The sequence below is a fragment of the Populus trichocarpa genome, chromosome 7 (genome assembly GCF_000002775.5).
Source record: "Populus trichocarpa isolate Nisqually-1 chromosome 7, P.trichocarpa_v4.1, whole genome shotgun sequence".
In the NCBI taxonomy this organism is placed as follows: domain Eukaryota; kingdom Viridiplantae; phylum Streptophyta; class Magnoliopsida; order Malpighiales; family Salicaceae; genus Populus; species Populus trichocarpa.
This window is the reverse complement of record NC_037291.2, coordinates 3,240,985-3,313,073: the sequence shown is the minus strand read 5'-3', so window position 1 is coordinate 3,313,073 and position 72,089 is coordinate 3,240,985. Positions and strand designations below refer to the sequence as shown.

General features: G+C 31.9%; 5 protein-coding genes and 1 long non-coding RNA gene across 6 annotated transcripts; all 6 read right to left on the bottom strand.

Annotated features, from left to right (window-relative positions):
• Positions 1 to 3,884: 3,884 nt before the first annotated feature.
• On the bottom strand, positions 3,885 to 11,043 carry LOC7483131 (trimethyltridecatetraene synthase-like). Its single transcript, XM_052454405.1, has 2 exons — positions 10,036 to 11,043; positions 3,885 to 4,666 (listed from the first exon to the last, which is right to left on the bottom strand). Exons 1-2 carry the CDS (start codon positions 10,942 to 10,944, stop codon positions 4,037 to 4,039), a joined length of 1,539 nt encoding a protein of 512 aa, XP_052310365.1. The 5' UTR covers positions 10,945 to 11,043; the 3' UTR covers positions 3,885 to 4,036.
• Positions 11,044 to 18,159: 7,116 nt separating this feature from the next.
• On the bottom strand, positions 18,160 to 25,731 carry LOC7477961 (peptidyl-prolyl cis-trans isomerase CYP40). Its single transcript, XM_002310703.4, has 8 exons — positions 25,454 to 25,731; positions 24,182 to 24,682; positions 23,862 to 23,949; positions 23,698 to 23,750; positions 23,346 to 23,450; positions 18,941 to 19,016; positions 18,513 to 18,550; positions 18,160 to 18,416 (listed from the first exon to the last, which is right to left on the bottom strand). Exons 1-8 carry the CDS (start codon positions 25,622 to 25,624, stop codon positions 18,363 to 18,365), a joined length of 1,086 nt encoding a protein of 361 aa, XP_002310739.4. The 5' UTR covers positions 25,625 to 25,731; the 3' UTR covers positions 18,160 to 18,362.
• A 6,029-nt stretch (positions 25,732 to 31,760) lies between these two features.
• On the bottom strand, positions 31,761 to 35,860 carry LOC7477962 (uncharacterized). The gene is made up of 6 exons (XM_002310704.4): positions 35,342 to 35,860; positions 34,188 to 34,802; positions 33,587 to 34,036; positions 32,854 to 33,026; positions 32,427 to 32,610; positions 31,761 to 32,053 (listed from the first exon to the last, which is right to left on the bottom strand). Exons 1-6 carry the CDS (start codon positions 35,753 to 35,755, stop codon positions 31,958 to 31,960), a joined length of 1,932 nt encoding a protein of 643 aa, XP_002310740.3. The 5' UTR covers positions 35,756 to 35,860; the 3' UTR covers positions 31,761 to 31,957.
• Positions 35,861 to 40,921: 5,061 nt separating this feature from the next.
• Positions 40,922 to 41,537, bottom strand: LOC127905587 (uncharacterized). Its single transcript, XR_008059734.1, has 2 exons — positions 41,280 to 41,537; positions 40,922 to 41,145 (listed from the first exon to the last, which is right to left on the bottom strand). It is a non-coding gene; the product is annotated as an uncharacterized LOC127905587 (long non-coding RNA).
• A 4,453-nt stretch (positions 41,538 to 45,990) lies between these two features.
• On the bottom strand, positions 45,991 to 51,010 carry LOC7477963 (mitogen-activated protein kinase kinase kinase 5). Its single transcript, XM_024604978.2, has 11 exons — positions 50,254 to 51,010; positions 49,239 to 49,862; positions 49,073 to 49,160; positions 48,730 to 48,792; positions 48,433 to 48,596; positions 48,224 to 48,299; positions 47,619 to 47,678; positions 47,418 to 47,543; positions 46,902 to 47,111; positions 46,700 to 46,797; positions 45,991 to 46,582 (listed from the first exon to the last, which is right to left on the bottom strand). Exons 1-11 carry the CDS (start codon positions 50,661 to 50,663, stop codon positions 46,516 to 46,518), a joined length of 1,986 nt encoding a protein of 661 aa, XP_024460746.2. The 5' UTR covers positions 50,664 to 51,010; the 3' UTR covers positions 45,991 to 46,515.
• Positions 51,011 to 57,799: 6,789 nt separating this feature from the next.
• On the bottom strand, positions 57,800 to 61,809 carry LOC7477964 (uncharacterized). The gene is made up of 3 exons (XM_002310706.4): positions 60,987 to 61,809; positions 60,764 to 60,893; positions 57,800 to 58,394 (listed from the first exon to the last, which is right to left on the bottom strand). The coding sequence occupies exons 1-3, from the start codon at positions 61,365 to 61,367 to the stop codon at positions 58,120 to 58,122; spliced, it is 786 nt and encodes a 261-aa protein (XP_002310742.3). The 5' UTR covers positions 61,368 to 61,809; the 3' UTR covers positions 57,800 to 58,119.
• Between the last annotated feature and the right edge of the window lie 10,280 nt (positions 61,810 to 72,089).

Sequence of the window (72,089 nt, the reverse complement as noted above, 5' to 3'; positions counted from 1 at the left end):
AGGTGCCTCTTCTTGAGAGGCACCTAAGGATACGTCATCCTCGCTGCTAGAAGAACTAGCTGCGACCATACGTGAGCGACTAGCTCTGGTTTTTGTTCTACGCATCTACACAATTGTATACGAATAATTATATAATTAACTTCGAATGTTAAAAAAAAATCGACAGAACCTCCCCTATACTGGATTCTACCCAAATCCACAAACCTGCAAATATTGACAAAAGCCACAACCAATTGACTCCATCTATACTAATATTGTATATAACATAACATCTATACATATAACATTCATACTAATTACAAGGTAAATTCAACATTAACAACATATTCAATTATTATATAAATACAAACAATAAAAAATATTCAAAAAATTCAAAAAAAACTCTAGACTAACAATTAAAATTAATGCAAATAATTAAACACAAATCATGAATAATGTAGTAAAATTACTAATTATTCCAACATATTCAATTACTTATTCTAAGGTAAATTCAACATTTACAATTACAATTCAACAAATTATTCAATCATTATATAAATACAAACAATAAAAAATATTCAATAAATTCAACAAAAACTCTAGACTAACAATTAAAATTAATGCAAATAATTAAACACAAATCATGCAATAATGTAGTAAAATTACTAATTATTCCAACATATTCAATTACTTATTCTAAGGTAAATTCAATATTAACAATTACAATTTAACAAAATATTCAATAATTATGCCAATACAACAATAAACTATATTCAAAAAATTCAAAAAAAAAAAACTATAGACTTTAGGAATGAAACATGCTTACCTTAATAATGTGTTTATTTCAAGACTTTATCTACATTATAAAAATACACCAAAACCAAAAACACAAAAAATAAAAGTAGCTAAAACAAAAAAAAAAAACCCTTAAAATAAATGAAATAGAGGAAACACATACCTTTTAATCTTATGAATATTCACAAGAACACTTGCTAGAGATTGTAGGTGAAAGCCTTGAAGAAATTAGAGGAAAAAAATTGAAATTGAAGGTGAAGAACGGAAGAGATGAAAAAATGAACTGAAGAGGTGGTCGCTGGGATTTATAGGGCAGTATTACCGACGGATTCACCGACGGACAATAAAAAAATATTATTTTAATTTATTCCGTCGGTGACATTTGAAATTCCGTCGGTAATTTTTGAATTTCGCACTAACATTTTTAATTCCCTCCATATTTTTCGCGTTCCGTTGGTAAGTCCGTCGGAAAACTCACGCAGTCATAGATGCATTTAATGCACCGCCCTTTGGAATTCTCACAGTTCGTCGGTGATTTTATCGGTAATATTATTCGCCGACAACTTACCGACGGTCTTTATTCCGTCAGTAAATTCATTGGTGATTGTGGCATTTCAAGTGATTATTTTTGAACTCTCTGTGAAATGCCGACAGACCTTATTCCGTCGGCATGGACGTTGGTAATTGTGGCATTTCAAGTAATTATTTTCGAACTCTCTGTGAAATTCCGACGGACCTTATTCCGTTGATATGGACGTCGGTAAGTGTACAAGAAAAATTATATTTGTATTGCCTATTTACCTTCCTGCAAACACTTAAATGATAAATTGTCCATCGCACAAAACAATAACAACAGTGCTTAAACAATACATATTTCGTGTTACAAAATATATCATCCATAATCTATATTACATAAAAAAAGGGTTTTACACAGGGTTTCATTTTGATAGTTAGTCCGAATTTTCTTCTTCTTCGTCATCAATTGAATAGTTATCACCTTCATCGCAATCTTCAATATGGTCGTCATCTTCATCGACATTTGCTTGTCCGCTAGAGCTCAAAACAACATTCAACTCCTTTGCGTCAACATCAACAAGACTATCATCGAAAACACGAAAATTTGAATTTTCTTCCAAGTCAATCGAAGGAGCAACTCGATATGGTTCAACCAACTCACCAACTTGAAAGACTTCATCTCGCACACTTGTGTCTTCGTTCTCATCCTGAACAAGCTCGACACGACCCCTGGGTTTCGTTTTTAAAACGGACACCCAATCCACTCTTGATCGATCCTTTCTAAAAAAAGGGTGTATGTGTAATAAACTTGTTGACATTGCTTTGCGAAAACAAAGACATCGTTTACGTTGCGGAGTCTAGCTTTTGAGTTGATTTCGACCAGACCATAGTGCGGATCAACTCTGATTCCTCTGTCAGTCATGTCATACCAATAACATTTGAATAAAAACACTTTATTCTGCTCGCTATGATATTGCAGTTCGACGACCTCTTCTAATCTACCATAGTAGTCAACTTCTAACTCACTACTAGTCGATCCCTTAACACAAACACCGCTGTTGTATGTCTTTCTACCATGCCCGTATTCTTCTGTATGGAAAATATATCCATTGACAAAATACTCGTTGTAGCACTTAACTTTTCTTTCTGGGCCCAGGCTTAGTGAAGACAATGACTTAGCAACACCCCTTTCCATTTGATAAACCTTGTATATAATGTACATCAAGGAACAGTAAACAAGAATCACGTAATGACATGCATACAATAATTTTGCAAGTGAGAATGAGTTTGTGATAGTGTTTACATGTGTTCTGAACCATGTGGCAAATTGTTCATCTTGTTATTGAAAGATCTGGGATTCGGTCAGCTGTGAGTTATTGGACAGCATTTTCATCGGTGAATCGGTCTCGTCACCGTACAGGGCTAACATTTTGAATCCCTCTGTAAAAAATACCCGCAATAACCTCCACGTCAGCGAACGACCCTTTTTTCTTAATTCTCAACATTCCGTTGGTAAGTCCGTTGGTAAATACTGATGGATGTTTTCCGTCGGTATATGCCGATGACCTTACCAACGGATTAAATTCTGTCGGTAATGGTGACCTCAAATTGCCGACGGAATTATTCCGTCGGCAATTCCATTGGTATTAAACGAATTTCTGGTAGTGTATTTAGAGATCGATTTTAAAGATTAGTTAAATATTTATGATTGATATACTTTTAAAAATCCAGACAAATAATCATGCACATGTAAAATTCCTATGCATATTTACATTTTCTAACAAGAATTACTCATGATTGATCAGTTTTAAAATATATATATATATATATATATATATATATATATATATATATATATAAAGTATATATAAATTGATTTATTAATTTAATGGTGGAGTGAAAAACTCAATCTTAGCCCTTGCATGGCCTGCACAAGATGATGATACTGATATGCACGATTTGTTTTTTTTAAAAATTATTCTCCAGTTTTACAATATTAATTATATTTTTCAATATGAATGTTAGAATATGTTAAAATTTTAGGAGGAGTCTTTTTATATATTACTATATTTTAGGTTAAAATTTTAGTATAATAAAAGTTGAGAAAAGTCTTGCAAGACTTCCAAAAGTAATTTAAAAATTTGTTCAAATTCATAATTTTGTTTAAAAAAGTCATTTTATTGTATTTTTTTTTAGATTGAATTTTTTATAATTTCATCATTCAACAATGGATTTATTGGTAATTGAGTTTTATAATTTGTTTTGATTTGTTTTATTTAGGGTTATCATGGTCTCATGATCCATGTTATAAATTTAGAAGGTTAATCCAGATTGACCTGGATCAATCCAATATATTGTCGTCTCAATATGTTTTTTTAAAATATTATCTTGAATTTTCTTTGAGTAAAACAATATTTTTACTAGTTGTCTATGTTATCTTTGAATCTGTCGAGTTGATCGGGTTATATCGGTTCAACTCCAACTTTTTTACTTGTATTTAAAATTTAAATTCAAGTTAATTTATTTTGAGATTTAAATTGAAATTATATGTTTGTTGAGTTAATATTTTAAATTTTAATTGAAAAAACACAACGTAAACCCAACCCAAATAGAATTCACAACCTTGGTGATTACACAGAAAACACGTAACATACACACCAATTAAAATGATAAGAGTGCAAACTAGTATTCAAATGAAAAGAAAAAAAATTAAAGAGTCTGGAGAAATCTCATCACAATCATAGCCTCATAGGGAATAAAGCTCTGATGGAAGCCGAGGCTCCAGAACAGCAACAAGCGGGACTTTTCTGGGTGCAGAAAGCCCAAGAATTTCCTCCATGTTCAAGTCCTTGGCTGTCATGTTATTAGGCAATTTCCATTTGAATTCATGCAAAAGATTTGCCACACTTGTTTGAATCACCTTTAACCCTAGAGGATACCCAGGACATATCCTCCTTCCAGCTCCAAATGGTAACAGCTCGAAATCATGACCTTTAACATCAACACTCTTACCGATGAATCTCTCGGGACAAAATTCTTTTGGTTTGTCCCAGAGGCTTGGATCCCTCCCTATAGCTGAAGCATTTACAAGAACACGAGTGCCTTTAGGAATATCATAACCAGCAATTTGAATATCTTCACGAGCAAGTCTGGGCACAAGTAATGGTGCCACTGGATGCAAACGCATAGTCTCCTTCACAATTGCATTAATAAATGGTAAATTATCAATGTCATTCTCTTGTACCCATCTCTCTCTCCCGATTACTCTATCTAACTCTTCTGTTGCCTTGTCAAAAATCTCTGGTTTTTTCATGATTTCAGCCAATGCCCATTCGGTTGTCACTGCTGAGCTCTCGGTTCCACCATTAATCAAGTCCTGAAGATTAACTGATTACTTTACGTAAGAAATAAATTAAATAAAGCAAAAGATTGACTTTAGCGACCAATGATATATAGCTTATTAAAAAAAAAAAAAACCAATAGTAGGTACCCTTTTGTTTTTTTTATTCTTTCCTTTTCTGCCATTCTTTTCTTTTAGTAATTTTTAACTAGTACCACTTTCATCGTTTTATAAGAAGACAACAACGATCCACTACGTGGGAAAAAAATATTCAAAAGCATACATATATATCCAACGGCACAATTTGTTTTTGCATTTACATATATTTTAAAAAAATATTTAACTTAAAAAAATATTTTTTTAAATGTTTTTGATAGTTTTGATTTGGTAATATAAAAAATAAAAAATAAAATCTAAAAAAAAAATATTTTCAAGTATTTTCAAGTTAAAAATACTTTTAAAAAATACAATATTTATCACACATGTTAAGTACTAATAATATAAATAATATATATTCCTCCAATAATTTCTTAATGCAATCCCGTCATATATATATATATATATATATATATATATATATATATGATATCATGGAAAATGATGGGGCACCTGAAACTTTTAAAATGCTTAAGACGTTGTAATACTTGCAAAATTCTAATGGCAAGTTTTTCTTCGTGATACATCAACCCTTCTACAATCATCCATGCGCCAAGGTCCTACCTGCCCCATGATGTGTTATGGAGTAAAATGGTGTCACACTGTCCCTAGCTACTTGAGATATAGCTTCAGTATATTATACTGTAAAATTTGTATAGTTTGATTACTTTGTTGGTGGGAGAGACCACTGGTGGTGGCTCTGATACCAATTGTTGGGGATTTCTGCTCCCTATGTGGAATGGTGGTGTTCATGATCATTGCTCAAAGGAGACTAAGCACACTGACACAATATTTAACGTGGTTCGGCAAATCGCCTACATCCACGGGAGAGATCGATATTATTAGAGATAGAGAAAGAATACAACACACGGAGGAGGATCACATCCACTCAACTCCCATCTCTCATTGCTACATAGGGCAGCAGCTGCATACAGCAGCAGGGCTGCTGGTGGCAGCCCTTCTCTTTCTTTCTCTCTTCTTTTCTCTTTTGTAGCTCTACTACAAGACTCTCTCTCTCATTTTGTGCTGCACTCTTGGTGTCTATTTATAGTTTTCAATGACAGCTTCTCTTGCTCCTTTGTCAATAATGGTGGCTGCCAAACTTACCAAACTTTGACATTAGACAATGGTTGTTGGCTGCCACCAACAACCCACCATTGTAGCCTCTTTCTTTGACAATGTCAAGGGGCTGCAAATGCTGCACCAACACCCCTCTTTGACTCTCACATGGCAGCCATCTTCTTTGACAATGGCAGCCACATAATTGGCAATACTCCAACAATCACCCCCTTTGCCATTTATGTGGGTAATAGTCCTCTTGCTTCTTCAGCACATGCTTGCATCTTGCAACTCTTCCAAGCTTACCATTCCGAGAGCATCTCCGGCCAAGTTTACAGGTACTCACCAAACCTTTCAATCACCAGAGTCACCAAAGCACACCTTTTCTCACACAAAAGGATCACTACAACCAGATGGTCTGTCACATCACATCTGAAGAGTGTTAACGCTTGTCTCTGGGACAACATTCCCCTTCGAGCGTATCAACCATGCTCGGTCTGGAATGATTTATCAAGCTTCACATCAAGGCTTACAACACTCCCTCAAATGGAAATATCTATTTCCGAGTGCGACAGTCATTATTTGAGTATTTCAATGTGATCACGAGCTCACCACTCTTTCAAGAGTCTACTCATCCCGGAGTTGCGTCTGCCCTCTGTTTCACTATAGGAACCACGCCTTACATCTCCGTGAGTCTCTCGCTCTTAGTTCTAAGAGTCCAGGTAGCTCTCTACCTTTTACTATGGGGGCAACCGATTAAAGGTTGATCCATATCTGTCTTCATAGTATGAGTATTACAATGCCATTATCGAGCTCACTACCTTGAGTCAACTTGTTCCTGGAACCTGCGCATGTCCTCTGCTCATTCCTAGCAGTCGTGTCTTAATGCTCCACAAGTCATCCACTTATTGTCCAAGGCAAATGTTATCTAGCTCATTGATCTTTAGCCTAGGGGCATGAAAGTCAATCCTGCATTTGTATCCATACTCATCATAACCACTTCATTGGCTATACACCTGTCCACTCATATCTAGCCATCACATTGGCTTTGAGGCGTTCTGAACTGGGCTCCTTTCATGGCCCTCACACCTTCTCTAAGGTGTCTTCGCCCGTTGTCATAGGACGGTCTGAACTTGGGCTCATATTGTGGCCCACACACCTTTTGTCTGAGGTGTCTCCGCTCGTCGTCATGCGGCAGTCTGAACTTGGGCTCATATTGTGGCCCGCACACCTTCTGTCTAAGGTGTCTCCGCTCGTCGTCATACGGCGGTCTGAACTGGGGCTCCTATCGTGGCCCTCACACCTTCTGTCTGAGGTGTCTTCGCCTTTCATAGGCGGTCGCATCCTCCTTCATCCGAGATGCTTCAAAGTGGCTTTAAAAATCTCTACCACCATGTGGACTGTGGGAGAGATCACTACCATTGATTACATAGAAAGAGAAAGTTGCGGTATACTCCTCGCAATCCTCCACCTTGATTTCTATGTTTGGAGCTTCTGTGCGTTTCTGCTTGACAGCTCCACCTACACCAACTCTCTTCGGTGTCTTCGCCTTTCAGCATAGGCGGTTGCACCCCCTCAATCAGGTGCCTCTGCAACAGCTCTCTTTCCATCCTTGTATGTATTGGAAAGGTCTTCGCTTGTTGTCTTCATCAAGAGCATAAGAGACTTGATGTTGTACACAACTTCTACACAATCTCTGCTCTGAGCTTCATCTGGGAACTCTTCTTCTCCTTGCACCTGTTGTCTCATTTCAGTACCTCGTTGGATCACGGGTACTCTTGCACAATCTTCGTATGCCCTCGTGCAATTTCTGTTCTCCAGATTTCTCCCTATTCCTTGCTTATGTTTGACAGCAGCTCATCCTGTCACAACACCTGTCCAAGTCAAAATAGGGTGCCAATCTTTATCTCCTTGTTGTATTTCTCTTCCATTAACAGGGTCTTCATCAATTCTACCCTCGAGAAATCACAGTCACCGAATCTAATTTCTTTGGAGAAATCACCACTCCATCAGATCCTTGAATATATGGAACCCAACTGTTCCTTTGTGCTGTTGTCTTGCTAGTCTTCAACCATTTCATTTCAAACTGCTATATATACAAAAATAGTACCGTATGGATATTCCTTCAACTAAGCAAGTTCCCAGGAAAGATTGGAGGGGTCACACTGGTCCCGCTTAAAACCCAATCTCCTAGACAGAACTTCTTACGCCATATTTATCCATCGTACTGTCTTTCCGTATATACAACCATTTGCTAGCTTTGTTGCAGCTTTCCTTTACAAGAGATCTGGAATATCCTGGTTTTATACCTGATTTCTCAACATCTGGCGAGACTACCAGTGCTTAGATTCGTCAAGATTGGTCTTTGTCAATTTCCACTCTTCACCTCAAATTGTCCACATGATCGGGTGTCCAGAGTATCCCAATTTTTCCTTCATTCGACAAATAAAAAATCTCTCTATTTAGCAGTTCAACACATGTAATTGGGTAAACATGTGCACCTTCTTCTTCATCATCACCATCAACCACCATGATGACCTTCAGATGCCTTCTGATCGGGCAATCTCCTTTTGTTAATTCACCACCACCATTTCTAGTCACAATCTCAACGATCGGACCGTACCATTGCATCCGGAACGATCAAATTAGCTGGAAACAAGTCCGAAATCATCCAAATCGCATTTCAGACGGCTAAGATTTGATCAAAATAATTCTGGCCTGATGAGCGGCTCAGATTCAATCTCAAATCCGGTTGCACGTAGGATCAGCTACACTGGATCCTATCCCTCGGCTCGCGGCTCGGCTCCAACTCGGCTCGGCTCAACTCAGCTTGGCTCACGGCTGATGACATGGCTGGTGGGTCCCACTATGCTGACGTGTCAGCTGACTGGTCGCTGACATGACATGCCAACTGTGCATGCTGACATCACAATTATGTCATGCTGACGTCATCCTTATCCGGGTCAGTCTTGTGGGTCGAGTCATCTGGTATTCGGGTCGGGTCTGCCATTCGGGCGAAGAAGACGCGTGGCTTGCGTGTGGCGCGTTGGTGCGCGTGGGCAGCCTCCTCTCCGGCGCGTGCGGGTATGTCCCACGTTAGAATTTTGCGCCGTTTTCACCAGTGGCTTTGTCTCTTCCTCCTCTACACAGTGGTATGGTCAAAACATAATTTTGACAACTTTCATTTTTGAGCAAAAATCAAACACCACTTTAAACCATAGGCTCTGATACCAATTTGTTGGTGGGAGAGACCACTGGTGGTGGCTCTGATACCAATTTGTTGGTGGGAGAAACCACTAGTGGTGGCTCTGATACCAATTTTTGGGGATTTCTGCTCCCCATGAGGAATGGTGGTGTTCATGATCATTGCTCAAAGAAGACTAAGCACACTGACACAATATTTAACGTGGTTCGGCAAATCGCCTACATCCACGGGAGAGATCGATATTATTAGAGATAGAGAAAGAATACAACACACGGAGGAGGATCACATCCACTCAACTCCCATCTCTCATTGCTACATAGGGCAGCAGCTGCATACAGCAGCAGGGCTGCTGGTGGCAGCCCTTCTCTTTATTTCTCTCTTCTTCTCTCTCTTGTAGCTCTACTACAAGACTCTCTCTCTCATTTTGTGCTGCACTCTTGGTGTCTATTTATAGGCTTCAATGACAGCTTCTCTTGCTCCTTTATCAATAATGGTGGCTGCCAAACTTACCAAACTTTGACATTAGACAATGGTTGTTGGCTGCCACCAACAACCCACCATTGTAGCCTCTTTCTTTGACAATGTCAAGGGGCTGCAAATGCTGCACCAACACCCCTCTTTGACTCTCACATGGCAGCCATCTTCTTTGACAATGGCAGCCACATAATTGGCAATACTCCAACATACTTGACCACCTCTCTATCTCTATTTTGAACTGAAGGGTTTTGCTGTCAAAGAAAATTTGTTAATATGAAGTCCATCAATGGAAGCGGCCAGATTAGCGTATATAATCCAGCTTATATATATATGTATATACAAACAGAATCTGACAACTTCGTATATGCGATTTGCTAGGCCTTCGAGTAGTTTTTCATTTTTTGTCTCTTGTAATTATCCTATGCTCATGGTATGCAAAATTGTTGTCTAATCACTAATTTAACAAAATCAGAAGGACCAGATGATTTGAAAAAAGTTCAGAGCATACCTGTGTAAACGCCTTGACTCCGATTCTGTCGAGCTTGACCTCAAGATTGGGATCATCAGCTACCTGCAAAAGGATATCTAGCATATCCCTGGGCTCATAGTCCTTCACCCCTTTTCTCCTAGCATGATGCTCCTCTAACGCATGCTCCATAAACATATCCATCTTCTTGGCTACAGCCTTCATTCTCTTAATATACCCTTGCAGATCCAAGAAAGCAAGCCACGGAATGAAGTCACCTATAACCAACACTCCATTAAGCAAGAACATCTCATCAAGCACTTCTTTGAGTTCCTTGAGTGACAACATGTCTTTCTCATCTTCGGATTCGGCCATGTATTTTCTTCCTAACACTAAACGACTAATTACACTAAAACTCAAATCAGAAAAATGATCTCTTACGGTAATAGGTTTCCCTCTTTTCTGGAATAGAGTGTTTAGAAACTTCAGGTTCTCCTCTACACGTATATACTCAAACTGATCTAGACGTTTGGGGCTGAAAAGTTCAATGAGACACAGTTTACGTGCTTGACGCCAGTACGGTCCGTATGGTGCCCATGTAATATTCTGGTAATTGTAGGTAGTATATTTACCGGATGCAGTTTTGGGGCGACCAGCTAAGCTGAGATCATGAGTTTTGAGGATGGCTCTGGCCATTTCTACTGAAGAGCCCACAACCACAGGGTGTGACCCGAATTTGACCTGCATAAGGGATCCATATTTTTTGGAGAGGGCTTCAAGGGAACGGTGAGGGAGTTCACCCATTAGGTTGAGGTTTCCGATTATAGGCCATGGTTTTGGGCCTGGTGGTAGGTTGAGTTTTCTTCGGCGGATGAGGCGGCCGAGGAGGATTAGGGTTATGGTAGCGAGCAGAGGAGCTGCACAGGAAACCCAAGTGGAAGTAATCTCCATATTTTGGTGGTTGTGTTTCTGATTTTGGAGATTGTAGAGGATGATGGTGTATTTATAACTGGGAAAAAGGAATCAGCTTAATCAATTTGACTTTTTTTTTTAGTTTAATGTGGGTGTCCGGGCTAGCTTACGCGTACCTCGACTAATCTCATGGGCCCTGAAGTTAACGACCATGTAAGCCTCCAGTGGTCATCATATGAGCAACCACAGGACTCGAACCTGAGGTCACAGAGGGAGCAAACCTTTTGGTCCCAAGCTTTTATCACCGGGCCACCACTTAGATGGTTATTTGACATTTCTTTTTGGTTCAGAGAATCACACAACAAAAAAAAAGTAATATATGAATCTGTCACGGCTAAATGAACAACTGCTCCCAAAAAAAATTACCTATTTAATAAATATATTTATAGAGTAGCGTGACAGATCTAAATCTAAAAGGTAATCTAGTGATAGTCATGATAAATTAGAATAATAATTTTAAAAAAATATACCTCATTAAATTGAGTTGGAACTTTTATAAGAATTTTCGGATATTGTTTTCTTTATAAATATTAAAATCTCATTTATACCTGATTTTGATAATTTTGTTAATTTTTTTATGTTTTTTGGATTTATTAATTTATTTTAGAATGTATGTTTTTTTTCTTAGTATTTTTTAATTTTTATTTTTGTTTTCTAGTTAAAATAAAATCTATAATCTATTTAAAGTGTTGTAAACCTTTTAATAAGACATATATACTTTATTGTTATTATTTTTTAAAAAATAAATCTGAAAATTTAAGATTTATATCTAAAGCTTTTTTTACTCATTAAAATTTTGTATTCGTTATTTGTTTGTTGTCTTTAATGTTTTATTTTTTTAAGATTCACTTGATAAGTGAGTCTAATTAATAGCTGCATGTTGTGGGAGTAAACAGGTTTGACTTCTTGGATCTTGTTATCAATTGAAGGGAACATTTTAATACATCGCTAAATCTGTGTTAGATGTTTATTAGGTTCTTTAATTTATTACCCTATCTGTTCGATTAAAGGTATATATATTTTATTTCAATTTACTAATCAATCAAAATTAAATGTCACTTTCATATAATTTTAAGAATACATCATTTCCATCTGTTTAGAGTAATAAATTCATTTAGAGTATTCTAGAAAACATTAAAAGGTGTAAGTTTTTTTTTAGTGTAGATGGTTATTGTTCACTATTTTCATTCTTAATAATTAATTTCGGTGCTCAAAATTTCATTTTAAAAAATTTAATCATAATTGAAATCCAATTGCTTTTGTTTTTTTAGGTAATGATGGAATTAAAAAAAGAGGAACCGAAATGAAAACGACGCCAAACATAAGTGATGTGCCAAAGAGTTCATGAAAAATGAGTTTTTTTTTTTTTTCCATAGGTTCCATGCGATGAAATATGTTTGAGGTGGTGTTTTAGAGCCTCAATATTGCCTGTAAAATCATAACTAAGTCGAGTAAGATAAATCTAATTTGGTTTAATTAGTTTTGGGGTTTTGTATCCTTTTGGGGTTTTATGGAGTTGATGGTAGTTTGTAGGTGTTCAAAGAGTGTTGGTAAAGTTTTTTTAGGTTGGAATGACTTAAAATCAAGATTTTATGGCAAAAGATACAATGCTCCGTATGTTTTGCCACCACAGATGTGGCCAGAATTTGAACTCGCAAACGACACGTTGTCTATCTTTTAAAAAACATCCTCTAAAAAAAAATTAAAATCAAGCTCAGATACATGGGTCTATGCTTGAAGGCCCACCCACGCGTCTAGGCTTTTCTTTGCCAGAATGCTTGGGCTCCCCCCCCCCTCTCTATATACATCAATCAAGTAATAGGTTTGACAGGTTAAGCTACCACATCCAAGTTATTATTATTTTTTATTTTTTAAATGATACCATTTTTTAATATGTTTTTTTTAATAGTTTTAAACTTTATATTTCAATTGATATCACTCATTTATGATTTTTTTTCTTATTTAACCTTTTTTAGATAGAGATTTTTTCAAAAAAAGATATTTTGTGTGTATTTGATTTTTGAAGAGACTTTTTTATTCTGCTATAATTTTTTTTAATCTTTTTTATAGAAATTTTTTTTGAAAATAAAAAATGTTTATTTTTATGTAATAAGTCTAATATGTGCATCAATATTTTCTTTTTCTCTTTTATTTTATTCAATCAATTTAATATGTGTGTTTATTTTTATTATTGTTTGAATGAATAAAAAAATATTTTAATAAGTAAATTTAGCAAACACAACCGGATAAATATCTCATTTTGCGATATTAAATATTTTGATCTACACTTGTCTCTTAATTTTTTCACTTTTATTTTTAGTTATCATTAATAACTTTTTTTTTATTTATAAATGCACATAGTTGTTGATTTATTTGATTACATGTATATATAAACTTCTTGATTTGCACTTAGAATGTTTTTTAACTATAAAAACAAGTCAAAAAAACCTACAACGCACATAGTTCAATGAAAAAAATTAAAAAAAAAATTTTAATTTATTGAGAATGAAGATGAATTTTTCGTAAAACAAAATAAGAAATACATTAAGATTATAAATATTTTTCGGAAAAATAAAAAAACATAATTTATAATAGTAATCTTAATACTTTGTATGTGATAATATGATTCTAGAATATTAATTTTATTTCATTCAAATTAAAAATTACTATGAAAAGGTTATATTGTTAACTCAAAAGAAAATGTTTATATTAAATTTAGAATACAAATTAAATTTATGACACTAACTAAATATAAAAATATAAGAAAGTAATTATTTTAATCTCTTATATCATTAAAAACTGATTGTATATCGAATAAAAAAAATTGTATTGTTTTATTTTTAATTGAAAATAGTGAAAAAACTTGTAAGGAAAAAATATGAAAAATCTAAAAAATGTGCTCTCCAACTCACTATAAATTTAGAAAAATGTAAACATAATATTTTTAGTTTTCTGGATTGAGAAATGTTGTATAATTAAGAACATAAAATTTCAGTTTTTCTTTTTATGACTCCATTTATCTAAGAAACTAAAGTATTATTTTATTCCTGTATAGACTTTTAAATTCTCACAAAAAATTAAAATTAAAATATCAAATAAAAAACAAATTTCCAAAACTACTAATTTAACTATAGATAAAATGACAAAAACAAAAAATAACCGTTGACTTCATAAAGTCATTGGTTGTACAACTTCATTAGCTGTAGCTAGTTCTCGTTTCGATTAATACTTGATTGGTGTTCCGCGGGTCACACTAAAAGTTTTTTGCTTGAATAAAATAAAGACGATCATGTTTTATAAAAAAAAATTGAGAGAAATTCAATAATCAAAATAAATTTTAATAAATTTAATAATATAATAAAAAATAAGATAATAATAACAAAATAAAATAAAATAAAAAACTCTGAGAAAAATTGAGTTAGCAAAAATTCATGACGTGAACATGAGATATGTTAAGATTACGTGTTTACGGTGCATCTTAAACCATGAGATGATGATAATTTAATAAGAAAGAAAATTGATGATAAATAAAAATAAAATTAAAAAAATTAAAAGAAAAATATAAATTAATATATTTAATAACGCATCATGAATCATTTATCCTGTTATACTTAATTAATTTATTTATTAAAATCAATTTGTACTAGAAATTAGAAGATATATAATATTTATTGAATAAAAAAAATAAAAAAATATTATGTAAGGTTGTATATATTAAAAGTATTATAAAAAATAAACATTTTAAATTTATAAAAAAATTTAATTTATATAAAAAAATATAAATAAATCATATTAATTCATTGAAAAATTAAAAACACTCAATTCAATTAAAAATAATAATGTGAGCGTGGCAACTGGCAACTGATGCAAAACCGACAAGAAAAACTCAATGCGAAACTGATAATAAATGCATGCAGGGACGAGCGCGTGTAAAACAAGTGGCAAGTGGCAACCATATATAACAGTGTATAACACAACTGTTTTGCTTCCTGCAAGCTGTAAAAAGTAAGGCTATGTTTGTTTTTGAAATTTATATTTTGAAAACTTATTTTTAAATTTTTTTGAGTTTGTTTGTTATTAGAAAAGTTGATCAATGAAAAATATTTTTCAGTCAAATAAAAATTTAGCATGGTTTTTAAAAAAGTGTTTTCCTGAAAAATTTAGATGGAAAATACTTTCAAGAAGTTGTGAAAAATTTAGAAATGTCATATTATTTGCTGATTATATCAAATTTAATCCTCAAACTTTTGATTGTTATATATATTTTGTTTTGAATATTTATTTTTCAATTTCATTTTTTAAAATTTAATTTTTATATTAACTTTGGTTCTTATTTTATAATTGTTATTTGTTTTTCCCTTATCATTTTTTTATTAAAATTTTTTATCTATCAAATTTGGTTCTCATTCTTTTGATTATTACTTATTTTATTTGAAATAATTTATGAAATGTTAATTATTATTATTTTAATTTTTTCATCTTTTATTTTTTTTAATTTTTTAGATTTGATCTCTATTATTTATTTTATGTTAGATAATTTATGAAATTATATTTTTTTTTCAATTTCATCATCATTCAACTTTTTAATTTGTAAAATTTGTTCCTTATTATTTTAATAAACTTGAGAAAAATAAAATATTAATAAGTTATTTTCCAGTTTATTTTTCATGACATAACCAAACACTGAAAAATATTTTTTAATTTATTTTTTATTATACTATCAAACATAAAATATATATATACTTAATAAAATTAGAAAGTGGCATTCGAGCATGAAATGTGGGGGCGTTCGTTATCTAAAGCTAAAAGCCTAAAAGGCACATGGTGTCAACAATACCCATCACAGCAAAGCAGCTCCCTGCGTAGAGGGAAGTCACATCCCGTGTTTGAAGGGTCAAAGCGTTAGGACCGCCTCACGTGAAGACATATGTCTGATCAATCTGCTGTTTCACTAGGAATTAAAAAAAAACGACTCTTCCTCGGTTCACTTGGTAAATTCTAAGTTGGTCGTTTATGAGGGTGTTTGTGAGTGTGGTTGCTATTGTTTTTCAAATAATTTTTTGTATTAAAATTTATCAAAATGATGTTTTTTTATTTTTTAAAAATTATTTTTGAGATCAGCACGTCAAAACAATCCAAAACATACAAAAAAAAAATTAATATTTACAAAAAAAAATTAAATTTTTTTAAAAACACAATTAGCATCGCGTTCCAAAACAAAAGCTAAATCACAACTCAAACTATATCTACGGATATGTTAATGGGTACATGTTGAGCTCATGGAACCTAATCCGAGTTCTAGAAAAGATTCATAAAAAGAGCTTCGATGAAATTCACCTAACTTATAATACATCAATACTTTTGATTCTAGTTTCAATAAATATTAAATGGCTACCATTCATCAAGAAGGACCATCTTCGGGTTTCTAATTTAACCTTCTTCTAAAAAATCATTTCTAATAATTGAAAGGTTTCAACGATGATGAAAGCAGTCACTCAAAGAAACAATTTTTGATATTTAAAATGGTAGGATTTAACAAAATACCAAGTTACTGATAGGTAAGATTGTTATAGCAACATGGATGCAGTAACATTATCATCAAGTTAGATTACCCTAACCCTAGTATGTATCGTTACTTTTTGGCCTATCTTTTTTTTATTTTTTCAAGTTATTTTAACATGGCATATTTTTTGTTATGGTGTTAGGCGGAGAAAGCATAGGGTGTGTTTGTTTTAGCTTTTGTGGTTGAGTTTGAGGTTGGGTACAACCCATTATGCACAAAACTCAACTACAAAAACTACTTTTTATTGTTTTTTTTAGCTTTTTCGGTGAGTTCCACACACAAAACTCCACCTCCACCTCAAAAACAAACACCCTTTATATTTATATTACTCGGACTTATATTTATATTACTCGGACTTAACTGATAATGGATTGCAAAAATTAGGTAAGGAAAATCATATTTGGAGGGATGCGATTCAAGAAACATCAAGAGATCCATTAAAATTTTTATTGATTGAGGAAAAGATTTAGTCTTTAATTACATAAAATAAACAAAAGGATGGGAAAATTTTCATTCATAAGAAGACAAAAAAATATTTAAAAATGGGTTGTTATTGTATTTTTCTAACCCACAACCAAATCGTTGCTTCGAGAGGAATTTGTACCGTTTGGGAACGTGGTTGAAATCATGTTTTCTCAAATTTTAATTTTGTTTTTGCTAAAATTTATTATTTTTATGTTTTCAGATTATTTTGATGTGCTGATCTCAAAAATAATTCTTTAAAAATAAAAAAATATTATTTTGATGCATTTCTAAGCGAAAAGTATTTTGAACCGCTACCATAATTCCAAACAGGCCCGAATAAAAGTTTTGCTATAATAGAGAGAGAAAGAGATGGATTTTTTTTATTCTATTTATAAACGTGCATCTTTTTTATGTGGGATGCAAATCTCATGACTTTTATCTTAATTATTTTTTCTATATTCCTCTTTTAATTGTTAAGATTTTTTATTTTGTCTTCCTATTTACTATTATTAGGATATGTTAGTTTTTTATTTAAAGAGTTGTAATATCTTTTATAATAATACCATTGATAAATAAAAAAAAATTAAGGTTTTTGTGAGTTTTTCTATAGCTTTAGTATGTTTGTTTTTTAGGGCTTATTTTACTATAAAACCCTAAAAAATAATTAAGTTAAAAATCACAAGATGTACCTCCTGCATCAAATCATCCTGGTATCTTCTAGTTTAAGAATAATAAATTCATTGTTCTTCTTTCCAACACATGATGTTGAGGGGTTTTTTCTTCCCTTAAATATGAAATCCAAGTGAAATTGCTTGTTAAAGATCTAAAACAAAGAAAACTCAAATCATTTGGAACCCTATAATCAAACAATCAATTTAAAAAAATAGTTCTTGTAGTATTTTTATTGATTTTAGATAGAGAGGAACTTGAGACTATCAACTCCTCCATTTATGGTTTAGAGTGTATTGAATTAGTTAAAAAAATAATTAACCGAGATTGTCATTTGATTTAAACAGTTTGGATTCCAAATTTTATTTGAATTTATTTGGATTTCTCAGCTGTCTAGACAGCATTGATGCAGATCTTGAGAGATATGAAGAACTTGTGTAGCCATTATTACTTGCTTGGTTAACCATTCCTTGAGAACCTATAAGGAAATAACCATAGGGACCTGAAGGTTACTAAGATGAAGTTGGCAAACAGAAAGCTTTACACTGTTGATTATAACCAAACTGTTTGAAATCAAAAGTGAACTATCCAAGCAACAGGTAGTCTGTATTACAAAGCAAGAAATGGTAAGTTCAGCTCAAAATAACTTATCATAGAGAGAACACAAAGGTATCTACCATATCAGGTTACCAGCAGAACACTATTGAAACATTCTAGCATAGGCCTTTTTCTCCAGATCATGCCTATCAGCAACCTGTAGAATTTTCAACAGAAGAAAACCTTTAGAAGCAGGAGGAAGGAACTATATAATATTAAGAACAAGAGATGATACAAGAAACAATTTGGGGACCTTCTTCCTAGCACTGGCAAGCTCTTTCTTTATTCCACCTGGGAAAAAAAAGGCTTGTAAGTTGAGAATCCTAACATTCTAGCAAATTCTTAGAATTCATAGTAACCATGAATTCACTAAACTGATTTTGTCAGTGGTAGTGTAACAATGAAACTTGGAGATTAATCATTTGCATAAAATATACAAGTGATACAAAGTAAAAACTCAGTGGCAAAAGACAGACAGAGTTGTGCTCACATGCAACCAACTTTGGTTATAATAATGTTATAAACATGGTCCCTTCAATGACAATAAGAGAAAGAAAAGGATAAAATGATATCATAATTAAGAATGGCAACATAAACAGCCCCATCATTTCCATCACAGCACATCTCAAAATTCTTCTTGCTAAAAAATAACTAAAATGCCAAACAAAAAGAACCACTGACCATCATTTGGCTCCAATTCTAGAGCCTTCTTGAAGCTTTCAACTGCACCATCTATGTCATTGAGTGCCATATGTGACTGAGATCAACACGAAATCATTAAACAGATATCACATCATGAATTTCCTAAAGCTATTGTTGGCATCTAGTGTAGAAGCTACAATAAACAGTCTTACAAAAGCATGTGATATATCTGACATACTAAAACCAACTGGGAGATGAGAATAATATTTGAATTAAAATCAAGAAACACATAACGTTGAGAAATAACACAACATGAAATTACGATCAATTAAAATACATATTAATCAAAAGGACATAATTTCTTATTTTACTGCATGTTAAAATGCTGGTCCTTAAGCTGTATACTCTATGGAATAACATCACACTCACATTATGTTCGGTGTTTCTCCATAAGCATTAAATTTTCAATTCAAGGTTGTTGTTACTTAATTTTGGACCCCACGTGCTGAAGACGGTGTATACCTCTTTTGAACAGAGTGTAGGAGTTTAGCTCATATTCACCAAAAGATTGACAAAGGCACATAAAGAAATATTTTGAAACCTTGTTTGAGTTGTTTTCTGCTCTTTTTATCCTTCCCCTTTACTACCAAAATCATCAGGTTTTCTTAGGTTGATCAGGAGTCTTCATAATGCTAAATTCGTTCTTTTTTATCTGGTCTTTAAGGTTGAATAAATCCCTCAGAATTTGCACTAAAAAAATAGTTCTGCTGCTGTCGCAATTTTTTGGTTCCAACTTAGGCTCTGATTCTGACTCAGTTTCGTACGATATCTGACCATCCTAGGTATATCCTATCACTCATTACATATTGAAAAATTGACGTACACCTTTATTAGGTCCTAGGGATCATTGTTCTTAGAGCAGATTCTCATTTAGATTTGGATGCTCAGTATTGTCAGATCAAGAACCTTTTTGACCAACTAGATTACTACCAGTTTCTGTTCTGTAAAAAGATTTTATCTCACTTCGACTCCTTCATCAAAGTTGTAGTCCTAGACGCGTAGATGAATTTGAGCTTTTGAATCACTTGATTTCAATATCAGAGGCTCAAGATGTTCCCATTTGAATATCTAACGTGAAGGTAGAGAATTCTGCCGTGAGAAGGATATTAACCCGAGTCTGCACTAAAGAAACTCTATTTTTGGCCTAGTTTTGTGATGTTCGTACTTAGTTCATACTCTCAGTCATATCAGGATTCTCGGCATTCGTCAGTTTTTGAGTTAGACCCGGAGATTCCTTTTGACCAACTAGATTACTGCCAGTTTCTGTTCTGTAAAAAGATTTTATCTCACTTCGACTTCTTCATCAAAGTTTTAGTCCTAGACGCGTAGATGAATTTGGGCTTTTGAATCACTTGATTTCGATATCAGAAGCTCAAGATATTCCCATTTGAATATCTAACGTGAGGGCAGAAAATTCTGCCGCGGGAAGGATATAGCCCAAGTTCGCGGGGCTGATTCGAAGGATTTTTTTGGACCAAGGACTAAATCGAAAATTGTTAAAATGAGGGATTGAATTGAAGAAGGATATTGAAAGCTGGAGAGGGTGCTGGATCATCATAAATGACAGGATTGTTTCCACACCGAGTAAGGAAAATGAGACTTTGCAGCTGCACCTTCCATCTGATTTCTTTCCTTTTTTTCGCTGCAAATTCCTGTTGTTTTTCCTTTATCATCATGCCTGAATTTTGGAGCTGCAACCACGTTTTTTCTTTTCTCGTTTGAAAGGGAGCAGCTGGCCCTATGGAAGGAAAGAAAATAGCCACACCCTCCTCTAAAACTGGAAAGAAATCAGACGTAAAGCACCAGCACAAAATCAGAATATTGCAGCTTCCTTTTTCGTTTTTTTTACTGCAAATCAGTAGGGATTTACGTCCTAGAATTAATGCATTAAATCTTTCCTAAATAGAGATATTCTAGACTATATATAAACCCCTCTAATGACCTAGCAAGGGGCGGCAAAAAAAAAGAGCAGAAAAAGAGAGAAAAATAGCAAAAAGAGGGTGAAAAACGCAGAAAAGAGAGAGCATAAAAAGGAGACAGAAAACAGAAAAAGAGAGCAAAAAAAAAACAGCAAAATAAAGAGAAGGAAAACGCAAGTAACAGGGGAACAGAGGGGTTTCTTTCTTTGATCCATAGAGCCTTTGGTTCCCATACATCCTTTCGTCACTGTGAAAGAAACAAAAGAGAGGAGAAAGGAGATGCAGGCGACGGGGAAACCAGTAGAAGCAAGAGAAGAAGAACGTTCAATTCACCAGCACATCAGCTTCAGTATCCTTGTTTCTTCCGTCATCTACCACTAGCTAAGGAGGCACACGTGAGTTGTCTTTTGGTCTCTGGTTATTATTGGCTGCAAAAGGATCTGCAGGTATAGGCCCCAATCTCTCCTCCTTTGTTTTTTTTATAGGCATTCGTTGGTCATTCGGTTGTGAAACTTTTTCTTCCCTCTGAATAGCTGATTTCTGTTTAGACCAAGCCAGCACTTGTCCATTTCTTCCATGATGTTTGAGTTTAGCGGCTGTCCATGTAAAAAGGGTTTGTCTTTCATGTTTAGGAACTGTTACATTTAGGGACTTTGCTTTTGTTTTCCTTACACCCGCTGGAGAAGAAATCAGCCGGCCATTGTTTTGTTTTTCTTAGTGATTGCTCCCAGTTTTATTTTTGTTTTTGCTGTCTGCGTGGGATGAGTTGGATTTGAATTTTTTTTAGTTGCTTAAGCTTATTATAAATTTTAGAATATATATGACAGCTGGTTAGCTTTTATTGCGATTTTTTTTGTGTGTTAATTGTGATGCTTGTGTTTTCGATAAAAAAAATTAAAATTTTTCTTGTATGTTGCATACGGCCAATACCCTAACATGTTTTGAACGCTCTTTTTTTATATACAAAAAAAAACATTGGAAGTTTCGAAAATGTATTTTCGCATGGATTTCTTAAACACCAAAATTGTTTTTCTTGCATTTCTGGATTTTTACAACATGTTTGTAAAACTCCAAAGGGTATTGGCCAATATTCCAAAAAAATATAAAAATCTTATTTTGGGGGGAATTCATCTATTATTCACCGCTAATGTTTGGATAAAGAAATCCTTAAAGGACGAATATCCAAAATATTATTGGGAGTAATAAATCCACACACATCCTTGAAAGAAGCCTTGATTATAATCGAGGACATTTCAATTTTTTTTATCCCACGATTTACGAGCTGTGAGAGTTAAAACACTAAGACAAAAAAAAAATAGATTTCTAAATTTTTGTCCCTCCTCCTTGCGATTTACGAGTCGCAAACCCTTGAAAAACTAAGGGGAAAATGAGCTTTTAAAGCACATGGAACTTCCTTGGGTTTCTATCCTAATAAATTTAGTTTGAATCAAAACCTAGAAAACTGATGGGATTAGAAAACATCAACACCATAGCAATTATAAGACAAACCAAATACTAAGCAGCTTACCTTAGGTATGGCGTACTAGGGGTGCTAATACCTTCCCTTTACGCAACCAGTCCCTTGCCTTAGAATCTCTGAAAGACCAGTTAGGTTTCCTAGTGACCATAATACTAGGTGGCGACTCCTTTACACAAAAAGACCCCGAAACCAACCGATGGTCGCCGCGACGCCGCGCTCCGCTCGCGAGGGTGCGACAAAGGTTATGATCCCTAGTTGTTAACTTAGTTCAGATCTAGCATTTTGGTTAAATTCTAGAACTATTTTCAGAGGCATTTATTCTTGGGAGTAAAATATTGCAAATTATTACCGAAAAGGAAAGGGAAGAAAGAATGAAGATTGTATGTCTAAAAAAACATAAAAGAAAAGACAAGTTTATATTATTACTGATCCTATCAACAATGCAGTGTTGTCAGAGACGTAAGGCACTAAAAGGCATCAAACCTGTAAAATACCCGAGGCATTCACTTGAATGAACCAAGGCAATATGCTATAAATTAAAAAATATATGTATGTATGTATGCATGCATGCATGTATAATAATATATTATAATATATAAATCTAAAATATACATCTTTCCAATTAAGATTAGATCTTTAGAAAATATAAAATACCATAACATTATCATATAAAATTATATTTTTCACCCTTGAAACAAAATAAGAAATTTAAAGTAGTAACAGTGTTGTCAAAGGCGAAAGGGGCTAAAAGACACCAAGCCTATAAAATGCATAAGGTGCTAGGCACTTGCCTAGGCAGCGCTTCCTTAAAAATCATCCCATGAGGCTAATAAAGGCGATGTGGCCTCACCTCACCTTGCCTATAGCGCTTAAGCAAGCACCTAAGCGCCTTTTGACAACATTGCAACAATGTGAAAATTCCTAGTGATAGAAAAAAGCATGGAGCACCTCTGAATAAATCCTTTCATAAAGAGAAGATACAAACCTGGCCTTGGCGGAAAAAAGCCTTTGCATTGTCTTCTCCGTCACACGTGGCAAAGTCTGTGTCCAATAATGCTCCTTTACTATCTCCAAGCTTTAGTTTACAGGCCTAAGGCAAAAATGTTGGGCATCAACCTGTTAGATGACAGGGAAGGCTAAAATGGAGAACATTACAAACCGATGAGAAGAATAAAAATGAAGGGAAGCTACATGTATTATAATCAAGAATAATCTAATAGCATTCTTGATAAATTAGAATTCAAACATACTACAAATATCTTTTTTAATTACAATAAATATCCCTGTGAACTATGACCAGGATAATATTTTCAGGAAGAGTTATTCAATGACCATACAAAACTATTTGTAAATATCTGAGACTTTGTCTTCCGCAGTGACGAGCTCTTCTCTGTACAACACAAAAAAAAAAAGCAATCATCAATCAGATGGAATAAGGAAACTAAAGTCGCAGACTGATAGTGCTAGTTCTCAGCATAACAGGAAAGAACAAAGGACACACCTTCATCTATATCATCCTTCTCCCAACAAATATCCAAGTAGCGCAAAGCCTTACGATATTTTCGAAGAGCCATCTTAAAGTCTTGCTTCTGCAGTAGGAACAGGAGTCAACAAGAAGTTAAAACCAGAAGCATAATCATACAGGCAAATTGGAAGCCAAAGATCAAACTGGCTTAAGGAATTCATAATGTGAAACATATGGGATCACTCACATAACAGGGGTAAAAAAAAAGCACTCTGTATCTAATCTACAAAGTATATTTTCTACCAAATGAAACTAAGAAACAAGTAAAAAAAAAAACATTTAAGCACATGAGCTACCTTGTACTGTTCATTTCCAAAAGCTTTGATTGAATCAACTGCCTTCATCCACCAAGAAATCTCATCAGGCTTTCTGTCTAAATCAGCCGGCCAATCAGGATAAGTATCACCGTCTTTAAAGAAGTTGGATGCCCCATCATCCTCCTCTTCAAGAATTTCCCCACAATCAACAATCACTACATCTTGAGAGGGATGATCACCCACCTCAGTCACAATAAGCTCAATAGAACGAACCAGGCCCATTCCCTTGATTACCTTCCCAAAAACAACATGTTTTCCATCTAGATGAGAAGTTCGAGTGGTGGTAATAAAAAACTGAGACCCGTTGGTCCCGGGGCCCGTATTAGCCATCGACAACATTCCTTTTCTTTCATGTTTCAACTCAAAATTTTCATCCTCAAATTTCAATCCATAGATGGATTCTCCTCCAGTTCCATCCCCAGCTGATATGTCACCACCTTGTACCATAAAACCTTTAACAACACGATGAAAGCGACTCCCCTGCAAGTAAGTATTCAGCCTCCATCAGCTAAAAAAAATTATGTGAAATCACAAAAACAATCTGACTAAAGTGAAGCTTCATAATTTAGCACATCTATTACATGCCAGCAGTCAGAGTTAGGAAGTCATCTCCAAAGTTACAAATTTAAAACTTTTCTCACTGGATAAACTAGGTTACTGCTCAAAAATATGATCTTCCAAAAAAAAACTAGGTGACAATAACTTACTTAACTTCGAAATGTATTAACAGATATCCTAAGACATCCCAAGTTACAAGTTTGACAAAATCCACAAGCCCCAAGAAGCTATACTTTACCAATGAACAAAATTAAACAGACAATAATAAATCGTTTTTTAATTATGATAAAAAAAAAATCCCTTTACACTAAAACCCAGGGCACTCTTAAATTCCATACACAATGCACAAAGCATAATCAAAGCTAGAATATTACAGAAAGAAACATGATAACAAGACAGTATAATCCAGAAAAGTCCATTTCTTTCAATAACAAGCAAGACAGTTAAACAAGAAAATGTTACTCTAATGAAATGAAAAGAGTACAAATTTGAAGACCAAACAATTACAAACATCAAAAAAACACAAACTAATAAAAAACTAATCCCATTTCTTTAAACATAAATCATAAGAATTAAAGAACACGTAAAAAAAACAAACAAAAGAAAGGAAAAGAATGTGCAAAAACAAAGGAAGTCTAAAGAAGAAGAAGAAAATCCTGCAAAGAGTGAAAATGAAGAGAGTACGATTCTGACTTTGTAATGAAGAGGGACACCAGTGTTGGGTCCAATGCCTTTTTCTCCAGTACACAAAGCCCTAAAATTCTCAGCAGTTTTAGGGACAACATCTTTGTAAAGCTCCACTACTATTCTCCCTTCTAGTTCTCCTCCTATACTTATATCTAAAAAACATCTTTGCTTTGCCATCTCTCTCTTTCTCTTGCTTTCTTTCTTTCTCAAATCTAAAACCCTAAAACCCGCTTTTATAGTTTTTTTTTTTAAACTCTAAACAAGAGTAAACTGTGAAGTGAAGTGAAGTGAAGTGAAGTGGGCTCTTTTCTTTAAGTGGCTTGCTGACTGGCCTACGTATGCGGTCGATAGTTTGCGTCTCTTCGGAGTTTGGTTTTCTTTTTATTATTATGAGAGTTTCAACTTTGGCCATAGGATTTGGTTGTGGGACCCAGATATGACTTTGGTTTATAGGTTAGTCAAGAGTCGGCTGAGCATGAGAATGAGAACTGGATTACATGAAATATTTAGGTAATATTCGGTAAAATAATCCTACTTATTTTTTAAAATATTTTTTATTTAAAAATATATTAAAAAAATATTTTTTTTATAATTTTTATAATTTATTTTTGATATTAATATACTAAAATGATCCAATAAAAACCAAAAACTTATTTAAAAAAAAATTATTTTTAAAAAAACACGGTATTACCATAAAAACAAATATGACCTAAGTTCTTAATCAGATAGAAAAAATGGATTCATACAAAAACTAAAGACTATGTATCACACGACACCTTTCTCAAAAAACTTCATGGAGTGAGGTTGTAAAGTGAGTAATAAATGATATTTTATTAGTTATTTTTTTAGATTTATTTTGATAAAGAGATTAGATCGTAGATTCATTTTGATATAGACAAATTGCATAAGAAGAGAGATAAATTTTAGATGAGAGATCAAGTCGTAGATTTGGTATGGTAACCCAGATGGGCTCAAGTCGAGGGTTTTTTATATTTTTTACGTTGTTGATATTTTTCTCAGTTTATTTATTGTTATTATATATTTTTTTTATTATTATTGAAATTAGCCAAGCTTATTAAATACAATTGAGTTAATAACCCAAGTTTTGGATTTTTGTGGCTTTTTTAGGAACGCTGACATTGCCTTAGCATTATTTTTCTACACTGAAAAGAATTCGGGTAGGCTCGAGGCATAGCACGAATCCCTTATTTAGTCATTTCGTATGTATACTTAATTTTTTTTTATGGCACAACAAAAAAATAAATAGCCAATTGAATTTGTAATGGTTGGAATAGAAGAAAAAGAATACAGTGAAAGAATTAAAAGAGAAAAGGTTTTAATAGTCGAGAGTTGTTTTGAATATTAAAAACATTTTGAAATTGTCTGTTTAGATTGATGATTCTGGTAACTAGTTTAACATTCTTTATCTAAAAAATAAACTAGTTTTTATTTTAACAGATTCAACTCTCTATTTAAAAAAAAAAAACAAATCTATTTTAAGACATACTTTTAACAAATACAATTTCTCATTCACCTTAACAATCTCTCACATAAAAAAAAAATATCAAAATAAATTGTAAAGTAGGTGAGGCACTAAACAATGAAAAGTCATTGTATTCGGAAATGTAGATGTTGGCATGAAACCTTTTTTAATGAAGATTATCGGATTTACTTGAGTAAAAAGTGAACACAATATCTTGAAATATTCATCATTTTATGTGTACTCAAACAATAAAGATCATATAGTTCCTCTTCTTACAATTTTGATTCGGGGGGGCGTAACAATGAAAAGTCTTTGTATTGGGAAATGTAGCTATTGGCTTAAAACCTTTCTTAATGAAGATTATCGAATTTACTTGGGTAAAAAGTGAACACAATATCTTGAAATATTCATCATTTTATGTGTACTCAAACAATAAAGATCATATAGTTCCTCTTCTTACAATTTTGATTCGGGGGGGCGTAACAATGAAAAGTCTTTGTATTGGGAAATGTAGCTATTGGCTTAAAACCTTTCTTAATGAAGATTATTGGATTTACTTGGCTAAAAAGTGAACACAATATCTTGAAATATTCATCATTTTATATGTACTCAAACAATAAAGATCATATAGTTCCTCTTTTTACAATTTTAATTCGAGGGGGGCGTAACAATGAAAAGTCTTTGTATTGGGAAATGTAGCTAATGACTTGAAACCTTTCTTAATGAAGATTATCGGATTTACTTGGCTAAAAAGTGAACACAATATCTTGAAATATTCATCCTTTTATATGTACTCAAACAATAAAGATCATATAGTTCGTCTTCTTACAATTTTAATTCTCACAATTGTATTCATTTTAGCCCTAAGCATATACTGATTCCTATAAGTGCTCTAGAAAATTTAGTCATTTTCAATTCGCATATAAGTGGGTATTATTTCATATACACACACATGTGTGTGTATGTGTGTGATTTCTTATTAGAAGTATACTACAATAACCATATATGTATATGTGTGTGATTTCTTATTAGAAGTATACTACAATAACCTACTTGAATTTTTTAAGTTGTGAGAAACATTAAAAGCTTAGTTTATCATGATTTTTACTGCAGGCAACACTATTTATCTTATGAATGGATAAGAGTGCTATTATTAAGTTGACACACTATTCGATTATCCCTTTAAATCTAGATCTTGGAATCTTCAATCAATTAGGTTGGGTCGTCATCATAATAATTCTTTAAATATAGGCCTTATTCACATCCCCCACGATGATTTATCAACTTGCTCTCTTATTACGTCTTTTGTAAGCAAGTCTGCAATATTATCATTTGACTTTACATGGTCAATAAAAATAATATCATTTGAGAAAAAATATCTTGCGGTATTATGTTTTTGATGAACGTGTCAAGATTTATTATTATACATACTGTTTTATGCTCTACCGATAATAAATTGGATATCACAACGTATACATATAGCCGACATAGGTTTTTACCAACTAGAAATACCTAAAAAAATTTGAAACCACTCTACTCCTTCTTCGGCTTTATCAACAACTATAAAATCAAACTCCATAGTAACCATGTAAAGATAAACCCACTTATGGATTTTAAGTCTTTAATATTGCATATCTAGTTATTATCATTATACCCTTCAGATACAATTGAATATCTTGTATAACGCAGCCCATATTTTAAGATACATCTCAAAATTTTAAGAATCCTTATAATAGTCTTCCAATGATTCTTTATATGATTACTTGTATATCTACTTAGTTTGTTAAATGTGCATGTCATGCTTAGTCTAATGTCCTTTATAAGATACATAAGTCTTTCAATAATACATGAATATTCTACCTTAGATATTGCATCACTAGTATTTTTGGATAGATATAGGTTTACGGCAACCAATGTTTTGGCTATATTGTTCTCATTCTTGTCAAATTTGTCAAGAATCTTCTCAATATAATGACATTGAGATAATATTAAGCTATTATGTGTTAAAATTTCTTATTTCTAAAATCACCTATATCTTTCATATCAAACTTATTGGTCAACATTTACCTAGTAATCTTAATTATATCAGTATTACTTCCTAGTATCAGCACATCATCTACAAATGAATAAACAATGGCATGTTGTGTTTTTTTTTTCCATACAAACACATTTATCACATTCATTAGTTTTAAAACTATTTAATAGCATAACATTGTTAAATTTCTCATACCATAGTTTTGGTGGTTGTTTTAAACCATATAGGATTTAACAAGCATATACATATTCATTTCCTTCCCCGGTACTTTGAATCCTTATGGTTATTTCATATAGATTTATTCATCTCTCATTCAATAAAGCAGCTTTAAAATTCATATGGTGTATCTCAAGATCATTAAGCGCAACTCTATAAATTAACATACAAGTAGATGTTATTCTAGTAATTGACGAGTAGATATTAAAGTGGTCGAAGCCTTGCTTTTGCTTGTAATCCTTGACCATTAGTTTGGCTTCGTGTTTATGAATAAATCCATAAACTTTCATCATTTTCTCAAATATACATTTGCACCCTAATGGTTTATCCTAGGAAGAAGATCTATTAATTTTCATGTATGATTTTTCATGATGAATCTTATCTTATTGTTGATGGTCTCTTTCTAGAATGATGCTTTTAAAGTTGGCATTGCTTCTTTAAAGCTTTGAGATTTATTTTTGAACAAATAAGGAAGAAAATCAGGACTAAAGTTTTTAGAAATTTTAGCCCTCTTATTTCTTCTAGGTTTCTCTTTCTCCTCAACTTCTTGAGGAGCACTACTAAAGAACTCACTAATTCTTATAGTAGTCTTTTCTTCTTGTGTATTTTTGCAAGAAAAATTAATTTTAAAAAATGATGCATTCATGTATTATATTTGTGCAAATTAGATATTCCTGATATTCATTTAATATATTATAATACACAAGAAAGTGATAAACGACATTGTTGTTATCGTATCTTATGAATAGATAATTAACAATATTAAGTCACTTTCTTTGGCGGAGGAATTGCAACTTTAGCCACTCTTTCATGTATTTATATAATGATCTTTCACCCTTCCACAACTCATATGATGTCCTGTACAATTTATTTTGAGATTTTTTTATTCAAAAAATAATTTACTAATAAAATAGCATCTCCACACAAGTTTTAAGATAGTTTTGAACCTATCAACATAGCATTCATTATTTATTTCAACATTTATTCTTGCATTCAACAATACCATTTTGCTACAATGAATAAGGAGTTATGTTTTGATGGATTATACCATGTTTAGAATAAAACTCATCAAAAGATGAATCATATTTCCCATCTTTATGGCTTCTTATCTCTTTGATCTTCATGATAAATAAATTTTTAACCTCGCTTTTGAAATGCACTTTTAAGTCCTTATCTTTGCTTTTCAACCAATAAACATAACAAATTTTGTTCAAAATAAAAAAATACCTTTTACCACATCTAATTTACAAAAACTTTAAGTCACATATATTTGTGTGAATTAATTCTAGATGCTCACTGCTTTTTGTCTATGGAATAAAAAGATGCCTTAGTCAATTTAAATTTTACTCCGATTTCATACTTGTGGTTTTGATCAATATGAGATTTTGAGAGTGAATATAAGTTACTAATCAATTTTAATGTTTTATAATTAACATGAACTAATTTATTATGTTATAAACTCAACCAAATAAATAAAAGAATGATCTTTATTAATATATTTTTTAGGTGCCGTAGTCATAAAATTGAGTTTAAATAGCTCATCACATAACATTCCTTTCCCATAAGCATTCCACTCTTGGAGAAGACAAACTTATCATGGTCAAACCAACATAACCCCATTCTTGCTATATAATGAGCTAGAAACTAAATTATTTCAAATATAAGAAGCATTAACCATATTGTTTTGAGTTAACTCTTTTTCAAAAACCATCCTTAGCACTACCTTTTCATGCCTAGGATCTTGCATGCAAAAGAGTTGCCTAGTCATCTTTCCCGAACCAAGTCTTGTCCTAAACTCTGTGCCTCAAACTTGGTCTAGGTTCGAGTCCGAGGTTCCCAGACTATGTCCCAACCCAAACCCTGACCACCTAGACCAACTCTTGGTCCGAGCCCCAAGCATGATCCACGCTCTTTTCAATTTTAGCTATTTAGATCTACTCACATTTGTATCAACGTACTTGATAAAAAAATAGCGTAATCTCGTCTCCAAAAAGTCGATGCTTGAGTGGAGAAATGCACAAGTTTAAGCATGTAATCAATAGCTACACCAATTGAATTGTTGTATGGCTTGTGCAGGTATTGAGTCCACAGTGGCCATGAGCCTAGATCTGTTTTCCTTACGCAAAGCATAAGCTTCTGGTCCAGTTAATAATTGTAAATTCGTGCAGCTCTTACATCCCGCAAGAAGCCCTGCAAGATCTCAAGTAAAAACATGTGTAATAAATATTGTAAAATTTCCCATCAATTGCTGATCAGCAATTGAAAACAATCTTGCAAGCTTCACTTCAAGTGCTAGTTTTTAGGTTGAAAGGCCATGCTATTTTCTAGGATGGCAAGACGTTCTTGCCTGGTTTGATTTCGCTATTTCTATTTGACTGCTACAGTTTTCAAATGTTCAATATATAGTGCATGCAAAAACTTGGGCACCCCTCTATTCAATAAGTAATCTTTCAAGAAATGTTTCCATAAAATTACAAATTAAACGTGTGGTGCCTCACGAGCAGGGTACAATGGCCAGATTTGGTTAATGCCGTTTATGTTCGTTACCTTCTAACCATCTGAGAAAATAGGGAAAATCATTTCGTCATCTAGCCACCATAGTAGCCAAACAAAATTGGATAAATTTCATGCTTCCTTCTACCACTCATTAACCCAACTACATGCGTGACAGAGATTTTGATAAAATGAATGTTACTGTTTTCATGTACCTTCTTCTCAACTACACGAATAAATAAGATACTGGTTCCTTTGTCAAAATTAGCAACCATACACTTGATTAGTACAAATCTGGAGCAGCAACAAATGCAGCAGAGTTTTTGAGTGTCTTCCGTGCACGCCAACAAACAGCATTTGCTGTTTCCGATGTTCCCAACTGTTTAGTGCAAAATGTTAACAGTAAGTAGTATTGAACAATGTAAAAAAATTCATCTAAATCAACAATGAGGTAGCCACACAACAGAATGTGGCTTTTGAAGATAAAGCAGCATGAGGGAGTGAGTAAAGTTAGGAGCAATGGCAGAAAGTGGTGCAGTCCCATGTACATTAAGTCAGGCAATAAAAGACCATGAGAATTTGAATTTCCAGTGAAAAATGCAGGAGCTGATTTCCTTTATCAATCCAGCTGCTAGGATATGCTCATAGAGCATTGCCACGTATGCGTTTCATTCAGGAAGTGGGTGGTTTGGAGGAGAATAAAAGAAGGACAAACGAGTACTTTAAAGAAAGTAAACGTACAACAAGATTACCTTAATCTCCATCGAGTGGTAATTTTGCCACAAGGTCACATCTTGGCCATAAGTTGCGAGTGCAGATTCATATAGTTTTCGGGCATTTGCAAGGCAATCCTTATCACCAACAGATGCAAGGTTCACTTCCAACTCGATGCAACATCTGTACAAAACAAGACCAGGATGGGGTAGTGCGAGAAATCTGCAAATTAAAATCAAGATGCAGGTTTAGCTACTACAAATTAATTAGCAAAGCAGATAGAAAACTTGAGGCAGATTATAGAGTTTGAATTTTTTACCAGAACAATCTTAAACTTACAAATTATTTTGAGAACTGGAAAGGCTTTTTGTATATAGTATGTCACATACTGTTTTCACAGCTTATTGTGACATTGAGCAGGTACTTTACAGACAAGTTTCTTTAACTGATAATTTAGTAACTTACCGCTTATATGTCTTTCTTGCTTTATGAATTCCATCCTTCTGAAGCATAAAATTTACAATAGCAGAAGAGAGGGAAAATCCATCATCACTACCACCATCTTTGGCTACTGAGATAAGAGATATCTCAACCAGCTTGTCCAGATATTTCTTTTGTTTTGCAAAAACATTGAGTGCCTGTAGCATGAGATTATATTAAAAATTGGTTTGGACCCTAAAAGAGCTTTATCCTGATAGATTAAAAGGAAGGTTAAAACATTAAAAAGAAAAATAGTAGTTCAACAAAAAGAAACTTGTTTGAAAGCAAAACAATTGCATCATGGCATCAAGAGCTAATGTAGCTTTAATTAACCCATTAGAATATTTGCAGAGACAGTTTTACATGTTATTCAACCAAAAAGAAACAAACCTCGGACACTAAAGGAGGAGGACTAGGGGAGGGAGAAAAGAGAATGAAAGGAGAAGTACTGATGTTTTTTCTATACAAGAATATTAATAATTTGTTCTTTTATTTGTAATTTATAAGGCAATAGAGCTCCCCTAATTTTGATCGGGTTTCTGTTTAGGCAAGCATTTTACACAGACAATAACATATTTCTCAACAGACAGCTCTAAATAAAAACTAATAGAAAAGGTAAATCAACTGGGGCTGGAAGCATAAAATTCACATTTTTTAATAATGCCACAAACTTTAATAGCAGGGAATGGGTTAGAGTACAGGAGTATAGAGAGCATACCATTAGCCATAAGTCCTCAGCTTGTGATATTGACACTTTAGTCAATGCACTTCTAAGGAGTCCTAACACATATTGGAAATCATCCTTACTTGGTGCAGAAGTATCATCAGTAAAAGATTTTATTTCCATAGAGGCCCTTAAAATCCACAACTTTTCTGAATCTGAGAGTTTTCCGCTGCAAAGCCTGTCTGCAAGTTTTCTGGCTTCATCAAACCTACCAAGTTGCAGGTAAAATGAAACATATTGACAAGCAAGATCCTCAGTCATGTATCCCACCACATCAGCCTTCTCGTATACCACCAAAAGGTGTGAAATATAATCTTCAGTGGGGCTGGAGACCTTAGAAGGATCGTTTTCTCCTCCTTTGGGAGCAATAGCATCCATCAAAAACTTTATATATAAATTAAACATCATTGGAGAAGGCAGAAATTGTAAAGCCTCCTCATATACCTACGTACAGAAAATCAACCGTGATCATGATAGAGCACTCGGCACATTATCTGAAAAGCAGTCAGATGATATACCTACTTTTCAATTTTTGTAACCAATGACTCGAACACTTGTCAGATATCAAAATTTCACTAATTCATAAAAATCATACCTGAATTGCCTTTTGAAACTGAGGAAGCGCTAGAGTTACGCTCATCTCTGACATACTCTTAGAATCAGTCATTTCAAGTCTTGCAAGCCAGTCCCAATATTCTGGTTCTCTGGAAAAGTCTCTTTTCATATCACTTAGCATCTCCTTATGCATTTCTTCTGAATGAGTCAAGTCTGTTGCTTCCAGTATCTCTAATAACCTCTTTCTCAAGCCAAAACTAGAAGGCAGAGCTTCAACAGCTCCAGTATAGATTGTCTGAAGAATGAGCAAACCTTTCTCTCGAAACAAATCCACTTTCTTCTCTGACACCTCAGTACCAGCATTTGATCCATCATCATTTCCCCTTTCTTCATCAAGCAACATATCGTAATCATGAACCACATTTTCCTTCTCCTCTCCGAGCGCTACCTTCCGCACCCTTAACTTGTTAAGATATGTCAATTCCATCCGAAGATACTCTACCCAAAGATCCTCTGAATGTGGGCATACCCTCAAACCATTCTGCATAAGAGCACGAGCAGCTGAAACATTCAAGTTATGATCAAATTCCCAAGCTGCAGCATAAATCCAAACTCCAGGCGCCTTTGGATGAAACCTAATTAATTGAGCCAAAACCTACAAATGAACAAAGAAAAAAAAAGACATGATTTCACTGAAAAAAGAAAAAAAAATCCATCCCCAATAATGACAATAATTACCAATTAAACGAAGTGAACAAATCAAAAACAACAAAACTCCAAAATCATAAACAACTAAGCACCTAAACAAGAGAAAAACCAAGAGGGGATTGTTAATTCTACAATAGAAGATCCATTAAATGAGACAACGCCTAAAATGATAAGAAAAAAAATCCCTCCTTTATGAATCACAACAAGTGACAGTACCAACCGGCCTCTAAAATCACAAACTTCAAATTTCTAGATAAGAGCAAGATACAACCCAAAATGGTATCTTTATTTCTCCAAAAACAACAACGATAACACACTGAACAACACTAACCAAAGCGATCAAACATACAATTATACATCCAAAGAACCAAAACCCAGATAACCAAACAGAATAAAGCCAAAATGGGTACCCTTAAATTCACAACAAAAAAAAAACAGAGTTATTAACACTAAGCAAACCACGACCTCCAAAATAAAAGCTCTCACCTTTTTCATTCTTCCATTCTTTTTATCCTTACAAAACTCCAAATACCTAAACCAAAGCTCTAAATCTCCCTTAAACCTCATAACAGCAATTCTATAAATCTCAACAATCCTTGAAATCCCAGCAAAGTCAGAAACAGACTTTTTATTTCTCCTCCTCCTCTTATCCCCTTGCTTCTCCAGCTCGCGCGCCACTGATTTCTTTCGTAGTCTACGTAGTGAGTCAAGTTGAGTCTCGTAATCAATATATGCTAAGAAATCTTGCTTTAAAGGACTTGGCCTCTTCAATCTGTACTCAAATTTTCTTCTTTGTTTCACTATCTCTGCTATTTCTTGCCGCGTGAATATGCCTTTACGTTCTAGGTCGTCTAGCTCGTCGACCATCCGTTCGAGCTTGTATTGGACTGTGTCCGCCATGGCTGTTTTCGGGTTTGGTGAGTTCACTACGCGCTGGACAGCTAGAAAAAGGAGGGGTTTTTTGAGAGATTTGTGTTTAGGGTTTAAGAAAGGTAGTTGTCGTAATAAGAGACAACATCTTAAAGTTCAATATGGACTGGGCTGCTAGTTGGGCCAATGATTATAAGGCTGTTTCTAGTTAAGACTTGAAAACCTAATCACATATCTGATCCCGTTTAGGGCCGGGAGATTCTCAAGTCAATCCCTATAATGGTAAAAAACTCAAGTCTTTTCTAAAATAATATTGTTTTTTTTTTAAATTAAAAATTATAAAAACAAAGTAATTTATTTTACACAAATTAAAAAATTCATTGGAATTGATTGTAACAATCAATTGGACTGGGATTGACTCACTAAGTCACTCATGTTGGGCCGAGTCAATTGAGTCATAAGTTAATTTTTAACGTAAAAAAAAATATAAGAAAAAAATACATTGATGTAATGGATATATTGTTTTATATTATTTTTTTTAATTGAGAAATAAAAGGATAGTATTTACGCTTATTAAAAAACATATATGAACAAATAAATCAACAAGGATTTGTTAATGCTAATCTTAAATACTCAAGTAGAGAGTTAATCTTCATATTAAAGGCAAAAAATAAATTCACATGCAAATAATTTGCTTTAATTGTGCCTTTTTATTTTATACATTTTGTTTAATTTATCTAGATTAATTCTAGTTTCTAAGAACAAATGGTCTTCATTTTTATAAATCCATCATAGAAATATAACTTATATATAAAATATAAAAGAAAAAAATGAAAGATGAATTACAATAATATCTTTAAAGTATTATAGATTGAAGAAAAAATAAAAAAACATTAATTACTATTTAAAAAAAATAAACAATTTTAAAAATAACAAAGAGATATTAATTAAAATTAGAAAAAAATATTAAAAAAAAAAACAAGTCGCGACTGCATTTAGCCAAGAGTTAAAAAGCCTAGGCACATATAGACCTAGATACCCAAGGTTGCGCACCTAGTTTAATTTTTTTTAACAAACAACACATCGTTTATTATGGTATATGACTCACTACTAGAAAATTGAAAAACAATAACGGAAACTCTGACATAAAATATTTTGTCTCTATTTATCGATAAAAATCACAACGAAAATTTTTTATCGATAATTTCAATGATGGAATAATATATATATATATATATATATATATATATATATATATATATATATATATATATATATATTGTTAGCAATTTTATAGGCATGGCTAACATGTCAAATTGCCGATGAAATTTTGATAAATGATTTTAAAATAAATTAAAACTCGACAATTCCTCATCTCTCCTCCATTTGTTCTTCTTTCTTAAAATAAAAACACATCAGCCCTTCCTATTAACTCTAACAGAATACCTTCCCCCGTCACAAATATGGTGTTGAAATCATACCTCTCTTCTACCCATCTCAAGTTTGATTTCTTCTTCTTCGTTTAATAAACTTAAGGTTTGACATTATTAAATCCTATGTTATGGTTAGGTTTTTTTAACTGATTTGGGGGTGATTTATTTGCCATTTGGTTTACGTGATTTGGGGTTTTATGGGTTTTGTTGATTTTTGCATGTTGGTAATAAAGAAAGATTTTTTTTTAATATTAGGTATTGTTTTAAATTATTATTATTTTATGGGTTTAGTAAAGGATTTATTTTGTTGATAATTTAAATAGTTTCATGGTGAAAAGACATGAATTAAGTAGAATTTTGAGTTAAATGTGAAGTTGTGAAATGAAATTGAAATGAGAGATTATTGTTTAAATTTTGATTGAAGGTTAAAATGTGAGTTCAAGATTAAACTGGAAACTTTTATTGTAGCAAGCTATGGTTTTATGTTTTAATAAGTGCAAGATCTTTGAGTTTTGTAATGAATGGTGATACATGAATTAATTGTTATTAGTACTCTCATTTATTGTTGGGATTGTGACTTTTGGGATTATAACTTATTTACGAATATACAAAGAAAAATTATGATTTTTATGAATGTCTAGAAGTATGTGTTTTTTTTGGTTTAGTATCATTGTGTTAATTATTTTTTCTTAGGTATCATGTATTAAAAAAGAAACAAATTCAAGTTCAACAAGAGCGATATTGCTTCATCAAGTAGTAGTGTCGTATAATTGTGTTATGAATCTATATGATGATTATAAAGAGACATCTAATATACAAGTTACCGACCAATGCTCAACCACTAAAGACAATAGAGCATGCATCATTTTCTTCGATAAAGCATGTTTCAAGCAGAATAAAAAGGCATGTAATTAATGTTTTGTCACATGATGTTATTTGTTTGTCTTAAGTTTTACATTACATAAAAATGACTTTGATGAATTGAGTTTCAAGGTTACCGATATTGAAGCTGCATGTCCGCTCACCTCTATAATGAAGTGGTCATTCGAATAAACATTGTTTGAATGGAGTCAGTTTCATGAGTATCCTGAATGAATGTATATACTAGATGTATAAGGTTAATAATCTCTGATTCGAGTTACTAGTCTTTTAGATTTTAAAAACTAATTAATGTATGAAATCAGTTAAAAAAGAATTTTGGTGGGATGAGAGCAATGAGGTGCTTGTCAGGAGAGTGTGGGAAAACCACGGTGTAACTAGGTAAGTTTAAATCAAATTATGTTATATTATTGCAAATTCATCATGTTTTATTTCCTTATATTGTTTTTACTTAACAAATTTTTGTAACAAATTTTTGTATCAAGTTGCGTGATTTATGATACGATGCCTGTAAACAAACTATTAGGAAAGCCAACTCTAATGATGTTGAGAAGCGAAAATGATATAAGTTGAGGCTTGTTATAGAGAGTAATTGAGAATTGTTTCAATAATTTATGGAATAAAAAAGCTTTAAGAAGCGCTCCTGATCCGTTACACATAACAAAAATAAAGAAATGCACGGTTCAATGAGCAAACACATTAGAGAAGAAAAGAAAGGAGGAAAAATTTTGGGTGCGTGCGAACCAAATTTAATGGAGTTATAAGAGGACTCATATAAAGAAGGGAGACAAGGGAAAAGAGAAAAAATTTATCGATACAGGAGCAAAAATATTCATTATAAGGTTTTTTTTATAATTATCATTGCCTTAATAATATTTATCTGCATCAATAGTATGATTTAATTTAGAAATTTGACTTATTTTTTTTAATTTTATAGGAGCCATATATCACCAACATGGCTATAAAATTTAGCAATGCTTTTTATGATCCTCAACTATTGTTAGAGACTACTGCAAGTGATAGACTCAATAGGAATTGAGTTTATGGCATGCCTATGACATCAATCTAAGAAATGAGGGAAAACCAAGTTGTTTTAACTATAGGCATACCATATTCCACTCCAAAATAATGCATCATAGAACTTTGATGAACTGGTTTAGAATATGGTTCAAGAACAATTATCTATTGAGATTCAGAATATGAGAGCAGAAATGAAAAAAGATCTATGGCAAATCTCAGAGCATAAATAAGGGCAAAAATGAAAACAAAATCATAACAAAAAAAATAAGATGTATTGGGAATGAATGCATATATAGATATACCTTTTCCTCCCCTTCCAGACCTTCTAGTTTATGACATTTTCCTCCACCTTCTAGACCTTTTGGTTCAGGATCTTATGAGTTTTAATGTATTGTTCATATATACATTTGCTTAAAAATTGATTGTGTATGAAATATTATTTATCTTATTATTGTGAATTATTTAAATATAATGTGAAATTTGTATAAGTACATTTTATTTTGGTCATACGTTTTTGTTGTGGTTTATTGTGAATTATGGTTGTGGTTTATTGATTTTATAATTGTTGTTGTTGTTTGTTTGATTGTTTAGGTGATAATTATAGGCTAAGGGATTACAACTAAAAAACAAAAAAACACAAATGGAATCAGGATTGAAAATTTTTATCATCAATTTTGTTGCCAATGGAGTTTCTGATGGAAAATAGATCGGAAAATCTTATTTTTTGGCATGATTATTTTGTAAGCAATTAAAAATACCAATGGAATATAGCTTAAACGCCGACAGAATATTCAATTAGTGTTGTCCAATTTTATGGTAGAGTCTTGTCATTCATAAGATAATTTTCTGGTTACCTATTGTGATTGAGAAATCAAGGTCCAAGTCTTTAAACTTCAAAAATCCATTTTCAACTTGCTTTCATATGAAAATACATTAAAAATCCTAGTAACCTCAATAAACTCATTTTCAACCCAAAACACCCTCTAATCACTCTTAAAAAATAAAAACTAAACAATTTTTAAAAAAAAATTATGGACCCAAATTTACTTTTTTCCATCAAGGACGTTATAAGGCAACACCATCTCCTTTAAACACCTTTTGTAAAAATAAACTTATTAACATCAAGATTGAATTTTTTTATAACTAAAATATAATTATTTGAGCACTTTTTCTATCCTCAACTTTTTCCCATGACTTTTCTTACCTTGTTTAATTTTTAGCATGAAAAAATATCAGCTTTGATACCAGCAAATTCACAATAAGTTTTTTAGAATTATTTTGTTATAGCTTGTTTGTAATTCTGAGAATTGAATTCAATTTAGAAAGTTAAATGAATTTTTGTGTTTAGAACTCTTTTGAGAGTATTGATTGGACTGATTTCTCATATGATTTAGTTTTGCATCTTTTTTATAAATTGAAATTTTTATAAATTCAATTTATAAGAATTCAATTTATAAAAAAGATGCAAAACTAAATGAGGAATTCAATTTATAAAAAAGGTCCAAAACTAAACCGGATGGGAGATCCTCTAGTTTACTAAAGTAATCTCTTTATTTTTCTTAGCCAATTATGCGTGGATGATTGAGTTTTTTTGTAACAAAAAGAAATAAACATTATACAAATATTTCTCTATTAAGGACATTAATTTTCAATGCTCAGCAACCTAATTTCAGCTATTCAATCAGATTTATATCAAGCCAAAAACATATATATGAGTGGCCGAATTTTAACATATTTTCAACTTGAAATGGGTCGAAGTCATCCCCGCAAATAAGACTCCATATCCGGGAATTGATGCAATCTAAAGCCAAAGCCAGTCAATATATATATATATATATATATAAAGGAAAAAGAGAAGAGAAGAAAAACAAAGAGAAATCATCTATGTTTTCTTGCTAATTAAATGACATGATTTTCCCAATCAGCGTCGAGCTTGTACATGCCATGGCAGTTAATTGTAACGATGGGACTAATGAAGGAAGGAAGGAAAGAAACAATATTTTAGATGAAGTCGATAACACTTAGCAGAGGTTGAAACAGCAAAGGTAATCAAAGCAGCTCTCTGAGCAATCATAACAGCAGGAACAGCTGCATCCCCCGTCAAACACAAACACAAACAATCAATTACATACTCAAAAGAAAATTGGATTTTTTCTTTTGATTCAGAACGGAAAAACAGAAGACAAACCCAATAAAGATAGAGGAAATAATAATAAAGATACCATTCGTTGACAGCTTTTTCCTGTTCATCTTCTTCTACGTGGTAATCCCTGTCAATGGCCATTGTTGCTGGTGGCTCCATCTCTCTCTCTCTCTCTCTCTCTCTCTCTCTAGATTGTTGTTAACTGTTTGCTAACCAAGCAAGGCTCTTTTCTTTTTTGTTCTTTAGAGAAAAGAAGGAATGGGAAGTGAAAGTGAATGACATTGACAGGGAAGGGTCGAAGGGATGGGAAAGGAAATAAACAAGTGCCTATGATCACGTGAATGCATTCCTCTCTTTCCATTTCTTTATTTGTTTTAGTGTTTAATAATGAATAAAGATAATTCATCAATAAAAATAAAAGACATTTTTTATAATGGTGTCTTTAGTAATAACACCTTTATTGACTATGCTATCGATGAAAATAAGTTGAATAAGAAAAATAATATTTAAATTGTCAGAATTTTTTTATAATATTATAAAATTTAGTATAATTGTTTAAACTTGAAAAATCTTAACCTAATTATTTGCTTGACTTAGATTTAAAATCAAATCATATAGAAATTTTTCTGATATGATTTTATTAGCTGGATAGATCTGAAAAAATAAATCAACTCAATACAAAATAATAAAATTAAATAAAAACATGAAATTTAAAAAAAAAACTAAAAGATAAAAAAAGGTCAAAAAACTTTTATTATATAATAAAAATATATATAAACCACAATAAAATTAAATAAAACCTCATCCCTTTAAAAAGTAAAAAACTCATATTAAAAAGATGAAAAATTGAAAAAAAAACTCAAAAAAATAAAAAATAAAAAGAACCCAAATAGACAATAACAAAATAAATTTTTTTATTTTTTTAAAATCATATTTGAGACCAGCACATCAAAACAATCTGAAAATATAAAAAAAAGTTATTTTAAACAAAAAAACAAATTCAAAATTTTTGGGAACGCGGTTTGCACCACGTTCCCAAACACACCCTTAGGTAAAGGGTTGTTTTTTTAAGTTTTACCAGTCGAATATCCAACTCAATATGATTTTTTTTTGTTTTTTTATTTTTAATTCTCTCTTTAAAACTTTTTAACCCTTCACAAAATCACACAAGTCAATTAGTGTAAAGAATCTTAAATACAAATAATGTTAGTTTTGAAGTCATATTTAAAATATTAATATTAGATATAATTTTAAATATAAAATTGTATCATTAAATATCATTCGAATCTTCAATATTTATAATAACTATATATAAAATTATGTAATTAAATATCATACGTATAAATTATCTATACTAATAGTGGATTTTTGTTATTTATACTGTGAAATTTAGTTAAAAAGTATTAAATATATAAATATATTAAAAAAAGTTAAAAAAAATTTAGTAAAATATTAGGTAGAGTGCAGATTAGAATGATGAATCATACACGACCTAAATGAAAACAGATGGAGTTTTATGGATTTTTTTAAAAAAAAATAACACAGTTTGGTAAAATTTTGAGAGAATAATATAAATGGAAAAAATATTTGAAAAATAACATAATTTAAATACAATTATTTTTTATAATATCAATTTTTCAATAATGGTTGTTTAATCATGTTTCAAAAAGCATGTCTTTTGTAAATTAATTAACCTTAATAAAAATTAACTCAAAATTTTATGAAAATCTAATAGTTAAAATATAAAATTCAAGATTCAATGGCAAAAAAAAAAGATAATATGATATGACATGAGAAAAAAAAATAAAAAGAAAATGAATTAAAAAAATAAGTCATCAAAAAAATCAGAATTGACCCTAAATTAATCCCATATAAATTTTGAAATGTAGATGAATTTGCCGAAGAGGCATTTTTTTTTATGCAATCAAAATCAGGGGAAAAATAATAATATAAAAAATAGACGAGAAGATAAAAATGAAAGAACCAACCGAAAAATAATAATATAAGATACTGATTTGCCGGTGATTCTTTCAATCAATCAGCCAATATTTTTTCTCTTTGTTAAGCATACTCATGGATTTGTCATTTATGAATTAATTTGTCGTCAGGAGGGGATGGTTTCTACTGACATTTTGCCTAAACTATGTATATAAATATACATGCAGAAAGGCACACCACACAATTCCTGCTGCTGGTAGATATACCATAGTTTTTAAACCCGGCCCGGTGGTCGACTCGGTCCAAGATCCGAGTTCCGGGTTTTGACTGGGTCACTGGGTTTTGACAGGGTCGGCCGGGTCAATCTCTATTTTTTAAAAAAATTCAATACAGCGTCGTTTTAGTAAAAAAAATAGTCAATGGGTTGCAACCGGGTTTTGCCGAGTCAAGCCGGGTCATGACTTTTTCTATTTTTTTATCAATCCGGCCCGGTTCCAGCCCCGGGTCGACCCGCCGGACCGGACCGGTTTCAAAAACTATTAGATATACACTTACCTTCGACCCAAAGAATTAAACTGAGACACTGTTAGGAATGCCATATTCGATCATGGATATTCCATTTAAGTTGTGCCTATTATTTTATGACAAAAGACATCTTTTTGTTGGGGATTTAACATTTCTTTTAATTCAGAAACTCTTGCAGAATGCTCAATTAAAAAGATTAGTGGAAGCAACATTGATACAGATTCAATAATTGAGAGAGGTTTGCTGTTCATTCAAGTGTCACTTTTTACTTAAAATGAATTTATTATATTCTTTGTAGCAAAGATCACCAGACAGGGAGGAAAAAAAATTAAAAAAAAGGAGGAGGAATCACGTTCAAGATACCCTGGACTGGACTCGGCATGCTGCTCGAGACGAGCATAATCTTCAATAGACTAAAAGCCCGTAATTAAGTGGTAGGCACATATGCCTAAACATGGTTTATTTTTTAATAATTTGGCATAAAAGCTGCTATACCTAGGGCTAGAGTGATCTTCAGCAAAGTTTTAAGCACAGGTGGGAGGAAGGTGCATAGATCCTGCCAGATGGGTGTCCACTTTAATTCTAAAATAGATAAAAACCCGACGTGAGCAGACAGTGTCATGTAATGGATGGAAGTTGTAAGCCCTTTTCCCTGTACAAAAACGATGCTCTTATGTCATGTTAAGACAAAACTAAACGAGAAAAGGGTGATGTTGCCTGAAAAGTGCTGAACCGGTGGAGGTTTCTGGGGAGATAACATGCAGTGCATCTTTGCCATACAATTGACTACAAAGGAAGGATATCATGCAATGGTCAATGTTTGGACCCCTCAGTGTCATGTGAAGGAGGATTAGGTAGCTTTTCTGCTGTTCTTTATTGGTATGGTGGACCTAAAAATATGTTAGCCTCTAGTCTTGTAACAGATAGTAATTTGAAGAGAGAAATAAAAACGTGAGACTAGGGTTATGAATTCTAATTAATTTAATAAGTTTAGTTTAGTTAATTTAATAATATAATTATAAAAAAACATTAAGAGAAAAATTAAAAAAAAATAAAATAATCTCATAAAAAGAAAAATAAAAAGAATTTAAAGTTCAATCATCAACAAATCAAACGTTGAAGAACAAAAAAAAAATTAAAAAGATAAAAAGATCTGGTTTGTATCGACATGTAAAATTTATGGCGTGATTAATGTGAGGTTCAAATAACTTCATACAAAAAATATTGAATAAAACAATGAAGCTCAGTTATCAAACAAACTAAATGATGAAAGATGAAATTGAAAAAAAAAAAACAAGTTGAAAAAAAAAAACTAAGTCAACCAGGGATAACTCGACTAACTTGCAACCCGGGATATGAGATCAGAATAACTTCATCGAAAAAAAAACAGAAAAAATCACAAAGTTGAAAGCTCAATAACCTAAGATATTTTTTAAAGTATTTTTTATTTGAAAATATATTAAAATAATATTTTTTAAAAATTATTTTTTAATTATATCATCACATACAAACAACAAAAAAAATAATTTTAAACAAAAAAGTTTTTTTTTTTAGAAATCAAACAGCTCCTAGCACTAGACCCTAACTAGCTGAACAATGATTGTGGGCTGCAAGGTTATATCTAGGTTAAAACAATTCAGACAAAAATAGTAAGATTATGCATCGGAAAACATCTGGGGCAATGACATCGGAAAAATAATAAGATTCTGGTGGTGAAACTGAGCTAATCTCACAAATTGGCAAGGCAACAGATTCTATAATCACATGTTACACCTTTTCTCAAATTTCTAGATGACATAATGATCAGGAGTAACCACTTTCACTTATCTTCGACCTTCTGCTGGTAATTTTAAATTGCTCAAGTTGGCTTTTGGTGGAGAATCTCAATAGCCTCTCCAGCACATGCATGCTTACAAGTTACAATTGGAAGAGAGGAAGCTATTGATAACTAGCAAACAATGGAGAGATGAAGCAATCGGCATATCTAGAAAGCACAGCAAGCCTCGTACACATGCACAACTGTGTATAGATACGTCACTCAGTTACCCACGACAGCAATTTTCAACTGCAACATTTTCATGTAGCAAATGAAGATTTCTGTTGTTTACAATGAAGCTGATGATATATGCTTGACAGAAAAGAAGAAATCTGTTCAAGCTGATATCATATGATCATCATTCTGTCCAACAACAGTTTTCAAGATTCAACACCAACTACTAAAATATAAAATTTGCAAGAAGATTTTACAGTTGGGGGCTGCCCAAGAATCTACTGGGATTATTCTGTCACGTGAAATTTCCTTGGAAAATTGACAGGAACACGGTAGATGGATAGTTATGACTTTTCTCTAAAATCTAATGATGTTACATTAAGGCAAGAATAATACCTTAGGAAATGTACATACAGTTGAACTTCTGAAATGCTGAAGCTCTAAACTCAATGAATAGTGTACAAAACCTGCTCTAAAATCCTTGACACAGCCTGTATTAATTTCAGGATGAACAAGGATGTAAAACATCAGGAAGCATTGATGATAACGATAAAGCGAAGAATGTTCTACTCAGTAACCTGTGGCCACCGGAAATCTACCAGCATGCACAGGGGACAGCAGTAGAGCTTTTTCCAATTTAGAGTTTGTTGTTAGCTTAGCCTATTAAAAAAACAAGCAGAGGCTCTTCCAGTTTTGTGTTACCTGAAGCCATGGTTAATTTTAGCGCTACATTTGCTTAAAATGGGCATTGAAGAAGAAGAAGACCTGGCGTGATGTATGCTCCAATCCAAACTGCAGAGGAACTAGAGTAGGAAGAAACTCAGGAACTGGATGAGGAGAATGATGGAGACCATTTTGCCAGTTAAGTTGGAAGTTTCATGGCGAGGTCGTTGGACAGTCTTGCTGGAGAAAAAGAATAATGCATGTAGCTGGAGCCAGCAGTTATGCAAGAGCAGGAAATTACACATTTGAGAATGTATTTAATTCTATGTTCAAGAAATGAAGAGAAGTCTTGCAAGGATATAATGCAGAAACTCAACTATTACCTGTCAGAAGTCGCCTTTCCTTTGGTACCTTTTGAGCTTGGTAATCCTGGTAGATGATCAGACTTGAATTCAGATGCTCTTCGACTTTGGGATATATCCTGCCAATTAATACAATACATAATCCAAATTATTAAATTCTGCTTTGAATCTGAAAATGAAAGGCAAAAATAAAATAAAATTGGGAATGATATTGGTAGCTTACAGTCAATTTTATCCCATTGATTGACTGGATGGTATATGAGACATTGACGTGCTGACAGTTTTTCAACCACCGATGATCTAGTAGCATGGCAGCTGTTGGTCTCTCTGCTGGGTTTCTTCGAAAGCAACAGCGCAAAAAATCCTTGCCCTCAGGTGATAATATTTCAGGTATACCTGGGCTATCCCTCATCACTTTAAACATGGCTGCAGCCTGCATAATAGAAGATAACTTATAATTTTAAAATGACATGGAAAGACTTGAGTCTAAGATCACTTAACCATACCCTTAGCGCTCAGTATCAAATCCAGTTAAAAGTTTACATAATGTCAGCATCCTTCTTCAGCCATTTCCATGAAATGACTGGAGAAGGTAACCCTTGCACTTCCTCCACCACAATGTCAATGCTCAACCTTCCTTCATCTTATATTATTTTCTTAATTGACATCTATGTTTGGTAAACCAAATTGAAGGTGATCACGACATAAGAAAAGGACATTAAGAAAAATCGTTACTCACCCCCTCATACTCGCTCCAAGGAGGTTTCCCAGTGAACATTTCAATAATAGTGCATCCCAAACTCCAAATATCAACAGCAAGAGCAAGGTCGGAGCTAACATCCTTTTGCATTACAGCTTGCATGAGCTGCGAAGAAGGAAATTCTGTCAGAATAAAAGATACAAAATAAACGCCATACAGTATTGATGTGCAAGAACATACCTCAGGAGCCATCCAGTAAGGGCTTCCCTTAAGAGAAAGATCAGCTGCTTGTCCAGTAAGCTGAGCAAGAAAGAAGTCCCATTTTTATGAGCCGAGTAAGAGACAGAGCAAATCAAAACTTCAATGGAAATTACAATGATGATTTCACTCTAGCGGGACCCCAGGAGTAGCTATACTAAAGGAATGTTAAACTGTATTCTACTGAAGGTTGCAGAATTTCAAAAACGGAACAAAGTACAGTATGCCAAGAAAATTTATTTGCACAAAAGAAATGAATGTGAACCATCCCCAAATTTTCCCTCCTGCCCCAATTTGGTGGGTACTAATACCCATGACTAAGTGATAACCTTCTACATCTCTAAACACTGCACCAAAGTTATCGAGGAAAAAGAGGAAAGGAATAAAGAGGGCATGAACGACAGAGAGGAACAAAGTCAACAGTCATATCAGTCTCCACACTGCTTGCAGGAACAAACTCGTGATAGCATTAAAAGATATCCAAAGATGCAATAGTTCAGACGCAATGCATACACATTACACAATTTTATGCATGTTTTCATGTGACTACTATAATTTTGGAGAGAAGAAAAGAAACCAGTACTCACAAGTTTTGCCATCCCAAAGTCCGCAAGCTTCACAACTCCAGATGCATCAACAAGCAAATTAGCCCCTTTTATATCCCTAGATACACGAAGATATGAGATTCTCAGCCACAAACAGACGCAACATAATTCCACAGACCCTTTCCTAAAAGAATTCTTAAAATGTATGCTAACACTTATTTCAAAATATAAAACTGCCCATACTCCTGTACCTGTGTATTGTCTTCATGCTGTGTAAGTAAGCTAGCCCAGAGACGATATGGCGACTAAAATTACTAACAACACTTTCTGTTATGGCTCCACAATGTTCATGTACGTATTTATTGATTGAACCCGGATGAACATACTCCAGATATATATAGAATTTGTCATCAACCTGCACACAAAATTATTTGTTAACTAATTAAGTTCAAAAGGAATTCTATATACAGCATAAAAAACTAAAGAGATACTTATTCTGAATGAAAAAGAAAAAGGAAGAACCTAAAGTAGCCACTGGAATTACTCACTACTTCACTACCATAATACTGCACAATGTTTGGATGCTTCAGCTGGCTAAGAACTTTAATTTCCTGAAACAAATGATAGAAGTAAGAAAAGAAGCTGGGAGCGGAGCGGAATAAAACCTAATATTGTTTATTAGTAATCCTATAAAGCCTAAAAAAAATGTTTCATCTTAATGCATATGAAAAACCAACACAGAAGCATTAGATGTAAAAGTCCTCATAAGATTTAAAAAAAAAACCTAGCACAGATTCTTCACAGCATAAAGCTATGGAGATTATGACACATATACTTGAGTGTTTGAGAATGAAGCTACAGGATCAACCTGTTATAGACAAGGTGAATCACCTGTTCTAATTGCTTTATAGACTCGGCAGATTTCGGGTCATCAGGAAACATTTCCACTTCCTTCATTGCACATAATGCCCCAGTTTCCCTGTCAGAAACAAAAGACTGCAATTGGGGTTTACTGCACCAAAATAAGCCAGCACAACAGGGAATAGAATTCATGTACCTATTGCTGGCAACATAAACACTTCCAAATGTACCGCGTCCAATAAGCTTCCCCTTCTGCCACTGACTTTTCATAGATGGGAACTCCGGTTTATGTAGAGCTATAGGCACTGGCACTGATGGCGAAGGGACAGCTGCTCCTGGAGGAAGAGGTAATGGGTGGACCTCAAAATTAGCATTGCTTTCACGCCGTGCAGCTGAGCTTTCGATTGATGACCTGGAAGTCAATGGCGATAAAGGTCCAGTTGGGCTTCTGGCTCTCCGGCGGGGACTTATATTTGATGGACTTTGAAGAGGAGAACTGTCATTACTAAAAGCACTGACATCCATGAATGCTGGAGGAGGAAGCCCAGGTGTGTCTAATGCTGCCATCTCTGGTGCAGACCAGACTTTCTGTTCTCTAGCAATCATGCGGTAGTAAGGAAACATACCAGCAGTGCTACTCGTTCTTGGTGGGCTATGAACAGGGCTTGCAAATGGACTAGTAGGAGCACTCCTAATAGGAATATTGATCTCGAAGTTGTCTCGAGAACTCTGTGCAGAACTGAAATCTGGACGCACCGTCCTGGATGACCGAGTGTCTAAACGCTCAGCCATTTTCTTCATGTTTCGACCAGCAAAAACACTGTTATAGGACCACATATTAACCAAAAATATTCAATTCAGTGCCTGGAGAACAAATTATCTGCCAAATGAACAATGCATCTCTGATACAGCCATGGCAGAGGTGCATGTAATTGAAGCAGCAAGAATGCCTTGTGCATTAAAAGACTGAAAGTCATCATTCATATATCATCTCCAAAACTGTTAGCAAAATTTCTTTAAATCAAGAAAAACATGCCACATTGTGTACCAGTTTTTCCAGGATGTAGCATCCTACGATCTATGAATAGCATAAAAACATAATTTATCAAAAAAACCCACAATTCATATTCCATTTTGGAGATGAAAAGAACAATCAATTAATCATCGATCAACAAAACACCCTAAAAAAGAAATCCAAATAGCAAAATTACCTAGAAATAGGAGAATTCGAAGGATATAATCCCTCTCCAATCCTATCACCTCTGTCTCTTTCTCTTTCCCTAAAACCATCTCGAATCCTCTCCTTGGGCGAAGGAAACCTCGAATCCCCATCCCCAGAAGGCACCGGCAATGGAAGCGGCAATGGCACAGCAACTGAAGCCGAAGTTGACCTCGAAAGGGCACCGGAATCCACATGATGATCCGGTGGTGCCACCTGTTTTTGATGACCTGGAAGGTCTTGATCGATCAAATGTCTCAGATTCTTTTGCCTTGAAATTCTAGGCCTGTCACGGCAATCATAACCACCACCACCACCTATCCTCAAACCACGAGGATTATTCCAACTAAAACGACTGCCATGACCTCTCCTCACCGAAGAGAAATTTTCATCCGTGGCCATTGAAGGAGAAGAAAGAAGTTTTATGAAGAGAAAGGGACGGAGATGTTGAGGACGAAGAAGTTGAAGACGAAGAAGAAGTGAAGGAAAGGTTATGAATCCAACGCATGGGCCACAATAAATAAATTACTAGTAATACAGCAGAAATAATGTAACAAGAATATTCTGAATCGTCATATTTTTTGGTTTTTTTATTGAAGAAGAAGAAGAGGAAATGGTTTTGTTAGAGAGAAAACGAAAGGAGAAGAAATCCAAGGAGGGTGGAGGAGAAGAAGGAACAGGACAGGTCGTTGAGACGAAGAAACCAACACGGTTTAATAATAAATAAATAAATAAATAAATCTGGTTGTGTTTCAACGAAATGGAGGGAATGTGTGAATGCAGTTTGCATTTTAACTGTATTTCCAATTTCTGTTAAATTTCAGGTTAGGTAATTCTGTTGTCTTTTCCCTCCTCAGATTTTGGTGGTAAAATATTAGTTTACTGTTTTACAGCAATAAAATAAAGGAATTAAATGTTTTCCAAATCATTTTTTTTATTTTTTTTTGTTAAATTTAGAGTCAGTAAAATTACCAATAATTATCATAAAAACAAGTTACAAAATTTAACGTCGAATCCTGATTAGTTCTTGGCATAAAAAACAAAAAAAAAACAATCTTGTTTAGATTTTTATATTACTTACAGAAAAGCAAGTTCTCGTAACATAAAAAAATAATAATCAAGAGGTTGCTTTTTCTATAATTTCAGGTTCGATTTTTATAATTACTAATATAATAATCATTGAAAATTTACATGGTTGTTAATTTCAAGGCACGTGAAATTAGTCGAGGTGCGCACAAGCTGGCCCAGACACTCACGTTAATAAAAAATAATAATAATAATAATATTGGTTTTTATTACTAAATTTATAATCATGTTATAATCTTTTACCTTAAAAATAAGTCATCACTTCCTTGATTAAATTCAATTAATTATTTAAGTTTGATTATCTATGGGGATATTTTCAGATTATTCTATGCATTAAATAAAACTAAATTCATTATTTCAATCGGCATTCTATAATACATAGCTTTTGATCGATTTAAGGGACAAGTTCTGTTAAGACCATTAACTATCAATCTATGTCTAGTATCATATAAATGAAAATGCAGTTCAAAGTTAATAGGATAGCAATAATATAGACAACAAATCTAATTTAATAAGCTAAAAAGATTATAAATAAGAATTTTAAATTTTATTTTCTGAAAAAATAAATTTACAATAATTTTCTCCTCAAGAGATTTACAAGACCTTAAATATATCAGGAAAATACCTACCTTTACTAGGAGAGAATCTAAAATCCAAAGACATTAAGAAAATTAAATCAGAATCCACAAATAAACAGTAAATCAAAAAATATCTAGAAAAAATAATAAAATTGTCTCGACACAATAATTTATGGGCTTGATTTTGAAAGATTCAACGATCTAATAAGCGACGAAGTGGTTTTTCACATGAAAATTATCCGTAAAATCACCTAAAAAAATTAAAACCGATCTAACGATCAGATCTCTCGTTATCTTTATTTTAAAGTGTCATTCTGATATGACATGATTAGATTTTTTTTGAATTTAAACATATTTCATTGATCCATAAAAGTATTTACTCTCGTTATTTTTGTTTTAAAATGTAATTCTAATCTTAGATAACTTTTATAATTTAAACATATCTTATTGGTCCAGATACCTTGTTAATTTGCTTAATCATGCGTGAACCATAAGTGTGTTGTATGTGTATGAAAATAGAGTTATCCAAAACAAATTTAATTTATGCATAGATTATTCTTAATTTCCTTTTTATTTAGTGGAACCCAGTTGCCAATCTGGAATACCTAGCAGAATCTATAGTGTAGATTTGGATTCGAAGTGCTCAAAGTCAAAACATGGTTGATCTGCCACTTCTCATTGCGTTTTATAGTAATGTTTTATTTTTTCTGAACTAAAGTAGAAAACCACTTATTTTCTGGTCCGACAACCTTATTTTATAACAATATTCAATTGAAGTAAATGCCATGCACGAATCCCAGAGTTATTTTGGGAGGTCAATGGCGGCTACAATTTTGTTAAATAATGTGGAAAGGACGACAGATAGATAGCAGCCAGTAAAGTGTACTGTATTATTATAATTTATTCTACGTTTTGGGAACAACATACAAACTGCATTTTTAAAAATTTTAAAAAATAATAATTAAAAAAAAAACTTAAAATTGACCTTTAAATAATTTTTAAAAAATTAAAAAAATATTATTTTAATGTATTTTAGCATGAAAAATACTTTTAAAAATAACCACAACCATACTCTCAAACAAATCATAATTAATCTCGAGACTATATACTTGTAATTAATTAAATTCCTATAAAATTTTATAGATCATGTCCCAAGGGTTTTAAACATCAAATATTTGTTAAATTCTCTTTGATATTATTTTAGTGCATAAACATGTATATTAAAATCAAATTATTAAAAGAAATTGATAAGATAAACCTGACAGGTTTATGCAACTTCCAAGAACATTTTAAGCTCTCAATTAGGTGCCAAGATTTAATTATTTAATAACGTCGCCCACGATCTTGCAAGACAAAGAAGTTATAATTTATTGTTCTTCTAAATTGTTTCCATTGCTTTAACTCTCTACAAAGATGGTTTAAGCATTACTCGTGGATTAGCGATAATCAAGCCTTTTAACTAGCATTATGCTACGGGTTAAATATTTATTTTATTAATAAAAAATTAAATATGTAGACTTTTTTAATATGTGTTTTACATAAAAATATTTTTTAAATATAAATTAAAAAATTTATGCATGTATCTAATTAAATAAATTTAAAACCATTTGTGAAAATAAAAAAAAATCATTAACAATAAATAAAAATAAAATTAAAAAAATAAGAGACAAATATAGAATAAGATATTTAATCTTGCAACATGGATCATTTACTCGGTTGTGTTTAATAGATTTATTTATTAAAATTATTTTTTTTATAAATGATAATAGAAGATGACACACACATAAAATTGATTAAATAAAATATAAGGAAAACAATATTATGCAAGGCTCCATATATTAAAAATATTATTAAAAAATAAAATTTTTGTTTTTAAAAATAAATCTAATCTATATAAAATGAAAAAAAAAGATATATATATATATATATAAATCATATTGGCCTCTTAAAAACTTAAATACACACTATATAATTAAAAAATAATTGTTACTTAAACAAGGCTAAATAAACCCAAAAAAATCACAGAAAAAATTTATTAATTAAAATATAAATTTAAAAATTATTTAAAAAACATATAAAAAGTATTAACTAAAAACAAACAAAAAATCAAAATTAAAACTAAAAACAGGTCAGACGTTGTTGGACCTCATAAATCAGGTCAAACATCTGGACCATAAGGAAAGTGCCCACACACGGGTCTGCCCTTGCGTGAGCCCTTAATTTTCTTAAAAGTTGATGTCATCCGCATAATATTTTTTGGAAAAAAAATAAAACAAACGATTCATTATCTGGAATTACCCAGATTCTGGCCACTATGGTGGCAGAAAAATTATGGTTCTTGGTTTTCTTTGCTTAGAAACCCAATTTTCAGTCTATTTTTAATCTGAAACACTTAGAAAAGATCCTAAATAGATAAACCAATAAATATCCATAAAAAACTACAAAACTACAAAAAAAAACCCAAAACAAAAATTCTTCCCGAGCTCAAATCTGGTTTTTTAGGCAATTCTAAGGCTTAAAAACATCTAAGTGGAACCCCTCGCACTAAATGCAACATTTTGTTACAAAGTAGATAATTTTGATAGCAGGAATCATTGTAAACACTGATTTTTTCTCTCTAATGTCAGGATCTAGCAAGTCTTTCTATCTCCTCTCTCTAAATAGGGACTAAAATATAAGAAAAATGAAGTTTTAGACTACAATTGAATCTTAGACGTTTAAAGGAACCTAAATTATATTATTTGTAAACCTAAGGACCATAATGTATTTTTTTGAAAACTTTGTACACATCACACATTTTGGCTTCCTTTTTCATTTAGATCCTTCTTTTTTTATGTTGTCTTTGCATAAGAAATCATAAGCAATTAATCTTTAATTTAAGGTCAAATTGCCAACAACAAAACTTTGAGGACTAAAGTGAAAAAATAAAAATATACAGTAAGTGAACGATAATCTAATCTGTGAGTGTGTGAACAATACAACACAATGTTTTGTCTACAGCAAAAAACCCACAAGGTTTAGTGTTAATGATTATATATATATATATATAAAAGATGAGAACTTTATCATTTTGTGTTTGCTAATTTTGTTTATTAAAATTATTTTTTTAATAAAATAACAATTTAAATAGACAAACATATTAAATTAATTGAATAAAAAATATTATATAAGATTGCACATTTTAGAAATATTATTTGAAAATAAAATTCATCTATACAAAAGATAAAAAAAATTATAGATGAATCATAATAATCTTTTTAAAAATTAAACACACACAACACCATTAAAAAAAACTCTATCCAAACAAGTTAAAAAAAATTATTGAAGATGGATATTAATTGAAACATAAATTCTAAAAAAAAAGATATATTAAAAAAAGATATCAATTAAAAAAAATAGTCCTGGTATTGTGGCTTAACTCGTCAAACCTGTGATCCAGATCATGGACTCACCCAAGTTTAATAATTTTCTTCTCTTAAATTTATATATTTTTTAATAGAAAATAAGTCATCTTGATTACTTATTTTTTTGATCTAAACCTTATTATCTAGAAGTACACTAGATCCCAACTAATCCAGTCGAGTCAGGACGACCCACTAAAAGGTACCATTAGTAACAAGTAAGATGCATAATCATTTAACTCAGCAACATTAGTAACATTTTATATGATTATCTTCACATTAATCTATCATATTTGATGATGTCAATTTCTCATCATCCTTTGTCATCTGTCAAGTGACTACGGAACATGGCTCCACCCTCCGCACCAAAGGCAGCGTCAACGGTCAACTTCCCAAGAGAGAGGCAAAAGGCACGAGGCACGTGGCACGTGGCACGGACCCACATGTTCCACAAATAACTACATGGGGCTTGGAAAATTGCGGGCCCCCCTCTCAATTTGCAGATTCGAAATTTAGAGGGTGCGGTGCTGAATATAATTTGTTTAGATATTTTACCAGCGTTTCAGATTATGGTAATAATTATTTTTTATATAAAAATATATTAAAGTAATATTTTTAATATTAGTATATAAAATAATTTAAAATCATAAAAACATATTTTAAAATAAAAAAGTTCAAAAATATTTTTTAAATACAAAAACTTCGTATCTAGTAAGTAAGGAAGGCTATGCTAATATACAATAAGGCTGTGACAATAGCAATTCTTTTTTTATTATTTATTTTTGAGATCTCTCCAGATTAGAAGCATGAATTATAATTATACGAGTCGTGCAACTATGACTTCTCATCTGCTATTGGGAATTAATGGCAGCTACGTTTCCCTACAAGGACTATGACGACGACGTCCATCAGTTCATTAATATTAGGTTTGACTTGATTAATTTTAATTAAGATACCTCTCTGACCTAATCTTTAATATCTCAATCTAATACTTATTAGTTAATTTTAATTAAGATACCCTGTATAGCAGTTGCGGAGCTAGAATTTTTTAACTAAAAAATAAATTATTAATAAATATTTGATATTATATATTATATAAATATGTGTTATATAAAGAAATTAATTTGAAATATATTTACCAACTCAAATCAAGCAAAATTAATTTAAGAATTTTTAAAATAAAAAAACTTACATTATAATTGTTCTCTTCGAGAATTTATATTTTAAAACTGCTTCATAATGATTTTATTTTTAATCTCATTAAAAATATCTTTCTTAATATATACAATAAACTTTTATTTATCTATTTCTAAATCTTTCAAAAACTACAAAAGTTCTTGGCAACAATTCTATACCGACATATGATACATAGCATCTAAAATCATAGATTAAAAGGATTGTCACAAATTGATGTTGTTCTTTCTCACTTGTTGTTTTATACAAGTGGATTAAACATAAATATTAAATGTTTTCTTTTTAATTTATCTATTATGTTCCTAATTTTTTGAGCTATCATGTACTTCACTTTTAATCACTAGTAAATTCATCACCATCATTTTTCATATGAAATTCATAACAAAATACTTACCAATTCATCAAAACTCATTTCAATTCATATCCATTAGCATATAATATTACTCATACATATATTAATTCAACAAACCCATAAATTATTATAAACTCTAATATTTTCAAAACTAATTAATATAGAAAAAAGAAGCTAACAATTAGTAGCTAACAAAAAAAATTAATCATGTAAAGCTATTATATTAATATTTTAATATAAAAATATTTTGAAAAAAAAATTAAGGGGCAATTGCCCCCTCTTGCACTCATGTGGCTCCGCCGCAGGGCCTGTTTGGAAGTGTGGTTGTGGTTGCTTTTCAAAGTATTTTTGATGCCGAAATGCATTAAAATGATTTTTTTTTCATTTTAAAAAAATTATTTTTAAGATCAGCATATCAAAATGATCCAAAACATATAAAAAAATTAATTTTTAATAAAAAAACACAGGTTGGCTTACGTTTCCAAATAGGCTCTTAATCTTTAATATCTGAATCTAATACTTATTAGTTCCTATAATAATAACAATACTTAGGCTGGCATAATGTTTAGAAATATATTTTTAAAAACAATACTTTTAGGATTTTAATAACAATACTTATTAGTTCCTATAATAATAACAATAACCCTCGCTGGAATTGTGGCCGGCGGGGTTATTTGAGATTGTAATAATAGTAGTATTTTAAACTATATTTTTGTTTAGAAATATATTAAAAAAAAAATTTAATGTTTTTTCACATCAAAACAATTTGAAAAAAAAAAATCATTTTTTAAAAAAAATCAAATATTTTGAAATACAGTCCCGAAAGGTGACAGAATAAATGAAGAACAGAAACTGTCTGAAAATAACAACTAACGGGAAGAAACCAATTTCCAGATCAAAATAAAATGTAACTACTGACTACCAAAATTTTACAATCTGAATTTTCAAGTTTTTGATATAATTATCCATTGAGAAAGAAAAAAAAAAAAGAACATAGTCATAAGCCATCTCAGTTTTTCATGTTTGATACATTCATGCATCATTTAGCAGCAACTAATGCAACCTACCAACAAAGTAACTAAGATGCTAAAAGCATAAATATAACATGCCTAAGTATCTATCCATGAATGTCTTCCTTAGTTTGAGAATCCCAAAACACCAACGCAAGCCATAATCTAGACAAAACAACAAAGTTATTATTCTAAACTTCTAACATTGGGGTTGCTAATCTTTTCTGCTGAGGTGATTCACAGGCACTCCACTGGCTGTTTCTCTGCAGGTTCTGAGCTTTCTAAATTCAATGCCGCGGATTCTGGGGTATCCAAATTTGTTGCTACAATCTTACATACAGGCATGTTCTCATTCTTACTCAAAAGCTTCAACGATGAATGAACCTCGATATCACGCATGAATAATCCATCTTCAATATCTAGATTGCTTATGTCCACCTCAATTTTTTGAGGAATGTGTTCAGCTGGGCAGAGATATTTTAGAGTACTTCTCATCATCTTCAAATGGCCTCCTGTTACAGCATTGGAGTAAAGTGAGAGATGCAAAAACACCATCAGATATCTTTAAATTTTTGGAAGAATTTTTCAGCAAGGAAATATGATGATTTTGACAAACAAATTTACAGGTAAGGTGGCTCTGATGATTTTTTTCAAATGTTCTGTCTGAAATTTATTTCCACAAACAAACATATTTCTTTACCTAGCAAAGAAACATTATTTCTCAAACATGTGGTAAATTCAACGGGCAAGCATACCATTCTAATCAATGCCAGTGGTTGTTACTCTAGTGTTGTTTATGAAGATGGCATCACAAGCTTGGGGAGAAAACTAAGCCAAATGCAAATCAGCATAAAGTGGCATGGTTAAATAGCACTGATAACAAAATTCATGGGAGGTGTGCATTGATTTGTTCCATGGAACCATTCATTTCTATTACATACCTTGCTAAGACATCCATGGATATTTGACAAGAATGTGGAACAATTTCTTTCAAGTTAATGACCTTGTGATTAATCATAATACACCAATGACTTAGGACAAATCTCCAGAGAACCATAGGTTTGTTTCTCTTAGAACACATTGTGGAGAAGAAATTCTAGGATGAGCTCCTAACACAATGGAGTTGAGTTATTTTTGGAAGAGAGTTAATACCACATCTATTGCAAACATGGTTAACAGATTCAATTTCAGAAACCAACAGTCAGAGCATTATCCATATCATAATGAACAAGGCATTTTGATCAAAGGAAAGGTGTTCTTTGTAGTTGTATGGGCTCTAGTTTGCAGTTCATCTAGTCAAATTTACATCTTGATACTCTATTGTGTCAAGAATGTATTTATAACTTTTGCTGGAATGAATCTTACGTTATGCTTGAAAAATGATCGTCTTACCCATCAGAATCAGGACTTGTTACATTAACAGCTGAAAAAAGATCGGGAAAAGGATCGCAAAATAAAAGACTAAGCTGTCCTACACCGAGGATAATTTACATATCAGAGAGGGTGAAAAAAAGAAGTGCTTTGGTTGATGATGGAGCACTGCTGTCACAATATTTCAGCAGGCAAATTCTCCTATTCCAGCAAACAAAACCACCATTTTTCCTAGAAGCTCAACTGAGACACAAACTTTCAACCCCCTCTTTAATTTTGAACCCTCCACATTCCTACCTACTCAGCTAAAAGTTACATAGCCAGTTTTTTCCTGCATCAGACATCTTTATATATGCCTCATAAAGATAAAGGATTCGGATTGGGACTAAAGGCAAGACTCAAACAATGGTGAGTTGTCAAATAATTGTAATTTTCAACTTGCTTAGGTTTATTAGAATTGTCTTCAAGACATCTCATCTTCCATATGCTACCAAACCAAACTTTAGAAAAATATCCAATCAATGATTCTCGTGACATTTATCATTCCCTAGGACAAAAATTATTCACGAGAACCATGACCATGCACAGCATACCTAAATCCTTAAAGTTTTGAAGAAAGTTAGCATACTAAATAACCTACAAGTGCCACCTTGGAAAAAAAAAAAAAACCCAAATCCAATGATTCTTACAGAACTCTCTTCATACACTAGGAAAGACGACCCACAATCACACATAACTTATCTACAAATTTATAGCAAGTCTCATGACGTACTAATAATCTACAAAAATCTTATCTACCCTAACATTTACCCCCATAAGAAATTATGAGAAAACACAGTCACATCCCCACAAACAATATCATGTTACGAAGCCTCATTGATGGGCCATGCTGGCACCAGCCCCCAAAGTTCTTTAGAGGGCATTCTGAGAATAATCCCAATGCTCAAGCATTGAGTTGGCACATGGCTAAGATAGAAAACATAGTTGGGAACCTGAGTAGTATGGTAATTTTCAGATCTGCTGGAAAATCTGGAAATTACAGAATTTTATTTCTGTTTTAGCATTTTATTTTCTAGTCCTAAAGTTATTAGGTTTTCCTATTCTAAATAGGAATAATTATGTTGGAGGTTTAGGAATCCATGTACTTGAAGGATTTGGACTGCTACAACTCTATAAATAACTATGTTGTCTTTCAATATTTTCAATGCAATAATATTAAATAATTCCCAGCAATTTGCTTTGATTATGTTGCTCAATCTCCTCTCAGGTGTGACTGTTAAGAAACCCAGGTGTGAATCCTAGAAATCTATCCACACATTTAATCATAATCCACAGGAAATCTACGGCAACTCATCCCTGGACAGCTTTTGAAACTCAGATTCAGAACAGCCCCTAAGCTGTCCTGCGCATCGCTCATAGTTATAAAATTTCCATACTTTAACAATCTGGAAAGCCTCACAAAATAAATGAATAAATAAATAATAATGAATTAGACAAGAGTAAAACGTACCTTTCTTAAGACCGGGACAATTTTCTTCTCCTTTGAAAACAACCGGCACGTCAACTTTCATCTCAGTTCCTTCATCAGCCCAAGCAAACACCAAATTCAATATCTTCCCTGTCTTTTCATCCCTATGTATCTACAAAACAATCCGAAAAACATAAAAAACCAAACAAACTTCAAATCATTAAACCACTTAAGATTGAGAACGAACTAAAACAGTGTGACTTACCTTAATGGGCAATACAGTTCCGGATTCAAGCAAAACCGATGACCCGGTCCCAGCTCGGATCTGAAGAGGGAAAGTAGTGGAGCAAAAGAAAGGGATTTCTACGGACTTAAGAATGGCTAGAATCTGCTTTTTCTCAGTAGTCAATAATCTCTTCCTAGATGTATACCGATTTGACGGGTTTATATCAAGGAGACTCTGAGAGAAAACCACAGCAGGGATTCTACCTTGCTCTCTTTCTCTAGCTGAAACTCTGCTGCCTACAACCTCTCGAGGTATTGCTTGGATTGTGTGGTAACGTGAAGATTGAAATGGTTGCGGTGGTGATAATGGCTGTTGTGGGGATTGGATTGCCGTCCTCAGGCTTCGCCACCACTTGGCCATTGTGTTATTTTTAGGTGTTTTGAGTTGCAGATTTTAGGGGTTTAAGGTGCGGGTGGGGTGTTGGGGCTTTAAAATTTGAGTGTATTTCATATGCCCTACAGATGCAAATGTGGGGTGGTTTTCAAAATATATTTTTATGGTGCAGAGGATATCTTCATGAAATATGTACGAAAAGATTAAAATAAAAATGAAAAAGGGAAAGTTTGCTTTTAAAAATATTTTTGTTATTTAAAAATATATTAAAATAATATATTTTTATTTTTTAAAATTTATTTTTAACATAAATATATATCCAAAATCATTAAAAATATATTAATTTAAAATAAAATTTAAATTTAAATTTTTTTTGAAATATTTTTTAAATACAAAAACAAACAAACTCTAAATATAAAAATCTAAAAAGGTTTTGGAGATATTATGGATGTCAAAGGCAATGTTTTGGAGCTATCAATGGTTGGTTTCGAGACTGAGATAAGTCTATTATTATGGATGTCAAGGGTATTAAAAGGTTGTTGTTGGAGGGTGGTTGTTATGGATTTGTTTTGATGGCTTCAATGTTTGGTGGTTGTTCAGGGTGGCTTGGATCGATTTGTCGAGTGGGTTGTTAACGGTATGTTTTGGTGGTTGTCGGCTAATGTCTTGGAAGTTATTCTTAGGTCTCGAAGGCAATGTTTATTAGAGCTATTGTGTGGAATGTGATGGGTCTAGATTAGGGTTATAAAGGGTGGTTTTGGGGTTGAGATGAGTTTGTTATTATGGTTTTCAAAGGTTGTTGTTGAAGTGCGGGTTTTAGTGAGGCTACTTCGGCCGTTATTCAATGTGGTTTTGAGTGGATTATTATTAGGGATTATTATTAGGGGTAAGCAAAAAAATTGAAAAACAGAGAAAATCAGAAAAAATAACTGAAAAAACCGAACCATGAAAAAAACCGATTAAACCAAGTAAAATTTTTAAAAAATCGACCAGTTGGGTTCAGTTTTGGTTTTATAAGCTTGAAACCGAAAAAACCAAACCAAACCCAAACCGGAAAAAAACCAAGCCAAACCTGAACAAAACCGAGCCAAACCAAAAAATCCGAGTCAAACCGGTTTGAACTGGTTTTTGTCCTAAAAAACTGAACCGAACCGAAATAGGTCTGTTTGAACCGGTTTCGATTTAAAAAAAAAATTAGTTTGGTTACTTTTTTTTTTCATAAAAACCGAACCCAACCAAAAATGATCACCCCTAATTATTATGGTCTTTTTTAAGGTTGTCAATGATAGTTTTAAGGTTAAGATAAGTCTTTAACATGGTTGTTAATGATGGATAATGTTATAAATTTAAACTTGATTGATAATTGGTTTCAGAAATTTTATATAAGTGATAGGCCCTTATAAATAATTATTAAATCTGTCAAAAAGTTTATATGTAAAAATGATATGTTATTGTATTTCTTAGTTTTTTTTTTCATTTCTTTTTTTTCCACTGTAATTCCACTGAAGAAATATTTTCATCGGTATTTACTGATGAATACTGTGAAGGCATATTTAATCGGAAAAATTACCAATTTTCTAATAAAATATCTTATTTCTTTTTGTACAAGATGAAATGTGTGACTCATAATGTAATACTTCTTATTGTTATAGTATTTTATTTGGTGTTTAGATAGGAGCCATAATAATATAAAAAGAAATGAAATATATAAAGTCACAGCAAAGCTATCAATAGAATAATCATGGGTTTTTAATGTACATTGACATATTCTTGTAGGTCTATGAAATATAGACCTAACAAACCAATGTTGTCTTACTGGTGTCTATTGTATAAAAAGACATCACATGTATTAATGCATATTTCAAAATAAAGGAATTGTAAAACATGATTATTGATAATTAATTTTAAATATAATTTTATTATAAAATATAAAAAATAAAGAAATTAAATAAAGAAAAAAAATGTGAAGTGAGAAAAAAAAGTCAAGCCTGGGCACACCTGTTGTTTTTTTTTATAAAACAACTCAAGTTTTTTTTTTTTTTCAATGAACAAGCCAGGCATGATCAACTAAGACATTTTTTATGGCTGAAAAATAAGTATTTTGAATAATTTGGATTTCAAAACCCAAATTTCAACATATGATTGCTTAATATCACACAAAAAAAGGCATAGAAACCTAAACAAATCTATTTTCAACTATCATCTAAACCCTAAAACATCTTCTAACTAGTCTCAAAACTTAAAATTAAAACAAATTAGAACAAACTTTGAGAATTATTATCTTTATTTTTTAGAATGACTAAAAGTCTAAATCACTTCAATTGAATTCTTATCTTCAAGATAAATTCATTAGCATAAAAAAAAATATTTTTTGTTATAGGTCAAAAAATTTCTCTCTCCTCTCTCTTTCCAATAACTTTCTCTCTCGTTTCCTAACATTTAATGACTAAAATATAAGAAAAATAAAATTATATGACTAAAATGTAAACAAGTAAAACTATACGTACCAAATAAATATGAAAAATGAAAATCATATAGACCAAACGGTACTTTTCCACATCTCCATGAACAATAATAAAAACACTATGGATATACAGTGCAATCCATAATAATATTTTATCTTTAGTTGAACAGAAGGGTGGAAACTTTATTTTATCAGTATTAGTAATGGTTGGAAATTGCATTCCAAGCCTCCAAATGCAAACCTAGGCTTAGAATGGCCTCATCAGCCAAGGCCCAAGAGTAACACAGAGAAACAGCCCAAATCCATACAGAAAAGTTACCAATTGATTTCCAGAAAATTTCATTTTGTGAAAACCATTTTTGCACCTTGTTTCCCACCAGAGAAGTCTCAAGAATTCTCACTAATTCAACAAGTATATAGGTTAAAAAGAGGTGGGCGAAACTTCTCAAGAAGCATGAGGACCCCAAGATCCGTGGAGACATTGAAATCTCTTTTTTTTTAGGCCAGGGCTCGTCTTGAACATCCTGTTTATGGCTCTGCTGGTCATGTCTATTCCCTTCAAGTCTTCAACGACAAATTGTCAAAGTTAATGAACACCTTTTTAATGCCAAGAAGGAACTTGCAAGTTATATTGGTGAAGAGCACGCAGGGCTTCCTTCATGTTTTCCACCGATCAGACTGCAAAAGCAGTTGAATCCTTCTTCTTCGTTTCCAAGTCCACCAATCCTGAAATCTGCTCCTCATGCAGCAGTGAAATGGGATCTTTTTAAAATTGATCGGAAGGAAATTGACTTTTTTACCGCTGCGGCTACATTACATCATCAGGGTATTCCTACTGTGATACCATTAAGGAATAATGGACCAACTCCGGACCTACGACAACAGAAGCAGCAAGATTTTGTAGGTGAAACAGACCTGACTTTGGATCATGAATTGGATAAAATGGATTACAGCTCCTCAGATTGATCAATCACCAGCGGATCATTGCCTCAATATCAACTCCAGTCACAGAAGCGACAGCACCAAACGCAATCGAGAGGACATTTTAGTGTAAGTTGGACCTTTCTTGGTTCTTGTTAGTTCCCTGAAGTTATTTTCCTTTCACGTTTACTTTCTTCGAATCATGTTTGTTGTTTGTGGTTTCTTTTTGTTCATTTGTCATCGACAGCATTTGAGTTTATTCTTCATAGCATAATTTTGATAGTTGATGCATTTTTTTTTATCATGTGTACTCACTCGTATAGCTAGATTGGTTTTTCATAGTTACCTAGTTCAGTTACTTGCATATAATCACTAATCACTATTCCATCTTTGATATTTCCAGTTTGTCCTTGTTCATGGAAAAACTGTTTGCTGATATATCCTGCTGAATGCCAACAAGCCAAAGTTAATATAAGTAGGATCTCTGTATGAAAATGAAAATATACATCTGAGCTCTCACAGCTAAATGAATTTATAATCAGATTGACATCTCCTCATTACATTTTCTCTCTTTCCTCCTTTACGCAGCTCAAACACGCCTGCCAAGCCACCAATGAACACCACAGAGAGACTTACGTCTGATAAATGAGGATCCAGCAATATTATTTTCAGAAGACTTTTGGGATACTAATGAAGGATGTAAATTTGATTTTTCAGTAGAGATTTGTTTCTCTTTTGCAGTCGCGGAGTTAATCACTTTCATGCAGGTGTGGAATATGCAAATGATTAGATGTTAAATGGTTTCAAAAGCTTTAGTGATTGTACAAACACCAGATGACGGATGGAGTTTGTGGCCTGGAATTTCTTCTACAAAACCATGGTAGGTTTTCTGAAACAATGCCCTTAATTTGGCGTGCTCGGCGCATCGAAAAGCACACATGGCCACCAATTTGCAAGCAGATTTGGAGTTTTCAGAAACTGTACATCTCTTTTGAAATTGTCTTTTATGACATAAACTCAATCCAACGTTGTAGTGTTCATTAGATTCATATGATTTTGTTTAATTTCATGATATTATTATGTTGTACTGATAGGAAAAAGTAATATTTTTAAGAGCTCCCTTTTGAATGAAAACTGTAATCAAATTCAAAACATTATATGATTTACATAATATCACAATTACTTACCAGTTTTCATAATTAATCCAAGTTGATGACAATCTAAGGGAAGAGATCCGAGGTTGCCTGAAACACAACGGTTAATGGTTCATCACTGTTCGAGTTTAAGTTAATTAGGAGGGGTAACATGAAAGGTAAATCCAAATCACTGGTTTTGAAATTAATGTTTTGAATTTTTTTATAGAAAAAATAATTATCAATTTTAAATAGACTCTAACCACCCACTTATGTTGATGATTCAACTACATTTATTTTTGTATTTTAAAAATATTTGTGAAAAAAAATTAATTTTTTTTATTTTAAATTAATATTTTTTTGTGCTTTCAAATTGTTTTAATGTGTTAATATTAAAAATAATTTTTTAAAAAATATATATTATTTTGATATATTTCCAAGTAAAAAACATTTTTAAAAACAACCGATACCACACTCTCCAATATCCACTATTAATTTTTAAAATTAATGGAATCAATATACCTAACATGGAGATCATGTTATCCCGAACATGAAGAGAGCCAAATTAATGTAATTTCTCTGTCTTTTGAGCTTGTTTCATGCCCCATCACGAAAAAAAAAAGTTTTAGTAGCCAGAACAAGAACAAGTAAACTGACATGACACCCTTAGTTGATAAAGAGGTTGTAAGGCAATGTATTTATTAGGTTTTTTTTATTATTATTGAAAAGTGAATTTCATGAAAATCTTTTTTAAAAAAAATAATAATTAAACCAATCTTATTTTTACCAAATTTTATTTTTAAAAAGTTCATAAATTTTTTACTCATGTTTTTTCTTGAGTTAACTTGGTTTTTTGATCAAGTAGATCAAGTCAATTTTTCCTATATTTTTTTTTAAATTAGATCAATTTAGAACTTAGATCAACCGATCAGTTAGTGTTGGTTCAATAACCAAAATTATTATAATATCATTAATTTTAACATTCAATATAAATTAAAATGAAAATAATAATATTTAATTATTTTTTAAAATATATAAGTTTGACAACAATACATATTAATGGTAAAATAGATTTTTTTATATTTTTTATTTTGTTTTGTCTATCATAATCAAATATGATACAGAGACAGTTACTTTGTCTTGTATATCACTATCAAACATAATTTTATCTCCGTTTTTTTCTCTGTCTTCATTGTCTTTGTTTTTTCTATCTTAGAATAGTAATGAAACGTTATCTTAACTTCGTGGATTTATTAATAATAAGATAGCAAAGCCAGAAAACAGAAAGAAGCCATAAATATACATGGAAGAGCATATAAAGCACCCAATATATATTCTACCAGATAAAGAAAATTCAACTATGATCAGGGAAAAAACAAACCTCTCTTCCTTGCAAATAAAATCGACACTCTCGAGACTACAGCTGATTTAAAGTCAGTAGCTAATTTAAGGTTCATGATAAGAAGCCATGGTGATCTTGAGAGTCCTCGGCTAGTGAGACTTCTTCTCATGGATAAAATATTTTCCTCTGTAAGTCTGTGAATGTGTGTAGAATATGAAAAGAAAGTCCCTTCTATATATAACTCCTCCAACAGAACCCAAAGCTTATTAGCAAAGCACTAGCTAGTTTAATAACTTTTGCACATAAAATAATTGCATCTAGATGTTGAAAAGTTTCTGCTATTGTAATTAAATTCGATATAATAGTTCCGACTTAAAGAATCTCGATCCAATTTTTTTTAATCAACATGAGTTTTAAATTAAATTGTGTAGAAATTATATCGACGTAACCTTATTGACTAGATAAGTTCAAAGAAAAATAAAGGTCAAGTTCACCTTACTCAACCTGCAAAACCTACAACTCGAGTTATAAATTCAAACAATTGAATTAATTTTTTTATTATATAATAAAAATTATAAAACTGATTCACAATTAACCATATTAAATGATATAATTAACTAAAACCTCAAGATAAAATTTAAAAAAAAGAAAAAGTTGTGAAAACCTCAAAAGGACTAGTTACAACAAAATCCAGGTAAGTGCATCTAATAGAGGCCCCACTATTTATTTATTTATTTTTAGAAAGGGCAAACCACTCCTTTTCTTTCTGAAAAAGAATCACATAGACGACATGTCGCTCCCATCATTTTTCGTGCACGCAACCTCACACCAATACACTTCAACCACGTAGCAACATGAATTTGTTATAAAACGTGAGCTCATCTTTTTATTCTTGAAAAAACATTACATAGACGATAGGTGTAGATATTGTCACATTAAACATAACATTTTGCTCCCATTATTGTCCGAACACGCGACCCCCACCGCACACCACACGTTTTAATTAATCAAGCTGCAACATGAACTTATTATAAAACGTTTACAAACCCGATTAATTGTCTATATATATATATAAATAAATCATTTATAATTTTCGTAGTTGTAATGCCATAAAGGAGGGCCATGCCCATTATATTTCTCGACCTTTTGGGCCTCCTAAAGAACAAATTAAACAGAAGGTCTAAGTTGATTTTTTTAATTTTAGAATTTATGGGATTAATTGAGTTGTATATAAGCTGGTTTGGATATTTATATTAATTAAAAAAAACATTCATTAATTAAAAATAAAAATAAAAATAATTCATCAGATGATAAAATTATACCCCTGTTATTTGAAATTGCCGAAGCTCACTCTTGGAAGAAACCTTTGAGGGTCAGCTGAGTTTTACCTAACTATTATATATCAAATTCGTGTATTTTGTTTTCCACAATTGCTGCATCGGGTAGCCTATCGAGGACAAGCACAAGATCCACGACCTCTGTATTATCCTCTTCATACTTCATTCTAGAGCCAAATTAAAACTATTGACGAGCCTCATCAAGATTAATTCACATTTTTTCTTGTGATGCGATGGATTTGATTACTATAAAATATTTATTTATCATTTTTATTTTCAAATAACAGAAATTTATTCTATAATTATTATAAAAAATATTTATTTTTATATTTTTCTCTTTAATTTTTTAACTAAACATATTTTTATTAAATATTTATGTATTACTTTGATTTTTGTAGATTAATCAAAATAGTTAATACCACCCCTTTTAAAAAAAAATATTTAGAAATGTGGTAGCGGTTGTTTTTTAAAGTATTTTTATTTAAAAATACATTAAAATAATAGTTTTTAAAAATTTTATTTTAACATTGTCACAATAAAATAATTAAAAAATAATAATTAAAAATATAAAGAATCAAATTTTCATTAAAAACAGAATTTCAATGTTACCTTGCACAGACTCTAAATTAAGAGAGAGAGAAAAAAGTGATAAAGATGGCAAAGCAATATGAGTGGAAAAAGAATAAGGAAAAGTAGTTTGGTATTTTAGCATTCCACGTCAAATCCATGCACGTGATAAACTGTATAGCTCATGCCAACTCATCAAGAGCCAGGCAACAGTAGAAAAGGAATCGAAAGGAGAATTAAAATACCAATTAAATAAAGTTGAAAGAGACAAAATGGTGATTCGCAGGCGGTAGCTCAACTCGTGATGATCATCAGGTTATGATATTCGCTTCTTTTTTAACTTAACAATTCAATTACTATGTGGTGTGTTTGGAAGACTATTCGTTGTTCTTTTTTAATATATTTTTTATTTTTAAAAAATTATACAACATTAAACATTATAAAATAATAATAAAAAATCAATTTTACAAAAAATATTATTTTTAACTGAGCTAAGCTTGTTGGGCCACCAAAAATATGTTATCTTTCCTTTTCTTTTTATTTTTTTGCCTCTTTGGTCTAATTTTATGTTAATTAAAATAGATTGCTGAAATATATGTGTGTGTGTAGTGCCCGTTTTAATTAAAATAAAAAATTTAATATTTTTATAATAAAATATTGTTCGGTTTTTACTTTATTTTTAATAAAATTAGAACATTTTTATAATATTAGCATATGTTATTTTTGTGTACCCTTATATAGTATTTTTTTTCTCTTAAATTTTATTAAATTATTTTTGTGATGGTTTATTTTCATCATCTTTTAATTAAATAAATAAAAATAAAGTTATTAAACTCAATCTCATCCACATCCTTTAATATATGGTTTACTTTCATCATCTTTTCTCGATTATTTTTTTAATTAATATTTTTTCAATCTTATATTTTAATATATGATTTATTGAAAATTAAGCTTCATAATTTGTTATGATTTAATTTCTATGGGATTATTATGGTCTCATGAACTGTCATGTAGATTAACAGGTTAACTGAGGTTGATCCGAATTGATCAGATATATTTTCGTCTCAATATTTATAAACAAATCTCATCTTTAATATTTATTTTGAGTCAAACTATATTTTTACCGATCATCCACATTCAGGTTGCTTTTGGACCCACAAAGTTAAATGGGTTACATCAAATCAATCTCCACACGGTTTAATTTTTATTTTTTTTACAACTAAAAAAAACATTAGCAACAACTAGATTTTTTTTCTTAGGTTAAAAAATAATTGATCTGAATCGTAGCGAAGTGCAAACCAAAGATCTAGTACCTTGCAAAAAAATCATCATTTACAAAGGACCAAACTACAAAAACATCAACACAACTTATTGTGGAAAGAATTTTGGTTATCACAAACAATCATCCTAAAAACCTTTATTGTAAAACCCAAAACAGGATCAATCTCTATGTTTTTATAAAAAAAATCAAAACAATATCATTTTGATAACTTTTTTTAATTTTTTTATCATGTCAGCAAGTCAACTTAAATTTTTTACTGGATCAATCGAGTTTTTTTTCTTTTTCTATTTTTCTTCAACCTGAATCGTCCAAGCCCTTGGTTAGCTGGGTCCCGAATCAACCCACCTAGCCGATATGAGTATTATAATAGTGCCTAAAACCACTATTTAATGAATACACTCACCATACCTAATGATCCACCCTCCTGAAGCCTCCTATCATTTAATTAAAAAGGTTGTTTGAGAGTGTAGCAACGATTGTTTTTTATAGAGCTTTATGGTCATAAATATATCAAAATAATATATTTTTTTATTTTTAAAATTTATTTTTAATATCAGCACATCAAAATAAAAAAACATAAAAAAATAATTTTAAACAAAAAAAAAAACATTTTTCCTGAATTTGTGCGACTCTCCATTTGGACCGCGCTTCCAAGTTCCAAACATGAGCTAACATGGAAAGCTTCGTTGTTTGTAAGATTTTTTTTAAATTCAGAAATCAAACTAATTGAGATTTCACATAAGAAAAAAGAAAATGAAAGTTATTTAAAAATTAAGAAAAACTTTCATAATTTTGAATTTCTAAGCATTTTTTTGAAATCTGAATTTCTTTAAAAATATATATTTTTTTAATTTTAACAAAATTCAAAAGCTTTTGAAATAAATTTTTTCTCTTTTTCAAGATTTCAATTATATTGACTTTTCAATTTACGTGCATTTTTCTAATTTCAATTTTTTTGACCAGTGTCGACTTTACGTGACATGTTAGGCGATGTGGCGAAATGTAATGATAAATTGGACAGGAACTTGATGGACGGGTCAAAAGTTTTCTGAGTGTCTTAAAACAACTGTGGAGAGCTGTTGCATTTGTTTTTATCTTTTAAAAATATTTTTTTAAAAAAATTAATTTTCTTATTTTAAATTAATTTTTTTTAATAATTTTAGATTATCTTAATGTACTAATATTAAAAATAATTTTTTTAAAAAAATAAAAAAATTATTATTTTAATTTTTTTTTTTTATGGATGCCATTTTAATTGATATTTGATAGACTTGTCGAGCTGACTGTCTGCCTGTCTGGACTTTGTCCGCCTGCACCTAAAAAGTGTGGATCGGCATTCCTTCCTCGAAAACAAAGAATATTTACCATTTTTATCGTACCGAAATCCTATTCATTTACCATGTTTGAAATAATTTGAATTTTTTTATTTAAAATTAAATTTTTAATATTCTTAAATTGTTTTAATATACTGATTTTAAAAAATAAAAAAATATTATCTTATTGTGTTTCCTTATCATGCTACTAAATATAGGCTAAATAAAATTAATTATTTATAATTTTCACTTCAACTTCAATATCTAAAGTCAAATCAAGAACCTCGAAATCGCCACTGGTTAAATAAATTTATACAATATTCTAACTTTATTGTAGAATGCTACAATATGAGAAGGTGTTGACCGTACCAAACAAAGAATCGACGCAAA

Coding starts and splice junctions, on each gene's coding strand:
- LOC7477962 (XM_002310704.4), bottom strand. CDS start 35,755: ATGGCGGACACAGTCCAATACAAGCTCGAACGGATGGTCGACGAGCTA. Junction 34,803..35,341: donor AGAATGGAAGAATGAAAAAG/GTGAGAGCTTTT, acceptor GTTCATTTGTAG/GTTTTGGCTCAATTAATTAG. Junction 34,037..34,187: donor AGTTTCAAAAGGCAATTCAG/GTATGATTTTTA, acceptor TTCTGTACGTAG/GTATATGAGGAGGCTTTACA.
- LOC7477964 (XM_002310706.4), bottom strand. CDS start 61,367: ATGGCCAAGTGGTGGCGAAGCCTGAGGACGGCAATCCAATCCCCACAA. Junction 60,894..60,986: donor GAACTGTATTGCCCATTAAG/GTAAGTCACACT, acceptor ATTGTTTTGTAG/ATACATAGGGATGAAAAGAC. Junction 58,395..60,763: donor TTGTCCCGGTCTTAAGAAAG/GTACGTTTTACT, acceptor ATGCTGTAACAG/GAGGCCATTTGAAGATGATG.
- LOC7483131 (XM_052454405.1), bottom strand. CDS start 10,944: ATGGAGATTACTTCCACTTGGGTTTCCTGTGCAGCTCCTCTGCTCGCT. Junction 4,667..10,035: donor GAGTCAAGGCGTTTACACAG/GTATGCTCTGAA, acceptor GTTAATCTTCAG/GACTTGATTAATGGTGGAAC.
- LOC7477963 (XM_024604978.2), bottom strand. CDS start 50,663: ATGGCCACGGATGAAAATTTCTCTTCGGTGAGGAGAGGTCATGGCAGT. Junction 49,863..50,253: donor TCGAATTCTCCTATTTCTAG/GTAATTTTGCTA, acceptor GTCCTATAACAG/TGTTTTTGCTGGTCGAAACA. Junction 47,544..47,618: donor CTTACTGGATGGCTCCTGAG/GTATGTTCTTGC, acceptor CCTTCTTCGCAG/CTCATGCAAGCTGTAATGCA.
- LOC7477961 (XM_002310703.4), bottom strand. CDS start 25,624: ATGGCAAAGCAAAGATGTTTTTTAGATATAAGTATAGGAGGAGAACTA. Junction 23,751..23,861: donor GAAGGATGATATAGATGAAG/GTGTGTCCTTTG, acceptor TGTGTTGTACAG/AGAAGAGCTCGTCACTGCGG. Junction 18,417..18,512: donor TTGCCAGTGCTAGGAAGAAG/GTCCCCAAATTG, acceptor AAAATTCTACAG/GTTGCTGATAGGCATGATCT.